At 41.0% G+C, this 60948-nt stretch overlaps 3 protein-coding genes across 3 annotated transcripts; 2 read left to right on the forward strand and 1 right to left on the reverse strand.

The window, feature by feature from the left end:
* Positions 1–6882: 6882 nt before the first annotated feature.
* Positions 6883–13805, forward strand: LOC118357609 (homeobox protein Dlx4b-like). The gene is made up of 3 exons (XM_035734897.2): positions 6883–7483; positions 8347–8540; positions 10831–13805. Exons 1-3 carry the CDS (start codon positions 7180–7182, stop codon positions 11077–11079), a joined length of 747 nt encoding a protein of 248 aa, XP_035590790.1. The 5' UTR covers positions 6883–7179; the 3' UTR covers positions 11080–13805.
* A 20929-nt stretch (positions 13806–34734) lies between these two features.
* On the forward strand, positions 34735–58711 carry LOC118357769 (integrin alpha-3-like). Its single transcript, XM_052478389.1, has 8 exons — positions 34735–34933; positions 50676–50732; positions 51269–51445; positions 55689–55805; positions 55966–56079; positions 56189–56278; positions 56434–56559; positions 58010–58711. The coding sequence occupies exons 2-8, from the start codon at positions 50691–50693 to the stop codon at positions 58175–58177; spliced, it is 834 nt and encodes a 277-aa protein (XP_052334349.1). The 5' UTR covers positions 34735–34933; positions 50676–50690; the 3' UTR covers positions 58178–58711.
* On the reverse strand, positions 37946–40797 carry LOC118357610 (homeobox protein Dlx3b-like). Its single transcript, XM_035734898.2, has 3 exons — positions 40286–40797; positions 39320–39504; positions 37946–38901 (listed from the first exon to the last, which is right to left on the reverse strand). The coding sequence occupies exons 1-3, from the start codon at positions 40626–40628 to the stop codon at positions 38587–38589; spliced, it is 843 nt and encodes a 280-aa protein (XP_035590791.1). The 5' UTR covers positions 40629–40797; the 3' UTR covers positions 37946–38586.
* Positions 58712–60948: the final 2237 nt, after the last annotated feature.

Below are 60948 nucleotides of genomic sequence, written 5' to 3' on the forward strand. Positions count from 1 at the left end.
GTACCGACATCCATGTTTTACAGCTAATTTCCTGCATTTCCACACATTTTGCCATAGAGTGGAGAGATGTTTGCAGTTTTAAATACGGTATCTGAATGAGACTGACTAACCAAATGAAATGGGGATCCCCCCGGCTGGTAATTCGACCATGATAACACGTTTTAGACAGCTGGCCAGTAAACACATTTTGCAATCAGAAAATTGGGTGCTTACATGGGCTAAGTGACTGACAAAACAAGAGAAATGCATGAGAAATGCTGATGCACAACCGCATTTTGAAATTGCACCTTATGGGGGCTAAAAAGAACTATCTGAAGAAAAAAAAATATATGTAACATTAGGTAAAACATGACCAAATGAGTGGGTTGTATACCAGCTTGATGCTACATTTTACATACAACATCAGTTTACATTTTTCAGTTCAGGTACAAGACGAATGTGCAGTTTTGGTTTTGCTATAAACTTAAATAGATTACAGTTCTCATCAGCACAGGTTTTTCTGGAATATTTCTGAAACACGTTGAAATTTGACAAAATAGGCAGGTTAAACTGTTTCCAAAAGCATCCTTATATTTGCTTTTACAGAACCTTCAGAAAGTATTCACACCCCTTGACTTTTTCCACATTTTGTTGTATTACAGCCTGAATTTAAAGTGGATGAATTTAGATTTACATATTTAAAATGAAAAACTGAAATGTCTTGAGTCAATAAGTATTCGACCCCTTAGTCATGGCAAACCTAAATATATTCAAGAGTAAACGTGCTTAACAAGTCACACTAAGTTGCATGGATTCACTCTGTGTGCAATAATAGTGTTTAACATGATTTTTGAATGACTACATCATCTCTGTATCCCACACATACAATTATTTGTAAGGTCCATCAGTCGAGCAGTGCATTTCAAACAGATTCAACTACAAAGACCAGGGAAGTTTTACAATACCTCACAAAGAAAGGCACCTACTGGTAGACGGGTTTGAGCATGGTGAAGTTATTAATTACACTTTGGACGCTGTATCAATACACCCAGTCACTACAACGATACAGGCGTCCTTCCTAACTCAGTTGCCGGAGAGGAAGGAAACCACTTAGGGATTTTACCAATGGCGACAGAGTTTAATGGCTGTGATAGGAGAAAACTGAGGATGGATCAACAACATTGTAGTTACTCCACAATACTAACCTAATTAACAGAGTGAAAAGAAGGAAGCCTGTACAGAATAAAACATGTTCCAAACAATGCGCCCCGTTTGCAACAAGCCACTAAAGTAATACTGCAAAAAAACGTGCGGCAAAGCAATTAACTTTTAGTCATGAATACAAAACTGTTAGGTTTGGGGCAAAACCAATACAACACATTACTGAGTAACATTCTCCATATTTTCAAGGATAATGCTGGTGTCATCATGTTATGGGTATGCTTGTAATCGTTAAGGACTGGGGGATTTTTTCAGGATAATAAGAAATGGAATAGAGATAAGCACAGGCAAAATCTTAGATAAAAACCTGGCTCAGTCTGCTTTCCAACAGACACTGGGAGATCAATTCACTTTTTTTTTTTACCAACTGTTCGTGAGTGGCCGAGTTACAGTTTTGACTTAAATCTACTTGAAAATCTATGGCAAGACCTGAAAATGGTTGTCTAGCAATGATCAGCAACCAATTTGACAGAGCTTGAAGGTATTTGAATATAATACTGGGCAAATGTTGAACCATCCAGGTGTGCAAAACTCTTAGATACTTACCCAGAAAGACTCACAGCTGGAATTATTGCCAAAGGTGCTTCTACAAAGTTTTGACTCAGGCGTGTAAATTAGATATGTATATGCATTTAATTTTCAATTAATTAGCAAAAATGTTCAATTTCTGTTCACTTTTTCATTATGGCAGATTGTTTGTTGATGGGTCCATTTTATATTCAGGCTGTAACACAACAAAATAAGTCAAGGCGGTATGAATACTTTCTGAAATTACTGTACATACACTAAACTGCCAAAAGTATGTGGAAACCTGCTCGTCAAAAATCTAATTCAAAGATCATGGGCATTAATATGGAGGTGGTCCCCCATATGCTACTTTAACAGTCTCCACTCTCCTGGCAAGGCTTTCCACTAGATGTCGGAACATTACTGAACATTAGTGAGGTCGAGGACTGATGATGGGCGATTAGGCCTTGCTCGCAGTCGCCGTTCCAATTCATCCCAAAAGTGTTCGATGGAGTTGAGGTCAGGGCTATGTGCAGGCCAGTCAAGGTCTTCCACATCGATCTCAACAAACCGTTTCTGTATGGACTTCGCTTTGTGCACGGGGGCATTATCATACTGAAACAGGAAAGGGCCTTCCCCAAACTGTTGCCACAAAGCTGGAAGCAGAGTATCATCTAGAATGTATTTACACAACCAGTTGATAGTTTGGACACACCTACTCATTCCAGGGTTTTCGTTTTGCACACTCTTGGCATTCTCTCAATGCAATGCTGCTGGAGGAATGCTTTTCCAACAGTCTTGAAGGAGTTACCACATGCTGAGCACTTGTTGGCTGCTTTTCCTTCACTCTGTGGTCCAACTCATCCCAAACAATCTCAATTGGTTTGAGGTTGGGTGATTGTGGCGGCTGTCATCTGATGCAGCACCATCACTCTCCTTCTTGGTCAAATAGCCCTGGAGGTGTGTTTTGGGTCATTGTCTTGTTGCAAAACAAATAATTGTCTCACTAAGCGTAAACCAGATGGGATTACATATCGCTGCAGAATGCTGTAGTAGCCATGTTGGTTAAGTGTGCCTTGAATTCTAAATAAATCACTGACATTGTCAACAGCAAAGCACCTTCACACCTCCTCCTCCATGCTTCACGGTGGGAACCACACATGCTGAGATCATCCGTTCACCAACTCTGCGTCTCAAAGACCGAAAATCTCAAATTTGGACTCATCAGACCAAAGGACAGATTTCCACTGGTCTAATGTCCATTGCTCATTTTTCTTGGCCTAAGCAAGTCTCTTCTTCTTATTGGTGTCCTTTTGTAGTGGTATCTTTGCAGCAATTCGACCATGAAGGCCTAATTCACGCAGTCTCCTCTGAACAGTTGATTTTGAGATGTGTCTGTCACTACTCTGGACAGTTCTGACCTAGAACATGTGGATAACTACAAATACCTAGGTGTCTGGTTAGACTGTAAACTCTCCTTCCAGACTCACATTAAGCACCTCCAATCCAACATTAAATCTAGAATCTGCTTCCTATTTCGCAACAAAGCCTCCTTCACTCATGCTGCCAAAAATACCCTCGTAAAACTGACTATCCTACCGATCCTTGACTTCGGCAATGTCATTTACAAAATAGCCCCCAAAACTCTACTTAGCAAAATGTATGTAGTCTATCACAATGCCATCCGTTTTGTCACCAAAGCCCCATATACTACCCAGCACTGCAACCTGTATGCTCTCGTTGGCTGGTCCTCACTACATATCCGTCGCCAAACCCACTGGCTCCAGGTCATCTAAAAGTCTATGCTAGGTAAAGCCCCGCCTTATCTCAGCTCACTAGTCACAATAGCAACGCCCACCTGTAGCACGCGCTCCAGCAGGTATATTGCATTGGTCATCCCCAAAGCCAACTCCTCCTTTGGCTGCCTTTCCTTCCAGTTCTCTGCTGCCAATGACTGGAACGAATTGCAAAAAACTCTGAAGCTGGAGTCTAAAATCTCCCTCTCTAACATTAAGCATCAGCTGTCAAAGCAGCTTACTGATCACTGTACCTGTGCACAATCTGTAAATATGACACACCCGACTACCTCATCCTCATATTACTACTTACCCTCTTGCTCTTTTGCACCCCAGTATCTCTACTTGCACATCATCATCTGCACATCTATCTCTCCAGTATTAAGGCTAAATTGTAACTATTTCGCCTCTATGGCCTATTTATTGCCTTCCTCCCTACTCTTCTACATTTGCACACACTGTACATAGATTTTTCTATTTTTCTTTTCTATTGTGTTATTGACTATACATTTGATTATGTGTAACTCTGTGTTGTTGTTTTTGTCACACTGATTTGCTTTATCTTGGCCAGGTCGCAGTTGTAAATGAGAACTTGTTCTCAACTGGCCTACCTGTTTTTTTTTTACCCCTTTTTCTTCCCTTGTCTCATCGCTGCAAATCCCACACAGACTAAGGTCGAGAGCCATGCATCCAAAACACAACCCAACCAAGCCACACTGCTTCTTGACACAATGCACATCCAACCCAGGAGCTAGCCACACCAATGTGTTGGGGGAAACACCGTACACCAAGCGACCTGGCCAGCATGCACTGCACCCAGCCTACCACAGGAGTTGCTAGTGCGCAATGAGACAAGGATATCCCTGCTGGCCTAACCCTCCCTTACCCAGAAGATGCTGGGCCAATTGTGCATCGCCCCATGAGCCTCCCGGTCGCAGCCGGCAGCGGCAGAGCCTGGGCTCGTACCCAGAATCTCTGGTGGCACAGCTAGCACTGCAATACAGTGCCTTAGACCACTGCACCACCCGGGAGGGCTATTTGTGCTGTTTTTGCCATAATATGGACTTGGTGTTTTACCAAATAGAGCTATCTTCTGTATATGACCCCTCCCTTGTCACAACACAACTGTTTTGCTCATTAAGAAGGAAGGAAATTCCACAAATTAACTTTAACAAGGCATACCTGTTAATTGAATTTCCTTCCAGGTTGAGAGAATGCCAAGAGTATGCAAAGCTGTCAAGGCAAAGGGTGACTACTTTGAAGAATCTCAAATATATATATATTTTTTTAAATTGTTACTACATGATTCTATATGTGTTATTTCGTAGTTTTGATGGCTTCACTATTATTATACAATGTAGTAAATAGTTTAAATGAGTAGGTGTGTCCAAACTTTGGACTGGTACTGTATAGTGTATGTGAATTTGCTCAGTGTTTGAGTTCAGAGTGTCAGAGGCTGAGATGTTGAGACAAGTTTGCTCTGAGCCTGTGGTCAGGAATTGTATACTTTCTTGAACATGTCCCATCAAATGTGTTTTGCTGACTGTCCACTGATTAGGTCTATGCAACAAGCCATTTGTCCCTGTCATGTTTTAGATAATATGAGTGGGTTTGAATGTTTCTGTTTTTGTTATAGTTTAATTAACGATCTAAGAATAAAAAATATATATTCAGACATACTCATTTTTATTCCCTATCTTATGAAAATGATCCCATTGCATTTTTTTACATTGTGAAAATAACCAAAAAGCACATCTCCAACAATGGGTTGAAGTTTAGGCTCAATAAAGGTTGGGTGAATCTTGGAACTTTATAAAAGGCCACAACTTATCCTTGAGACGTAGCCCCTTGTTAAAGCAGGCTCTGCAGCAGTTACCGGTTAGCAACGAGTGAACCTTTACCTTTGCCCGAACCTTTACCGCTACCTTGTAGTCTGCATAGCTCTACTGACTCAAACTGTTATGTGTAGGTCAATATCTAATGATAGAATTAGTACACGCATGTAAACATCATTGTCACGTTCTGCTCCTTTAGTTCCTTTTTTTTCTTCACACTTGCTGCGAGAGATGACAGAGGGATGTTCTGGGCTATTTTATTGTTCGTGATACCATCACGTGGACCCCATAATTAATAGAATGACAAAAATATAAGTACATCTATAGAAAACCGTAAGTGGTTGTGCGCCATTCAAAAACTAGGCCTTACATATGCGATTAAGTGTCACCTTGATGTGAAAGAAAGGCTTTGCTGGTACTTAAATTGCTTTCACTTTAACTGGCGCCACGATGAGAATTACAGACACTGACATTAAAACAGCTGTCAAACTGCTGAGATTAAGAAACGATTTTGCCTAGGGGGGGGGCAATTAAATCACCAGGATCAGATATTTATATCGTTCATTCGATTGAGTTAGAATTGGCCGTTCTGATGGGAATTTGATCCTTCCTAATAAACCAAGTAGGCCCATAGGGTAGACCTATTTGGATAAGATTTCCGTTAGTGAATATTAGTTAGAACGTTTATTATTGAGGGTTAATTATGACCTAGTATTGAGTTATAATAGTGTAAAATACTGGATGGTTGAAAACGCATGTGCCTATCTAGATTATTGTGTTAGTTAAACTAAGATCAATAATGCACCTGCCATGTTTTCCATGTCTATATGTTTTTTAAATAGACCATGGCTGAGGTTTATCATTTGACTGTCAAAGTGTTTCATTCAATGAAGTCTATACAATGAATATGCCAATATTTGGTCAATTTCCATTGTAGGCATGTGTTGTCAACATAAACAAATAGCTTATCTATCTGCATCTACTCAAATGAGAGTGAAATGGAAATAGCCTTAGGCCTAATACTACACGTGTTTGGTATCTGATCCTTAGCGGGGCTAGAAGTCTATTGGCACCAAGTGACCGCTCAAACCCCAAATCACTGCTTGTCTATTATGAATGTTTCTAAAAAATGTTGTGCTGTTTTGGTAACACAATCTAAATCAATCTTACAAAGGATGGCAAATTTCGCAAACTTTTAGACCACCTAATTGATTTGCTTACATTTTTATTTTAAACAACGTTTTAATAAAAATATGCGATTAATCTATGTTATTTGCACTTCGAGTTAATGGAAGGAAACTTTTACTGCAAAAAATAGTTATAAATAACATTAGGCTATATTTAAATTACTGGACTTTCTGTTTCAAAATAAGTGATTTATTATGTTACGTAAATCGAGCAGCGCACTGTGCGCAAATGATTGTTTATCAAATCGTTTGAGTAACATTACATTAGTGGCTGAAGGAGTGCATTCACGAAACATATGTTAATGAACTTAATGAGTCTTTCCTGCAGGCTCGAGTGACATCGTAGGTATTCGAGACCAATCAGAGCGCACGCTGATGGAAGGCAGTGGGGTTTGAGGCACACCGGGTCTACATGAGTGTCTGGAGGATATTGTGAGGTTTACGAATGATGTAAAGAAGGGTTGACTTTTATGTGGTTCTTTTTTTTCGTTTCACAGATCCCTGGATGTACATTTTCTTCGTTTGGAATACATTTTTTATACAGGCAATGTTATTGACTTGATGGTGGATCCAGTTCAACTTTTCCTCGTTCTCCGACATTTCTCAATGCATCACCTTTTAGACCGACGGTTTTATGGACTTCTGTATTAGCTAATGATGTCTATAGGTTTCATGCCTGATAGTTTGAATTCTTCAGATCCCTCCAAATCGACCTTTTTCGAGTTTGGGCACGGGCACCCTGCGCACCAGCAGCATTCCCAAGGACACTCTCACATCTACCCCGTTAGTGGTTTACAATCTGCCGGACACTCTCAACACGGTAGTCCCTTCTCCCACGGCGCGTCCTCCTATGGCCGCTACGCCTACCCCAGAGCGGTGAACACTCATCACCCGAGTGCCTACATGCCCTACCAGCACAACAATCACAGTTTGGCGCACTCCAGATTAGATGAGACAGGTACGTGTAATATCAATATCTGTTAGTTCCTCACAGCTCTTGGCCTATCATACCACCATATCATTTTTTAAATAAATAAAACGCGTCGTCTACAATGAAAGTGTGCAATGTGCAAATTTAGCGGTAAAAGGAGTGTGGATTGTATGGAACTGTGCTTTAAAATGTAGACCTATTGCAATTGAAGGCTACATATTATCAGATGAAGGCTAAATTATCAGACGGTTCTTTGTAGGCTATGGTAGGCCTATACCTCAGAAGTACATGCATTATAGCTGTCAGTGTGTACATATTTGTTGTTTACAAAAATGACAAAAATTGTCCTCATCAAATGTGGGTTTAAAGGCAATACAATCAAACGCAATTTACAGTCAGTGCTACGGTAATCAAAATGTTTTCCTACTTTAAATGCATGTCAGGCATTTTGGGGTTATCTTTACTACTCATGTTCCGTAATGAACACAGATGGTGTCATTCATTTTATTAACCATACTTTTCTGTGGGTTAGCCCGATTATGCATGAGTACTTCAAACAGTCGTTTACTCCCATTATTAGTCAAGATAACAAAGCAATTCCAGGAAATAAGAACCATTTCATCCATATAGTGGTGTCTATTTATTGTTAAACTGTGGCATTTTCATAGGAGACACAGCCTGACATTTGGGCATGCAGCCTGAATTCCAGGCCGTGAATTTCAAGTAGCCTAGGCATAGACCCATGTTGATACAAACTCTTACATAGATACTAGGCCTTATCTTCTGCCCTGACGTAAAGTGGAAAGTTGTAAATCAAAGTGAATGTAGGCTACACCCGATTGGGCTACTGTTCAGCGTAGTTTAACTGAAATTCTCTCTTCTATCCACAGACCATGAGAAGTCTACAGTGATTGAGAACGGGGAAATTCGTTTGAATGGTAAAGGAAAGAAAATACGCAAACCACGGACCATCTACTCCAGTCTTCAGCTACAGGCACTCCAACATAGGTTTCAGCAGACCCAGTACCTGGCTTTACCCGAGCGCGCAGATTTGGCGGCTAAATTAGGGCTGACCCAAACACAGGTGGGCTAAATTAAACTTGACATAATAGCCGTCAACAGTAGGAAATGTGTTTTTAAAACTATCTTAGTAGACCAATTACCAAATTATAATACATTATTTGTTAAGTATTTCTAGGTCATCCTTATGTTCAGGCCTAAGAAACCAAATAGTTTATAACAATTAAAGTGAAGTGCAGACGGGTTAGATAGGTACAAAACACCTCATTAATCGTTTTAAATACACGTTGTATTTATTTAACTTTTTCCCTATTAATTTCAATAAATTCCCAATCTGGCCCTCAAACCATCACGGTCTCCTAATAATCCCCAGTTTGCAATTGGCTCATTCATCCCCGTTCTCTCCCTTGTAACTATTCCCCAGGTTGTTGCTGCAAATGAGAACGTGTTCTCAGTCAATTTACCTGATAAAATAACGGATAAATACAAATAAAAAATAATCTCAAATTAGGTCAAATTTGCTTCAAATAAAATTAAAGATCCAAAGGCCTCACATAACTTAATGCTACTGCACGACTGGACTATTTGAATTTGTGCACAGATCCACTTACTAGCCTTCTTGATAGACGTGACAGATAATTAAATATTATGCAATGCTGTCTACTAGCATTTTGACAATTTTTTCCAGAAATGTTGACATGAAACCCTTGAATCTGTCTCACACAGGTTAACATTTGAAAATGTAACACCAATACTGCCACAAGTTCATGTTTATGTTTGATTGAAGAAAAACACAAAACAACCTTCCCCTTTAGTTGTATGGAGAGGGTTTACATAGATCACAGATCTGTGGGTATTATTGTGGCTTTCTGTACTGCTCAAGACCAACTGAAAAGGCTAATTGAGAGCTTTGTTAAGTCAATTTCTTAATGCAGCTTTATTCTTAGTCTTAAATTACCATTGCGGCTAAAACCTTCTCACAGAGAGCTCTCTGTGACTTAAAGCAAACATAGCTCAATTGCAATATTGCAAGTCCAAATAGGCTTAACAGAGTAACAGAAAGACAGAAATGCATGCTGCCACTCTAAACTATAGGCCGATGTATTGTCTTTATAAACATCCGTGTCTAATTACCAACAATCATTTGGTCAAAGTCATGTTAAAGCACACTTATACTTTACCGCAGAAATGGGCATAGAGCAGTGCAATGAAGGCTGTGGGAACACACACACACAGTTTACAGATTGTAACTGAAGAAAATAGGACAAGTAGGCTGTCATGCAGATGATCTATTTTCAAAGTCATTGTTGGCATTATTCATTTATGTCAGGTAAAATTCTGAAATCTAAGGTTGAAATCAAGATTATGGCAACCATTTCCTTTGGACCTATAAACATAATGAAAGGCAAATAAACAGGTGGTGAGCATAATGTTTGGGTCTAACATCTCACCATGCACATCTGTCTTTTATGGGAAACATTTTCAAGCCTTTAAACATTGTTTTGCTCAATATATTTTAGCTATACTGTATAGGCAACACTTCTATTCAATTTCTAAAATCAATAACATTAATATGTTTTTAAATGATAGGCAATCCTAGGTTGATTGAATTAAATTGTCATTCAAAACACTCCCTGGCAAAATCTCTGAACTACACCATCCTGTCTGGGTCTGATTTGGCTTTGTTTCTTGTTGCTATATATGAGAATGGTTTGACTTTGTCCACCTCGGGCTCTGTGGCTTTTATTGAATATTTTATACTGCCGTAAAATCGATCAGAATAGCATCTTGTTCTGACTAAGTAGAATACATCATACATAGAAATGCATCTGACCTCCCTACTTGTTGACAGTGTTATATTCAAGCTCGCTGGGGCTATTTTAATTGAATATATTTTTAGCATGGGATTGTTGTCAGACTCATGCATCATTGGACTCATAAAATGTTGAACAATAGGGGAGCTAGCATTTAATGAACTAGTGAAGTGTCACTCATCCATTTTGCTGAATTGCAATAGGTCTAATGGTTCTGGATCCATGCACTGACTGGCAAAGTTGAAGAAATGTGTTAAAATTATAAGAAGTTTAAGAACGAATGCCACTTTCTGGGCTATTTTCCCTTTAAACGTATGAAATTGTTCCAATTTTCAATGCAATTTCGAAATGATAAAATGTGAATATGACAAGCCATTACGAGTTTGCAAGCCATGACGCATGTAAATCATTTCTATTGTGTGGAAGATAATTGTTTAATGATTGTTGTGGTGGTGGAGAGAGGGATGTCATAGCATACGCTGTAATGTGCTGCTTTCCCATCATATTTTCACATTCTAAACATCTATTTGATCTTTTTAGATTAAAATATGGTTTCAAAACAAGCGCTCGAAATATAAGAAGATACTGAAGCATGGCAGCGGGCCAGAGGGGGAACATCTCCACAGTACGTCATCTATTTCTCCTTGTTCACCCGGGATGCCTCAACTTTGGGAGGTGTCAATGGCGAACAAAGGGACCCCTACGCACCCCAACAATTACATGAACAATTTTGGTCACTGGTACCCAAACCATCTCCAGGATCCTGTGTCCAGACCTCAAATGATGTAAGCAGACCATCTCAACACACTGCACGGTGCTGTAAAACTCACCCGGCCATTTCTAACTTTTCAAGGGCCTCAAGGCTATATCTGCCTACCCCACACCCGAACACGTCTCATCTAGCCTATCAAGTTTGATTTACGTGTTTAATTCATGTCAATTGTCTTTTTTTCTTTCATTGCAATGTAGCCTATGTTTTTGGATGACGATTTGTATTTCCTGTGTCCACTTTACACACTGCTCTTAATTTTTGGAATGGCTTTGGTGAGAAATGTGCTGTCAGGTGGCAACATGCTTATGGTTTGATTCCAGCAAGGGACATGCACCTGAATATGTGTGTCAATTGGTTATGACCGTATTATTAATGTGACTAACAGTAGTGTTCCCAGGCAGTCCACGTTTGGATAGCTTCGTCACAGCAAATATGAATTTATTGTGCATATACATTTCAGAATGGTTTGATATGCACTGATGGATCTCAGCGTCTATTATTGTGAAGGTGTCAATAGTTATTGATCGTTTTTAAAGTGCTTTGTTTGATATACAGTGCCTTCAGAAAGTATTCACACCCCTTTACCTTTTTCCACGTGTTGTTGTGTTACAGCCTGAATTTACAATGGATCTCAATTGGGATTGTGTGTCCCTGGCCTTACACGCAATATCTCATAGTGTCAAAGTGGAATTTTGTTTGTAGAAAAATGTTGAAGGTGTATTAAACATTTAAAGCTGAAAAGTCTTGAGTCAATAAGTATTCAACTCATTTGTTATGGCAAGCCTAAATAAGCACAGGAGTAAAATGTGGTTAACAAATTGTATCGTAAGTTGCAGGGACTCATTCCTTGTTCAATAATAGTGGTTAACATGAGTTTTGAATAACTACCCCATCTCTGTACCTTTAATCGAGTAGTGAATTTCAAGCACAGATTCAACAACAAAGGCCAGGGAGGTTATTCAATGCCTGGCAAAGATTGAATAACTTTGCCTATTGGTAGATGGGTAAAAAAAAGAAAAAATCAGACACTAAATATCCCATTGAGTATGTTGACGTTATTAATTAGACTTTGGATGGTGTATCAATACACCTAGTCACTACAAAGATACAGGCGTCCTTCCTAACTCAGTTGCCGGAGAGGAAGGAAAACGCTCAGGGATTTCACCATGAGGCCAATGGTGACTTTACAACCTCTTAAGGATCCAACCCTTTTTTCAATTTTCACCTAAAATGACATCCAAATCTAACTGCCTGTAGCTCAGGACCTGAAGCAAGAATTTGCATATTTGAAGTTTGTGGAAATGTGAAATTAATGTAGTAGAATACAACACATTAGATCTGGTAAAAGATAATACAAAGAAAAAAACATGCATTTTCTTGTGCCATAATATATTATTCCAGCCCAGGTGCAATTTAGACTTTGGCCACTAGAGAGCAGAAGTGTATGTTCAAAGTTGTATACTGATCCAATGAACCATGCACATCTATTCAAAATGTCGTATCAAGACTGCCCAAATGTGCCTAATTGGTTTATTCATACATTTTCCAGTTCATAGTCGTTCACTCTCCTCAAGCATTAGCATGGTATTATTTCACTGTAAGAGCTACTGTAAATTGGACAGTGCAGTTAGCTTAAATTCTTATTAATCTTTCTGCCCATATCAGATATGTCTATGTACTGGGATTTTTTTGTTTCTTACAACCTCATGCTAATCACATAGCCTACATTAGCTCAACTGCCCCGCGGGGGGGCACTGATCCTGTAAAGGTTTAAATCAGTTACAATGTTTAATGGCTGTGATAGGAGAAAACTTAAGATGGATCAATAACATTGTAGTTACTCCACAATACTAATCGAAATGACTCGGTGAAAAGAAGGACGCATGTACAGAATAAAAATCTTCCAAATCACACATTCTGTTTGCAATGAGGCACTAAAATAAAACTGCAACAAAGAAATGTGGCAAAGAAATTAACTTTATGTCCTGAGTACCTCTCTTCATATTTTCAAGCGTGATGGTGGTTGCATCATGTTATGGGTATGCTTGTCATCAGCAAGAACTTGGATGTTGTTTTTTTAAATAAAATGAAATGGAATAGAGCTAAGCACATGCACACTGGGAGACAAATGGACCTTTCAGAGGGTCAATAAACTAAAACACAAGGCCAAATATACACTGGAGTTGCTTATCAAAACAACATTGAATGTTCCTGAGTGGCTTAGTTACGGTTTTGACTTAAATGATCTTGAAAATCTATGGAAAGACTTGAAAATGGCTGTCTAGCAATGATCAACAACCAACTTGATAGCGCTTGAAGAATTTGAAAAAGAATAATGTGCAAATATTGTGCAGGTGTGCAAAGCTTCTAGAGACTTACCCAGAAAGACTCAGCTTTCATTGCTTCCAAAAGTGATTCTAACTTGTATTGACTCAGGGGTGTGAATACTTAGGGCTATGTGAATTAGATATTTCTGTGTTTCATTTTCAATACACATTTCTAAAAACCTGTTTTCACTTTGTCATTAGGGGATATTGTGTGTAGATGGGTGGGAATGATTAGTTTGATCCATTTTGAAATCTGTCTGTAACACAGCAACATGTGGAATAAATTAAGGGGAATGAATCATTTCTGCATGGTGAAAATATGAAAATGTAATTTAATCAAATGCATGAGTAGACCTATAATCACTTATTGCAATTAAAATAAATCACCCGCAAGCCAATGTGGGGTGATACTATTATTGTCTATAAAATTATAATCCTATTATTTTCAAAAGATCCCTTTTGCCGTGACATTGTATTCGCAATGCCGTGACCGGGATTCGAACCGGGGTTGCTGCGGCCACAACGCAGAGTACTAACCACTATACGATCACGGCGAGCTACCAGGGCTGCGGGGATCTTGTGGGGGATACTACGCAATTAACTGGAGCCTGCAGTGACGTTTATAGACCTGCAAATATCTGCAGCTGTTCGAGTCCAATTTTGAAATGATTGTCTTGATATTCTATTGTCTTCATAGTAGCATATCTATCTTAACACTATAGTAGGCCTATATGCTATACAGTCTACCATCCTATATATAGGCCTACCATTGAAGCGTTCTCCTCGAGCGATTTAAATGTATTTTAAAGACCTTTGACAGTGAGTGATAGTTAGATTTCCAAACAATTCATATTCAGGTGAGGTCTATGATTATGCGCGTGGGTAGACCTATGATAGGTCTGAGCTTCTTCCAGTATAGTTCAGCCTACAATATTGGAACCCATCCTTGTTCAGAATATTGCATTTTGTTAGATATTTATTTGATTGACATTATGAATATGACAAGTGCTTTTTGGTATTAAATCTGACTTGCAAAAAAACTTCTATCAACAGTTCCAATCTACACTCTTTGAAAAAGAGAATCAAAAAAGGGCTCTATTGCGTGCTTCGTATATTATGGCACCCCTAAAGGTTCTATATAGAACCCGTTGAAGGGTTATTTTATCAGAACCCCCAGGGGTTCTTCTTCACTGAACCAAAATTGGTTCTATATAGAACCCTTGAGATCCATATAGGGTTCTATATGGAACCAATTTAGGTAATGTATAGAACCTTAAGTGATGCCATAAATGAAGCAAGCATTTAACCTTTTTTTTCTAAGGGTGTATAAGAAAAAAAAATCTAATAATGTCATACTCGAGTAAAAGTAAAGATACCATGACATAAAATGACTAAAGTAAAAGTGAAAGTTCCCCAGTAAAATACTACTTGAGTAAAAGTAAACAAGTATTTGGTTTTAAATATACTTAAGTATCAACATTAAATGGAATTGCTAAAATGTACTTAAGTATCAAGTAAAAGTATAAATAATTTAATGTTCCTTAATTAAGCAGACCGGACGGCACAATTTTGTTATTTTTCTATTTATTGACGGATAGCCAGGGGCACACTCCAACACTCCAACACAGACATAATTTACAAACGAAGCATTTGTGTTTAGTGAGTCCGCCAGATCAGAGGCAGTAGAGATGACCAGGGATCTTCTCTTGATAAGAGGGTGAATTGGACCATTTTCCTGTCAAAATGTAACGAGTATACTTTTGGGTGTCAGGGAAAATGTATGGCGTAAAAAGTACATAATTTTCTTTAGGAATGTAGTGAAGTAAAAGTAAAAGTTGTCAAAAATATAAATTGAAACTACAGATACCCTAAAAAACTACGTAAATTGTACTTTAAAGTATTTTTACTTAAGTACATCACACCACTGTCAAATATTCGTTTTGAAACATCATACATTCGTATTTGTGTTGCTTATTGGTGTACACAGTATGCTTGTTTAGCTTGCACGGAATTTCAAATGCGAGCTATCCCCTCTCGATTGGCCTACAACTAAGGAGGTCAAAGCCTTAGCTAGACCTACTCTCAGAACATCTGGAGGAGCGAGAAATCGTCGGTGCTTCGTTGAATGGGCCCACCTATTAAGGTCATTTCGACAGTGTTTGTTGAATAAAGCTTCTATTCGTGAGGGATAAACCAAGTCAAAGTCTACAAAATATCCCTCCTCATTAAGTGGTAGAAAGAACGAATGTCCATGAGAAGATAACTAGTTATACTGGGGGGGACATTGAACATTTGCCACCATTTGCACGAGACAGGTGTTCGATTATACCAGCAGGGCAGTGCTAACATGTCACATTATATGCTTTTTTTAATCGATCATGAATAGCCATTACATAGTTACCGATAAATAAAGCTTTTCCGGTAAGGAGTGGACATTTTCGTGTAGCAGCCTCTGAGAAAACAGACAATTAAAGCATGCTCATTCAATTGCAGTGGACGAGGAATCTTTTACTGCATATTTTCGTTTTCAACGTGGAATTCTGCTTTGTATGTCGCAAGGGACGCATAAAGAAGTAGGTTTTCCTTCATCTTTCCCACACATCTCCCCCCACTCCCGGAATAAAACTGCCCGTTGTCATAATACAATGATACATGGGTGCATTATTCGATCACGAAGCAGTTTCTGATTGATAGTACTTCCAACTGATTTGCACATCCTTGCGTTTAAACTGTTTAAACATCCTGAAAAAGCTATTTGTATTACTTTAGACAGTATCCATTGGAGCGAGCTGATGTTAATTCAGTACGGTGCAAGTTGCGTTGTAGTGAGCTTGCTTAATGACATCGAATGCATGCGTCTTAGAAGAAGAAAAAAAAGACAATTTTTTATTTTTCACACAGCCTCTTGCTTTCAGTGTCATGGCAAAAAAGTATCAGTTATGTAAAATCCATTATAAACATATGCATTTTCGCCATAAGGAATTCGTTTTGGACTTTACCCGTATCCTAAAATATCATATAAATATAATTTTACTTGAATTAACAATTACATTCAGAGTTGTTTTTGTCATAAATCATTTTAAGAATATCATATACTGGTTGTATTTGAGCGTTTCTGTTTTCTCTGCACAACATTTAGAAGTTGTTCCTTTTCAGGTTTAAAAGTGAGTGCTAAATGCTAACTCCCGTTCGTATAAGCTAGTAGCATAGCTAGCATACAGAAATCGGTGGTGGTAGTCAAAGTTGTTTTTAACTGCAATATAGTTGATTAATGGCGATAACATAAACGTGTAGGCTTTTGGGTTTGACATCCACACATATATTAGGCTAATTTTGCCAGGCGAAAATGAGGAGATTTGGGATCATTCCCGGATGGCATTTTACCCCCACGCGTTTCCATGGCATTTCCATCGTTTGGGTCGAGTTCCATTGACCTCTTTACCACATCTATGGTAACATATAAATATATTAAAACATTACACGAATATGCCTTGCTGTTGATCCCTAATAAACCCATACCACCACTGCCTCAGCGATTGTCATAGACATACTGTACAGACTTAACTTTAACAGGGGTCTCCCGAGGCCATAAACTAGAAAGAGTGGAAAAACCAAAGAGCCTTATATTCCCCCACCTGCAGCAAGATAAATATTGTTTTTAATATTTACATGTCCTCACCCCTGCTTTATTTCTTTATACGATGAACAAACATATAAACTGTAAAGTGTTGGTCCCATGTTTCATGAACTGAAATATAAAATCCCATACATTTTCCATGCACGCTTAGAGATTATTTATCTCAGACTTTGTGCACAAATGTGTTTACATCCCTGTTAGTGAGCATTTCTCCTTTGCCAAGAAAATTAATCCACCTGACAGGTGTGACATATCAAGAAAACGATTAAACAGCATGATCATTACACCACCTTGTGCTGGGACAATAAAAGGCCACTTTAAAATGAGCAGTTTTGTCACACAACACAATGCCACAGATGTCTCAAGTTTTGAGGGTGTGTGCAATTGGCATGCTGACTGCAGGAATGTCCACCAGAGCTGTTGCCAGAGAATTTAATGCTAATTTGTCTACCATGAGCTGCCTCAAATGTCATTTTAGAGAATTTGGCAGTACGTCCAACCGGCCTCGCAATCGCAGACCACACGTAACCACGCCAACCCAGGTCCTCCACACCACCTGTGTGATCGTCTGATGGGGGGGTGATGCTGAATAGCATTTCTGTCTGTAATAAAGCCCTTTTGTGTGGAAAAACTTATTCTGATTGGCTGGGATTCGCTACCCAGTTGGTGGGCCTGGCTGCCAAGTGGGTGGGCATATGCCCTCCAAGGCCCACCCATGGCTGCACTGCTGCCCAGTCATGTGAAATCCATAGATTAGGATCTAATGAATTTATTTAAAATTGACTGATTTCCTTATATGAACTGTAACTCAGTAAAATCTTTGAAATTGTTGCATGTTGAGTTTGTATTTTATTCAGTGTACGGTACATTCGGAAAGTATTCAGACCCCTTGACTTTTTCCATATTTTGTTACCTTACAGCCTTATTCTAAAATGTATTTTTTAAAATCCCCCTAATCAATTGATTGGACATGATTTGGAAAGGCACACATCTGTCTATATAAGGTCCCACGGTTGACAGTGCATGTCACAGCAAAAACCAAGCTATGAGGTTGAAGGAATTGTCCATAGAGCTCCGAGATAGGATTGTGTCGAGGCACAGATCTGGGGAAGTAACCAAAGCATTTCTGCAGCATTGAAGGTCCCCAAGAACACTAGAGCTGGTCGCCCGGCCAAACTGAGCAATCGGAGGAGAAGGGCCTTGGTCAGGGAGGTTACCAAGAACCCGATGGTCACTCTGACAGAGCTCCAGAGTTCCTCTGTGGAGATAGGAGAAACATCCAGAATGACAACCATCTCTGCAGCACTCCACCAATCGGGCTTTTATGGTAGAGTGGTCAGACGGAAGCCACTCCTCAGTAGAAGGCACATGACAGCCTGCTTGGAGTTAGCCAAAAGACACCTAAATGACTCTCAGACTATGAGAAACAAGATTCTCTGGTCTGATGAAACTAAGACTAACTCTTTTGCCTGAATGCCAAGCATCACGTCTGGAGGAAACATGGCACCATCCCTACGGTGAAGCATAGTGGTGGCAGCATCATGCTGTGGTGATGTTATTAAGCGGCAGGGACTGAGAGACTCGTCAGGATCGGGGGAAAGATGAACGGAGCAAAGTACAGAGATCCTTGATGAAAACCTGCTCCAGAGAGCTCAAGACCTCAGACTGGGGTGAAGGTTCACCTTTCAACATGACAACGACCCTAAGCACATAGCCAAGACAATGCAGGCGTAGGTTCGGGACAAGTCTCTGAATGTCCTTGAGTGGCCTAGCCAGAGCCCGGACTTGAACCTGATCGAACATCTCTGGAGAGACCTGAAAATAGCTGTTAGCAACGCTCCCCATCCAACCTGACAGAGCTTGAGAGGATCTGCAGAGAAGAATGGGAGAAACTCCCCAAATACAGGTGTGCCAAGCTTGTAGCATCATACCCAAGAAGACTTGAGGCTGTAATCACTGCCAAAGGTGATTCAACAAAGTACTGAGAAAAGGGTCCGAATAGTTATGTAAATCTGATATTTCTGGCTTTAAAAAAAAATGATTTTGCAAAATTGTCAAAAAACTGTTTTTGATTTGTCATTATGGGGTATTGTGTGTAGATTGATGAGGTGGGGGGGAACAATTTCATCCATTTTAGAATAAGGTTGTAAAGTAACAAAATGTGGAAAAAGTCAAGAGTTTTGAATACTTTCCGAATGCACTGTAGTTGCTGAATGAAGTGACAAGGCATCTTATATGCAATTTCACATCTCAAGATTAGAATAATGGGTAATCAAGTTAGACAGAGAGAGTATGGCCTTTTAAACAGGGCAATCAGGAAGATTCAAGGGAAACTCAAAAGACTGTTCCTGTGAGAGACAGAGTAGGCTGCAGAAGGGGAAGGGAGAGTGCAAGATGGGTTATGATATGGATACAATAAGTTCTAATGGATCAATGCTATGGAGGCTTGCTTGGTTTATGAGCATCAGAGGTGTCTGATGGATTTGAATCGCAGGATAGCAATGAGAGGGAAAATGGGGATGTTATTGCAGTAAATCCCAGTTCCTTCAGTGGTTGGGCGAATAGCAAAGCTGCTCTATGGTGATTATTGTTATTAACTTGAGTGATCTGACATCTAGTGTAAATGTGTGCAACTTCCCGTTTGGATAGAATGCCTGTGTTTCATTTGAGGGAATGATTGACTCCTAGGCACAATGCTAGGGATTAGAACTACACTGCTAAAAAAAAATAAAGGGAACACTAAAATAACACATCCTAGATCTGAATGAATGAAATATTCTTATTAAATACTTTTTTCTTTACATAGTTGAATGAGCTGACAACAAAATCACACAAAACTTATCAATGGAAAACAAATGTATCAACCCATGGAGGTCACACTCAAAATCAAAGTGGAAAACCACCCTATAGGCTGATCCAACTTTGATGTAATGTCCTTAAAACAAGTTAAAATTAGGCTCAGTAGTGTGTGTGGCCTCCACGTGCCTGTATGACCTCCCTACAACACCTTGGCATGCTCCTGATGAGGTAGCGGATGGTCTCCTGAGGGATCTCCTCCCAGACCTGGACTAAAGCATCTGCCAACTCCTGGACAGTCTGTGGTGCAACGTGGCGTTGGTGGATGGAGCGAGACATGATGTTCCAGATGTGCTCAATTGGATTCAGGTCTGGGGAACGGGCGGGCCAGTCCACAGCATCAATGTCTTCCTCTTGCAGGAACTGCTGACACACTCCAGCCACATGAGGTCTAGCATTGTCTTGCATTAGGAGGAACCCAGGGCCAACCGCACCAGCATATGGTCTCACAAGGGGTCTGAGGATCTCATCTCGGTACCTAATGGCAGTCAGGCTACCGCTGGCGAGCACATGGAGGGCTGTGCGGCCCCCCAAAGAAATGCCACCCCACACCATGACTGACCCACCGCCAAACCGGTCATGCTGGAGGATGTTGCAGGCAGCAGAACGTTCTCCATGCCGTCTCCAGACTCTGTCACATCTGTCACATGTGCTCAGTGTGAACCTGCTTTCATCTGTGAAGAGCACAGGGCGCCAGTGGCGAATTTGCCAATCTTGGTGTTCTCTGGCAAATGCCAAACGTCCTGCACGGTGTTGGGCTGTAAGCACAACCCCCACCTGTGGATGTCGGGCCCTCATACCACCCTCATGGAGTCTGTTTCTGACCATTTGAGCAGACACATGCACATTTGTGGCCTGATGGAGGTCATTTTGCAGGGCTCTGGCAGTGCTCCTCCTGCTCCTCCTTGCACAAAGGCGGAGGTAGCGGTCCTGCTGCTGGGTTTTTTTAAATTATTTTTTTATTTCACCTTTATTTAACCAGGTAGGCTAGTTGAGAACAAGTTCTCATGTGCAACTGCGACCTGGCCAAGATAAAGCATAGCAGTGTGAACAGACATCACAGAGTTACACATGGAGTAAACAATTAAAGTCAATAACACAGTAGAAAAAAAGAGAGTCTATATACATTGTGTGCAAAAGGCATGAGGAGGTAGGCGAATAATTACAATTTTGCAGATTTAACACTGGAGTGATAAATGATCAGATGGTCATGTACAGGTAGAGATATTGGTGTGCAGAAAAGTAAATAAATATAAACAGTATGGGGATGAGGTAGGTAAAAATGGGTGGGCTATTTACCGATAGACTATGTACAGCTGCAGCAATCGGTTAGCTGCTCAGATAGCAGATGTTTGAAGTTGGTGAGGGAGATAAAAGTCTCCAACTTCAGCGATTTTTGCAATTCGTTCCAGTCACAGGCAGCAGAGAACTGGAATGAAAGGCGGCCAAATGAGGTGTTGGCTTTAGGGATGATCAGTGAGATACACCTGCTGGAGCGCGTGCTACGAGTGGGTGTTGCCATCGTGACCAGTGAACTGAGATAAGGCGAGCTTTACCTAGCATGGACTTGTAGATGACCTGGAGCCAGTGGGTCTGGCGACGAATATGTAGCGAGGGCCAGCCGACTAGAGCATACAGGTCGCAGTGGTGGGTGGTATAAGGTGCTTTAGTGACAAAACGGATGGCACTGTGATAAACTGCATCCAGTTTGCTGAGTAGAGTGTTGGAAGCTATTTTGTAGATGACATCGCCGAAGTCGAGGATCGGTAGGATAGTCAGTTTTACTAGGGTAAGTTTGGCAGCGTGAGTGAGGAGGCTTTGTTGCGGAATAGAAAGCCGACTCTAGATTTGATTTTCGATTGGAGATGTTTGATATGAGTCTGGAAGGAGAGTTTACAGTCTAGCCAGACACCTAGGTACTTATAGATGTCCACATATTCTAGGTCGGAACCATCCAGGGTGGTGATGCTAGTCAGGCGTGCGGGTGCAGGCAGGGAGCGGTTGAAAAGCATGCATTTGGTTTTACTAGCGTTTAAGAGCAGTTGGAGGCCACGGAAGGAGTGTTGTATGGCATTGAAGCTCGTTTGGAGGTTAGATAGCACAGTGTCCAAGGACGGGCCGGAGGTATATAGAATGGTGTCGTCTGCGTAGAGGTGGATCAGGGAATCGCCCGCAGCAAGAGCAACATCATTGATATATACAGAGAAAAGAGTCGGCCCGAGAATTGAACCCTGTGGCACCCCCATAGAGACCGCCAGAGGACCGGACAGCATGCCCTCCGATTTGACACACTGAACTCTGTCTGCAAAGTTGTTGGTGAACCAGGCACGGCAGTCATCAGAAAAACCGAGGCTACTGAGTCTGCCGATAAGAATATGGTGATTGACAGAGTCGAAAGCCTTGGCAAGGTCGATGAAGACGGCTGCACAGTACTGTCTTTTATCGATGGCGGTTATGATATCGTTTAGTACCTTGAGCGTGGCTGAGGTGCACCCGTGACCGGCTCGGAAACCAGATTGCACAGCGGAGAAGGTACGGTGGGATTTGAGATGGTCAGTGACCTGTTTGTTGACTTGACTTTCGAAGACCTTAGATAGACAGGGCAGGATGGATATAGGTCTGTAACAGTTTGGGTCCAGGGTGTCTCCCCCTTTGAAGAGACTGCGGCAGCTTTCCAATCCTTGGGGATCTCAGACGATATGAAAGAGAGGTTGAACAGGCTGGTAATAGGGGTTGCGACAATGGCGGCGGATAGTTTCAGAAATAGAGGGTCCAGATTGTCAAGCCCAGCTGATTTGTACGGTTGTTGCCCTCCTACGGCCTCCTCCACGTCTCCTGATGTACTGACCTGTCTCCTGGTAGCGCCTCCAACAGCTCTGGACACTACGCTGACAGACACAGCAAACCTTCTTGCCACAGCTCGCATTGATGTGTCATTCTGGCTGAGCTACACTACCTGAGCCACTTGTGTGGGTTGGAGACTACGTCTCATGCTACCACTAGAGTGAAAGCACCGCCAGCATTCAAATGTGACCAAAACATCAGCCAGGAAGCATAGGAACTGAGAAGTGGTCTGTAGTCCCCACCTGCAGAACCACTCCTTTATTGGGGGTGTCTTGCTAATTGCCTATAATTTCCACCTGTTGTCTATTCCATTTGCACAACAGCATGTGAAATGTATTGTCAATCAGTGTTGCTTCCTAAGTGGACAGTTTGATTTCACAGAAGTGTGATTGACTTGGAGTTACATTGTGTTGTTTAAGTGTTCCCTTTATTTTTTTGAGCAGTGTATAACACACACACCGAGATAGAGAGAGAAACAAAGAGAGAGAAACAAACAGAGGCAGACTTCAACCGGCTTTGACCACAGCAAAAGTAAACAATATGATGACACTCCCATCAATGTGTATGCTGGCAGCCTACCAAGTAAATTCCATGATCACGCGTTATTAAATCCACCAGCAGTCAGGATCCGACTGGCTTGGGTACCACCAACCTCCATAGCCCTGAGGTCAACTGGGGTTCACGAGTCCACAGCTGTCAAGAATGCCTTTCTCATTTAATTTAATTGACATTTGTAGCAAAATGGCTCTGGTGAGTGATTCCAATGCAAGGGGGAGGCATGAGGCTTTGAATACGTGTGGGACAGCTGCAAACAGTCTTTCCATGGCTTCATTTGCCATCCTGATTACATGTCAACCCCCAGTTCAACCCATACCCCAGAACCCCAGAGACCTCTGTGACACTATGCTGTTGACTGTTAGTTACTGTGCTAGAGAAGAAGAGTGCAGGATCCTTGGCACAATCTCTATTTAGGGCTGTTCTGAAGTGTTGCCATGGCGTATCACATTCAAGTTCAACAGTTCACGACCAGCCAGGGCACTTACACTTGCTAAAGTTTGGAGATTATGAGGAGACCTTTGTAACCTCTATACAGCCCACACACACCAGTCTAGAGCCCTATAGCCACCAGGTGCATTTGTCTTCAGCAGAAATAGATCCCCTGGTGACATATAAGCAGCTAGTCATGACCATGGGCCACACACGGTGAGGGAGGCACAGAGGGAAGGTCATATGTGTATTTGTGAGCTGTCAAAGACAGCAGATATATGTATAGGTTGTGTCATGTCATTTTGGATAATGAGACATACAGTAAAAACCCAAAGTAAAGTCATGTTACTGTAATTACAAGCAAATATAGACAGTGATGCTATAGGCCTTTAATGGATGGTAGCCTATATAGCAATATGACTGAAGTGCTGTATGTGGCATAACTGGTTTTTGACAGTGAACAGTCTTAAGTGTATGTTGCATGGTGAACACAGTTGACTTTCTTTGAATAGTAATCTGTTGTGGGGGTTTAATTCCAAAATGCAATAGTTAAATACATTTATTTTATTTATACTAAGCTTACAGAATTATCACATCTTTCCCAAATAAATGTACTTTGTCTGAGAATGTAACATCACATACAAATTCAGTATGTTAATATTCAATGAACATAAAAATGTCCCTATCATTCAAGACGTCTTAGGTTACATAAAATACATCGGAATAGTCAATATTATATTATGCCCTTCGGATTCCAAAGGGTGTTTGATCTATGCGTATATTACATCTGTGTTCAATGGGGCCCATGCATTGCAATAGCGGATCATTGGTGGTCCATGGTTACATGAACCTCAGCATTAGGGGTTCGTATATCGTATGATTTTACCAAGATACTTCATGATCTTGGGTTTATGTGGCCAGTGTTAAGGGTATGCAGGTTGTGTCCGAATTCAAATTAAGAGAGAAACAGAGACACGAAAAAGTAAAAACACAAAACAATTGCTTAGAGAAGGAGAAAGGTAGGCCTAAATCGGCTGGGAGTAACATAAATGCACCAATGATTGTTGTTTATGATATGAAGTCAAATCCTTATTATGGAAAATACTTACTCTTTTCAGCTCACCCAATACATAAAAGTTGTTAGGAAATGTCTCTGGCATCTCATCAACATATTAAATCGGTGAAAGTTTAAAAATGTGGTGATTGATGTTGAATTTTGCTTTTATATTATCATCACTGTAAACTATTTAAACTACTCTTAACTTTTTTAATCAAATTAAAATTGTACAATTCAAGATGCAATTGGTTGATTAGCCTATAGGTCTGTGTTGATGCACTGATTCAATGGAAATACACACGTATTTTCATGTTATCCAGAGCATTGATGACTGTAACTGTGCTGCTGGCAAATATTTAGTCACGCATTTTTATTTAATCACGCCACATTCAACGGGTGTTGAGCACTTGTAAATTCATTATTCTGCTCTCTGGTCAGACGAGAGTGCTCTGAAATCGGAGTAGAGAGCCAGAGCGAATTCACAAAGCACCCGGATGTCCATTGAGAACACACAACGACTATATAATTTAGCTAAGCTAAGAATGACGGGAATAATCAAGTCAATAAGCGTTGGGTAGTTAGATAGTCAATAGTTAATACACTGGCAAGTTTGATATAATAAGTAGCCAACTAACTTTAGGTAGCTAGCTAACATACCGGTACATACTGCTGTAATGATATGCTATGTGGTTCGTTAGCATAGCTAACGTGGGTAGCCTAGTGGTTAGAGTGTTGGGCCTGTTACCGGAAGGTTGCTGGATCAAATCCCTGAGCTGACAAGGTAAAAATATGTTGTTCCACCCCTGAGCAAGGCAGTTAACCCACTGAGATGTGGCTGTTGATTATGGCAGCTCCCTGCACCTCTCAGAGGGGTTTGATTAAATGTGGAAGATACATTTCAGTTGAATACCTTCAGTTGGACAACTGACTAGGTAGCCACCTTTCTGAGAAAGAAATTCAGTCAACATAATGTGTGAGGTAACTTATTTGAAAAGTCATGACTTTAGTACATTGCTCAACATTTTCATAAAATTTGTCATAATTAGGTAATGAATTTGTATCTGCTCTGGTTGTACTTCGGCTACATATTTTCCGCCATTTTCTTCAAATCTGAAAATGATGTGACGCCAAGCCCATTTCCTGAAGAATTGCATTATATGCCCAAAAATATGGACATAGTGTCCTCTGTATGTATACTTCGTATATTGACGAATTTAGTACAACATCCGGGAACTTTTGGCATACTAACTATATCTATACTATGACCAATAAGCATACCATATACTCAATTCACGTAACAAACAGTATGGTTAGTGTGGTTAGTATGAGTATTCGAACACAGCTTATGTCTAATAAATCACTGTGTGTGTTTATTTAATTCCCTGAGGCAAAGTCTTACTTCCGTACTACTCCCCTGTGGCGTGGTCTCTAGCCAAATGACTTGGACTTGAGTCTGACTTAAGTCACAAATTTGATGACTTGAGACTTGAATTGATAGAAAATAATATATCTTGAGACTTGTCTTGGACTTGGAGCCTCAAGACTCGGGGCTTGACTTTGACTTGAGGCTAATGCCTTGAAATGATCTGGACAGGTTTTTGTAACCTTTTGTCACTCATTTTGTGGCACAGTCTCACAGCCAGAGACTGCGTTTCAAACTCATAAAAGACACATCCTCGTCCACTCACCCTCACCTTATGCCCATGGGGGATTCCCCGCGGCCATATTTTTCAGCGGTCCAAATGATTAGCCAAGCAAGTGAAGTTTGCAATGTAAGCCCCTCAGCCCTCGTTTTTAATGGAGCTTGCGAGCGTACACTTTGGGGGCCTGAAACACCCTATAATTATACTTGTGAGGATTGCACATCCGGTTCAGAAAAGTCCACCAAAACTTAAAACCTCGTCAATATGGAGGAGTCAACATACAAGCGTAAGTATAAAAACATGTAAATAAGTTAGAAATTGTGCTACTAATGCACAAACACGTCTCGATAAAGTAACAATGTTTTTATTTGGTTAGCTTTTGAAAATTGCATAAATAAAACAGAAGTTCCAGCTAGGCAGGCTAATGTTAGTTAGTTAATTTGCTAGCTATCATACAGTAGGAATATATTAATAATTATATAGTTAATATAAGAAGAAATGCAATCACAATTGACTGTAGAGCATATAAAGCACCCACAAGTTACCATTGGCTGAAAACACAATCATCGCTGGATGAACAAGTGACGAATTTCCGGGCAAGGGCAGTCCATCCTTCCTCCCTTGTCAGATGTCATGAAACGTCATCAAATGTGTCCACTTAATTTGAGGGCTGAGGGGAAAGGGTGTGTCTGTTAAGTGTTTGGAATGCAGCCAGTATCGCATTTGTAAAAAAAAACTGATTGGCTAGTGAAACGCAAGCTCGGCCCTCTGATTGGACCAGTAAACTGTCAATTAAGTTGGATGAGCTAGAGCAGCTATTCCCAAACTGTGTTACACGCCCAATGCCATCAGGGGTATGCCAAATAAAAATGTGATTCACATTTAAAAAATATATACAGTGGGGCAAAAAAGTATTGTATTGAAAATACTTATTTTCCACCATAATTAGCATATAAATTCATAAAAAATCCTACAATGTGATTTTCTGGATTTTTTCCCCTCATTTTGTCTGTCATAGTTGAAGTGTACCTATGATGAAAATTACAGGCCTCTCTCATATTTTTAAGTGGGAGAACTTGCACAATTGGTGGCTGACTAAATACTTTTTGCCCCACTGTATATGTTATTTAATTTTTTAAAATAATAATCACATTTTCAAACAGTCCATTTATATTTTCCAACGGGGCTATACATTTGGGTGAGGGTTTTTTCTCCTTCCTGAGTAGCCTCGTTTCACTCACAAAAATAAAATTAAACCATCTAGTGTTTCAGCGAAATAACAACAAAATGTAAAATACAGGTAGCCTAGTCAAACAATTAACAACCAATTACATTAACCGTTACTCCTTGCGGGAATTCCACTAACGGTCCGTATGTAGCCAAACGTAGCTGCTGCTCATTCCGTTTGCTCGAAAATTGTTAAATGGTTAAATAAAGTAAGGCCCACTTTCATAGAGACACATACCAGCTCTACTGGTAGTACTGCTACTACCAGCAGTACTACACCTGCACCTGTCGACAACACAAGTTGTTCTGCTTCCACGAATACATCCAATGTTAGCATCAGTAATTCTACATTTGCTGTTAGCCCAGCTAGCGTGGACACTGACAGTTGTGAATCTGATGCAGCCGAAGAGCTACTGTCCCCTTACCCGGGAAAGCACCGAACAACATACATGGACGTTGGAACATCGAAGAGGCGCCAATATGATGAGAACTACATTGATTTGTGGTTCACTTATATTGGGAGTAGTGCCTTTCCTCAGCCATAGTGTGTTGTGTGTGCAAAAGTACTATCTCACAACTCAATGAAACCTTTAGGAACAAAACACACCAATTTGGAAAATAAGCCACATTCGTTTTTTTTGCGAGAATTAAGACGACTTTTGAGTAGTAAGACCTGTATGAAAGCAACAGATACCATAAATAGGAAGGGGCTAGAAGCGTCTAGAGCTACTGAATGGCTAGGACAGGCAAGCCCCATAATTGTGGAGGACTTAATTCTGAACAATTAAGATCTGCGGCCGCAGATATGGCTGGGGCTATGCTGGGGGAAAGGCCAAAAAAACTATACAGACAATGACTTCATCAAACAACATTGTTTCACGACGCATCAGTGACATGGCAGGAGTTGTTTTGAAACAATTACTGCTTCGCATGCAGGCCAGTGAATTCTATGCGTTAGAGCTGGATGAGTCAACAGACGTGGCGGGCCTGGCACAGCTCCTGGTATATATATCCGTTATGTTTATCACGGTTAATTAAGGAAGACATCCTCTTCTGCAAACCACTGGAAACCAGGACAACAGGAGAGGACATTTTTAAAGTACTGGACAGATTTGTGACATCAAATGGACTTTGGTGGTCAAGATGTGTTGGTATCTGTACTGATGGCGCAAAAGCCATGACAGGGAGACATAGTGGAGTGGTAACGCATGCAATCAGTTGCTCCCGACGCCACTTGGGTACACTGCAGCATCCACCGAGAGGCTCTTGCTGCCAAGGGAATGCCTGACAGCTTGAAAGACGTTTCGGACACTACAGTGAAAATGGTTACCTTTATTAAAGCAAGGCCCCTGAACTCTCGTCTATTTTCTGGACTATGCAATGATATGGGCAGCGACCATGTACCGCTTTTACAACATACAGAAGTGCGCTGGTTATCAAGGGGCAAAGTATTGACATGTTTTTTTTTAAATTGAGAGACCAGCTTCAAGTTTTCTTTACTGACCATCATTGTCACTTGTCTGACAGCTTGCATAATGATGAGTTTTTCAAATCAAATCAAACCAAATTTATTTATATAGCCCTTCTTACATCAACTGATATCTCAAAGTGCTGTACAGAAACCCAGCCTAAAACCCCAAACAGCAAGCAATGCAGGTGTAGAAGCACGTGGCTAGGAAAAACTCCCTATAAAGGCCAAAACCTAGGAAGAAACCAAGAGAGGAACCAGGCTATGAGGGGTGGCCAGTCCTCTTCTGGCTGTGAAAGGGTGGAGATTTTAACAGAACATGGCCGAGATGTTCAAATGTTCATAAATGACCAGCATGGTCAAATAGTAATCACAGTGGTTGTCGAGGGTGCAACAAGTCAGCACCTCAGGAATAAATGTCAGTTGGCTTTTCATAGCCGATCATTACGCGTATCTCTACCGCTCCTGCTGTCTCTAGAGAGTTGAAAACAGCAGGTCTGGGACAGGTAGCACGTCTGGTGAACAGGTCAAGGTTCCATAGCCGCAGGCAGAACAGTTGAAACTGGAGCAGCAGCACGGCCAAGTGGACTGGGGACAGCAAGGAGTCATCATGCCAGGTAGTCCTGAGGCATGGTCCTAGGGCTCAGGTCCTCCGAGAGAGAGAAAGAAAGAGAGAATTAGAGAGAGCATACTTAAATTCACATAGGACACCGGATAAGACAGGAGAAGTACTCCAGATACCCTAGCCCCCCGACACATAAACTACTGCAGCATAAATACTGGAGGCTGAGACAGGAGGGGCAGGAGACACTGTGGCCCCATCCAATGATATCCCCAGACAGGGCCAAACAGGCAGGATATAACCCCACTCACTTTGCCAAAGCACAGACCCCACACCACTAGAGGGATATCTTCAACCACTAACTTACCATCCTGAAACAAGGCCGAGTATAGCCCACAAAGATCTCCGCCACGGCACAACCCAAGAGGGGGCGCCAACCCAGACAACTCCCACGACTGGCCTATCTGGGTGATGCTTTTTCTCACCTGAATTATCTGAATCTCGGATCACAGGGACTCTCCACAATTACATTCAATGTGCGGTACAACATTTAAGCTTTTCTCGGTTTGCATTAACAAGGACAACACAGAGGTCTTTCCATAATTTTATGATGTTTTTGTGTGCAAATGAACTCAAGCTTACGGACAATGTCAAATGTTATATAGCTAGCGAATCACCTCAGTGTTTTGGGTGCGCAATTACGCAGGTACTTTCCAGAAATGCATGACACAAACAGCTGGATTCGTTATCCCTTTCATGCCCTGCCTGCAGTCCACTTACCGATATCTGAACAAGAGAGCCTCATTGGAATTGCAACAAGCGGTTCTGTGAATATTGAATTTAATAAATCTTCTTCGGGATAGGGTTATTTTTTCTCAATTTCCACCTGACTGACGTGTCCAAAGTAAACTGCCTTTTGCTCAGGCCTTGAAGCCAGGATATGCATATAATGGTACCATTGGAAAGAAAACACTTTGTAGTTTGTAGAAATGTTCAAATAATGTAGGAGACTAACACAATAGATATGGTAGGAGAAAATTCAAAGAAAAACCAACCAGATTTTTGGGGTTTTGGAGAGCCCATGCTGTTACAATAGAAAGTATAGGGACATTCTGAAATCTAGCCCTCGGGGTGCAGTCCTATGGCTTCCACTGGGTGTTAGCACTCTATGTTCAAGGTTTCAGGCTTGTTTTTTCCAAAACAAATAAAAATCATGTGTTTTAGTACTGGGGCACACTCTTGGAAATTTGTGTATGCGCGCGCAATGAAGACAAGACGCACCTGCAAATATCTGTTTCCTATTGAACATACTTCTTTCCGAATTAAATATTATAAATTGATTACATTTTAGAGTATCTGAAGATTCAATAGAAACACATTTTGACTTGTTTTAACAAAGTTTAGCCGTAGGACGCCTTTCTCTGCATGTTGAACGAGTGGATTACTCAAATCGATGGCAACAACTAAACTGACTTTTTGTGATATAAAGAAGGATTTTATCTAACAAAACGACACTACATGTTATAGCTGGGACCCTTTAGATGACAAATCAAAGGAAGATTTTCAAAAAATAAGTGAATATTCAATTGTTATTTATGAATTTATGAAACCTGTGAGGTGGAAAAATATTTTGATGTGGGGCGCTGTCCTCAAACAATCGCATTGTATACTTTCGCTGTAATGGCTACTGTAAATCAGACAGTGCAGTTAGATTAACAATAATTTAAGCTTTCAACTGATATAAGACACTTGTATGTACCTAAATGTTTAATATCTATAATTTGTATGATTATTTATTTGAATTGCGAGCCTCCAGTTTCACCAGAATGGGAAAAAAATTTCAGACTCTCGATGTGCAAAACTGATAGAGACATACCCCAAGCGACTTACAGCTGTAATCGCAGCAAAAGGTGGCGCTACAAAGTATTAACTTAAGGGGGCTGAATAATTTTGCACGCCCAATTTTTCAGTTTTTGATTTGTTAAAAAAGTTTGAAATATCCAATAAATGTCGTTCCACTTCATGATTGTGTCCCACTTGTTGATTCTTCACAAAAAAATACAGTTTTATATCTTTATGTTTGAAGCCTGAAATGTGGCAAAAGGTCGCAAAGTTCAAGGGGGCCGAATACTTTCGCAAGGCACTGTACCTATGTGAAAGTGGATTCTCGGCCCTCACTAGCATGAAAACTAAATACAGGCACAGACTATATGTGGGAAAGGATTTAAGACTGAGATTCTCTCCAATACAACCCAACATTGCAGAGTTATGTGCATCCTTTCAAGCACACCATTAGCATTAACCTGTGGTGAGTTATTCACAATTTTCGATGAACAAATAAGGTTTTATACGTAAGATGGTTAAATAAATAACAAAATTATTGATTATTATTATTTGTACCCTGGTCCTATAAGAGCTCGTTGTCACTTCCCAAGAGCCGGATTGTGACAAAAACTCACACTAGTTCTTATTTTTAATACATTCACAATGCGTGTGTGGCAGGCTTACAATAATGGCAAAAAAACAACATTTGAGAGTGTGCTGACCCTGGTGCTAGAGGGGGTACACAACTGGAGGTTGAATGTTTGAAGGGTTACAGGACTATAACAAGTTTGGGAACCACTGAGCTAGAGCATTGAGAAGGTTGGGGGTCTGGTCAATAACATAAATTTACTGCATTGGACCAAATTCTAGCAATCTGCTTCAGATGCATCTTTGCCACAGCAATACCTGGGGCCTAATTTATATCCGCGGCATAAATGTAACACTAAATATCTGGGTGCACAGAGATTTCTCTATTTGGCGCAAGACGTACAACCGCATGTTTCCCGTTATAAATCAGACCTGTCCTCTTAACTGTGCACGTGTGAACGAGCATCATAACTCCTCCCGAAAACCCCCCATACTTGTACCCTTTATGGTGACAATAACGCCCTTATTTGCTGATGTATAGTTTGGAAGTATTGGAATTAGGCCAAGACAGTAGGCTATCTAAAGCAAATAGCAATGTCGAATTTGATGAAATGTCTTTGGAGGTGTTGGCAGAATGTTCTCTTTCACAGTGTCATTTGCGGTATCTGACCGTTTCTGAAAGACTAAAACAATTGCAAATTGTTGTGGACCTGTAAACAGATCGTTTGAATGGAAAAATGTGTTGCATTCACTTTTGCCCGAATTTAAATATGCTGCACTGCCCGCTAATTCTGAAAAAATGTAATCTACAGTGGGAGCCTACACACTTCAACGCAAAATATGTTTTAAAAAAACGCGCACGCTCTCGGATGCATAGAGCAAAAACCTACATTTATAATAGCCTAACTAATAGTCCCAGTTAATTGAGAGAAGCGCATGGTAATTTGGTGTGTGGCTACTATGCGAATATCAACTCATGGCCAGAAAAAGAGAGGAATTTATTCCGCAATGGTTATCATGCAATACCGTTCAAAAGTTTGGGGTCACTTATAAATGGCCTTTTTTTGCGGGAAAACATGCATGAAATTAGTTGAAAAATGATTAGGAAATATAGTCAAGACGTTGACAAGGTTATAAATAGTATTTGTGTCCTTCAAACTTTGATTTCGTCAAAGAATCCTCCATTTGCAGCATTCACCCCATGTTTCCTGAAGCTGGATTGTTGGATTGACTTGATGGGCACTTCTTACGTACCATATGGTCAAGCTGCTCCCACAACAGCTCAATAGGGTTGAGATCTGGTGACTGTGCTGGCCACTCCATTATAGACAGAATATCAGCTGACTGCTTTTTTCCTAAATAGTTCTTGCATAGTTTGGAGCTATGCTTTGGGTCATTGTCCTGTTGTAGGAGGAAATTGGCTCCATTTAAGCGCTGTCCACGGGATATGGCATGGCATTGCAAAATGATGGAGTGATAGCCTTCCTTCTTCAAGATCCCACTTTACCCTGTACAAATCTCCCACTTTACTACCACCAAAGCACCACCAAACCATCACATTGCCTCCGTCATGCTTGACAGATGGCATCAAGCACTCCTCGAGCATCTTTTCATTTTTTCTGCGTCTCATGAATGTTCTTCGTTGTGATCCAAACACCTGAAACTTAGATTCGCCTGTCCATAATACTTTTTTCCAATCTTCCTCTCTCCAGTGTCTGTGTTCTTTTGCCCATCTTAAATATTTTATTTTTATTGGCCAGTCTGAGATATGGCGTTTTCTTTGCAACTCTGCCTAGAAGGCCAGCATCCTGGAGTAGCCTCTTCACTGTTGACGTTGAGACGGGTGTTTTGCGGGTATTATTTAATGAAGCTGCCAGTTGAGGACTTGTGAGGTGCCTGTTTCTCAAACTAGACACTAATTTACTTGTCCTCTTGTTCAGTTGTGCACCAGGGCCTCCCACTCTTTGTATTCTTGTTAGAACCAGTTTGCGCTGTTCTGTGAAGGAAGTAGTTTGAGATCTTCAGTTTCTTGGCAATTTCTCGCATGGAATAGCCTTCATTTCTCAGAACAATAATAGACTGACTAGTTTCAGAAGAAAGTTATTTGTTTCTGGCCATTTTGCGCCTGTAATCGAACCCACAAATGCTGATGCTCCAGATACTCAACTAGTCTAAAGGCCAGTTTTATTGCTTCTTTAATCAGGACAAAAGTTTTTCAGCTATGCTAACATAATTGCAAAAGAGTTTTCTAATGATCACTTAGCATTTTAAAATTATAAACTTGGATTAGCTAACACAATTTGCCATTGGAACACAGGAGTGTGTAAGGATCAACGCTGTGGATGAGAAACAGGTACGCGGAGTCAACATTTATTTAGGAACAGACATGAAACCAGACATGAAACCAGACATGAAACAAGACAGGCACAGCGACAGCACATGGGCAAAACAACGATATACGACAATCAATGCAGCATCGGGGAACAGAGATGGGGAACTGAACAATATAGGGGAGGTAATAAACAGGGGATTGAGACCAGGTGAGTCCAATAATACGCTGATGCACGTGATGGGGAAAGGCAGGTGTGCCTAATGCTGGGGAGCCGGGCGGGCGCCAGGGAGTGGGAGCGGGAGCAGGCGTGACAGAGTGATGGTTGCTGATAATGGGCCGCTGTACGCCTATGTAGATATTCCATAAAATATCATCCGTTTCCAATAGTCATTTACAATATTAACGATGTCTACACGGTATTTCTAATCGATTTGATGTTATTTTAATGGACAACAAAATGTGTTTTTCTTTCAAAAACAAGAACATTTCTAAGTGACCCCAAACTTTTTGAACGGTAGCGTAAGTATTTGTTCATAAATTAAATATTGCCTACGCAAGAAATCACATGACAGTACTCAGACGTAGCCTACAAACGTCAATGGAAAAGGTGAACCGTCTGTTCCACCGTAGGATCGGATCGCATAGAGCAAAATAGACTACTTGAAAGACCTTATCTGTTTACTACTGTGTAGTGGGTCCTATTAAATCAGAGATGGGACGAGTGGTCGTCTATCCAAATCTGTTGTTGGCCTATAGGCTATTTTGTGAGTAGCCTATGAAACCATCACAGTCAGAAATGGTGAGGACTGTAATTCTGCAATGATCATGGACATGAAATAAATAATAGCAAATATATTTCTATTTCAAATTGTTTTAGAATTCAAAGAATGTACTAATGGCAAATGATTGCACCTTGTTATTACATTTAGCTAGACCTACCTGTTTTTTGTTAGTAGCAAAAGGCTACTAGGCTACTTTTTTTGCCTTGCAATGCAAGACTTCAACCACTAGAAACTGTGAGTATGCATGGTCTAGAAACTGTGAGTAGGCATGGTCTAGAAACTGTGAGTACGCATGGTCTAGAAACTGTTAGTATGCATGGTCTAGAAACTGTGAGTAGGCATGGTCTAGAAACTGTGAGTACACATGGTCTAGAAACTGTGAGTAGGCATGGTCTAGAAACTGTGAGTACGCATGGTCTAGAAACTGTGAGTACGCATGGTCTAGAAACTGTGAGTACGCATGGTCTAGAAACTGTGAGTATGCATGGTCTAGAAACTGTGAGTACGCATGGTCTAGAAACTGTGAGTACGCATGGTCTAGAAACTGTGAGTACGCATGGTCTAGAAACTGTGAGTACGCATGGTCTAGAAACTGTGAGTCCGCATGGTCTAGAAACTGTGAGTCCGCATGGTCTAGAAACTGTGAGTACGCATGGTCTAGAAACTGTGAGTACGCATGGTCTAGAAACTGTGAGTCCGCATGGTCTAGAAACTGTGAGTCCGCATGGTCTAGAAACTGTGAGTCCGCATGGTCTAGAAACTGTGAGTACGCATGGTCTAGAAACTGTGAGTACGCATGGTCTAGAAACTGTGAGTACACATGGTCTAAGCAGTATAAGCACATCCCCACTTCAAGTTCAGTTTTCATAAATGCCAACTTTTGCGTGAAAGTTGGTTCACGCATGTTTTGCGGCATATTTTGTTAATTTGCAAAGTTTATAAATGATGGCTGTAACATTCAACCTTCAATACTTATGGGATGAAGATGTAACATACTCTGGCGAATTAATTACGATATTTGTGAGGAAGACTAAGGCAACAGAGAGCATGCTTTCCATCCGATCCTGCAACCTCCGCTGCATAGGCACACAGGTAGGCCATATGATCCTGCAACCTCCGCTGCATCGGCCCACAGGTAGGCCATATGATCCTGCTTGCTCTGCTGCATCGGCCCACAGGTAGGCCATATGATCCTACAACCTTCACTGCATCGGCCCACAGGTAGGCCATATGATCCTACAACCTCCGCTGCATCGGCCCACAGGTAGGCCATATGATCCTACAACCTTCGCTGCATCGGCCCACAGGTAGGCCATATGATCCTACAACCTTCGCTGCATCGGCCCACAGGTAGGCCATATGATCCTGCTTGCTCTGCTGCATCGGCCCACAGGTAGGCCATATGATCCTGCAACCTCCGCTGCATCGGCCCACAGGTAGGCCATATGATCCTGCAACCTCCGCTGCATCGGCCCACAGGTAGGCCATATGATCCTGCAACCTCCGCTGCATCGGCCCACAGGTAGGCCATATGATCCTGCTCGCTCTGAACTCCAAAGTGACAATGTGACATAATATCCCTTGTTGATATTGACTGCTAAAATGAATGACTTTCAGCTCAAAATCTAGGTGTAAAACGTTGTTTATTTATTATTTTTCTGTATCTTGCGTTTTGTAAATGCTTGATCGTTTATGGCTGTCAGTATATGCTGCATTTGCGCAGCGGTGTTCGCCCTGTGCGCGCGTGTATGTGCGTGCAATGGGGCCGCTTTGAACCACTCCTTTTTGGGGGTTGTGGATCAAAAAGTGTGAAAACCACTGAGCTAGTGAACAATTGCTGATTTGATGTACAGTTATAGGAACCGGTACAGCGCAAACGTCAAATTGTAGGGAGAGGGAATTACCATAATAATAAATATGCAGCTTCAAAAATTGTTTGGTGATCAAGAATATGAACCGTTTACTTTGCAAGCTCACCAGCAATGGTGCAAAACCCTAACCCTAACACAGGACTAACGGTATTTTGGTATGTTCAAATTGCTTGAAATTAATAATTTAGTTATGGAGCTTGAATTTTGAATTTGTTGTTCAAATGAATTGCATAATCAAAATGTGTTGTAGACAAAATAATGAAAAGGGCTGTCTGGTAGCCTCTATAAATAGACAAATATTTGTATTTGAAGAAGTTATTGCCTGAAGCCTATATATTTCTTTGACTTGACTTGAAAAAACGTGTGACTCGACTCGACTAGCTCTTAGAATGCACGACTTGGACTTGACTCAAGATTCGACCGGTTGTAATTGGACTTGGACCTTGTGACTTGAGACTTGCTCTATTCTTTCTTGTAATCTGACAACAGAATCCTAATAAAATCAAGAGACTCAAGCATGTCTGTTTGCCTTTCTCCTCCAATGGCTTCTTTGCACGCAGCCCTAAAAACCAAACCTGAAGCGATTATGACTGTATCAACCTTCAGGGAGGCAGGCAAGCTGTCCCACAGACCGATTTAACCCTTTCCTGGCGTTGGCCATTTGGGTGCAACCCTCAGCATTGAGGAAAACAGTTATTTAACTGAAACATGTACGAGATAGTATCAGCAATCTAAAATACACGTAGAATTTAGCTGCCACGTTTGTTCAATTATTTCCTGTCGACTGGACAAGCCAAATACAGAGGAAACCATTCATATATGTGATTAATTAAAAGCGAGGAAAAACGTTGAAGAAAATGGACAAGTGAAAAGCAATATTCAATTGATATCTTTATTTGTTTTGACAGAAAGACAATAAAAACATACTAATTGCAACAATAATATAAAAAGGTTTGCAGCACCACAGTGCAGTAATTCCATTCCAAACAAATACGATCTTAGTGGTTCTGCTTTCTATTAACACCTATATACAGCCTTCGACATTTTGTCGGCTACAAATCGATATAAATTATGACCTGAGTTTCTGACGTGCGCTCTGCAAACCCATAACCATGATATGGATCAACTGCACAGTTTTTTTCATGATTAAGTTTTAGATCTTGTTAAAATATGATTTTGCATAGTCATTTACAAAAATAAAAAAAGAAATACAATGGAAGTGATAAATAATTTAAAACCACGCCAGGCTTCCTTTAAATAGGCTACAGGTGATTCGACATCTCTTATGTGCTTGTGAATTTGAGACTGAGTTTTGAAATATTCCCATGGTAGGTAGCCTGCAGGAGAAATGGTTTACCCAACGTTTCAGGGAAATGCCTACTGCGCTCAACATTATCCAAAATAACCAATGTTTCACCTTTGTCAGGTCTACGTCCAAAACCGGCCTGTTTATACTTTTAGAGCTCTATAAAGTTCCGTTGATTTGGAAGGGACTCGTATTAAAACTCTAGAGTCTTTGTTAATAAGCAGCCCCAACGCTTTGCTGTGGTACTACTGGGTGGTGCACTGCGCCCGGGTGCTGTAGATGCGATCCCTGTTGGTACCAGTGGTTGTTATAATCCTCCAGGTAGGGGGGCGACGAGCTGAGGGGTGGCTGCGGGATTTGGGGCCTGCTGGGCGGGGTAGTGAGAGAGTTATTTTCCCAGACCGTCGGGGATGGCGGGGAGTTGCACGCCATGGAGTCGCTGGCGTTTGGGCTGTGGTCAAGGGGAACCTCTCCGTTCTTGTAGAGCTTCTTGAATTTGGACCTCCGGTTTTGGAACCAAATCTTGACCTGTTAGGGGAAATATTAACGTTAAGTCTAAATGTCATGTCAAAAGAGGAAAATATCATTTTCAACAAAACATTTGAATTTTAAATAGTCAAATAATCATAGTGGCCTCGGTCTAAATATAAAAGCTAGGCCTATAGGCCTACATTAATTATAAGGACATCTGGCCAAGAACACACCAAAAATAATTGCGTGAAAAAATGTGGCCAATATTCAAATGCAATGTAATAACCAATGCTTTTTTGACAATACAAACATTTGTCAATGAAAAATAGCCTATAGGCTTCCGATGTTTAATTTGGCCAGGTATGCTAGATATGAGACATTTCACTATTTGAGGACAACCTACAGAAGTCAAAGCAAGTTGTTATGAGTTAAGGGTGACTGCACTTATAATGTGTGTAATCGTCATGATATTTACCTGTGTCTGCGTCAGTCCCATTTGAGCAGCAAGTTCGGCTCTCTCGGGGAGGGCGAGGTACTGCGCTTTCTGAAAACGTCTCTGCAACGCTGCTAGTTGGTAGCTGGAGTAAATTGTTCTCGGCTTGCGGATTTTCTTTGGTTTTCCATTCACCATACGAACTTCAGGCTCGGGTTCTTCTTTCACTATAAAGAAAGAAGCAACAATTGTTTCATTAGTTCTTAGTATTAGTTATGGAAAACATTTAAACAATGTATTAATAATAATGACAATAAGTCATCATCATGATAAACTTCATGTTATTATTTTGTTAATTAATATATTATTACTATAATCTTTATTACATTGTTATAGGCTAGTTGAAGTTGCAATGGCAATGTTTTCATGAGTGGTGCAACGCTCAAATAAACGGAACAAGTCTTGATCATGCTCAACCTGCAATTAATAGCCTCAATAATCGGTCAGTGATTTGTATAATAACCCTAAATATCTGCCCAGTGATTCGCAGACAGTTGCTAGCAGTGCAATTACTAACCATAATTGTTTTACGACTACCTGTTAATAGCTGTCTATTCTTTATCAAAAGCCATCAATTAGCAGCATGGTTCCAACTTCAGTATTGTAGTTTTACTAGTAACTTGTAATAAATCCCACATTTACAAAATATAAAATGTAACAATTTAAATGAATGTCTGAAACCCAAATATGACTTTTCAACCTTACAATGTTTTCGCTATCTCTGCTATCTCATTCTATTTCTTTCAGCTGTAACAGTCTACCAGTATAGATTACACCAATGCAAATGTTTCTCGATTGAGCGGGCCTATATAATATAAAACTTCCCAAGACACTACCCTAATGTTTTTCCAGAGTATGCATGCATTCGTCTCTCTCTCTCTCTTTACACATACAACGAAACAGGAACAATATAACACAGAAATCATTCAAATATGTTTAAGTATTTACCTGAGCTTTGAGGCGAAGCCTGCAGATGATCTCTGTTGTAATGTCCATATTGTCTGTAGGAATTTGTGTAAGGATATTCAGACTTGGTGGGATAAACTCCTGCACCACCCATTCCATTCAGGTTAAATTGGTGATGGTAGGCATTCATTTGTTGCCCGTAGGTTTGACTCTGGTAATATTCGTGATGGCTGTGAGCCGTCTGTCCGCTGTAGTAGCCCATGTCCGTGACTGAGGACTCGGGGAGAGTCGGAGAGTCCTTGGAGCTCGGATGGCAACTCATAGATCCGGGGAGATCGGTCAAAATGCTCGCTACCTTCTTCTCATAAGTCTGTCCGCTCATCATGGGTCGCAGCCCTCCAAAGAAAATAAAGTCCACGATAATTCGTAAACACAGGACGTTTGTGTAGTAGTGTTCAAAGAAATCGCAGTGAATAGATGTAGTCAGTCGTGCCCTGAACGCAAGTCCTTGGAGAGCAAGTCCTTCTCAAACTCTCCTAGCTGTAGTAACTCGATTGTGGCAGCACTCTACACCAGTGAAACTGAATTATAGAGTGCTGGGATGGATGCTGCGTTCTCATTGGCTCCAGTCAATCCTTTTTTTAAACATTTTTTTTTTATCTCTCCCTCTTGCCCTCAAGGCGAAATGGTGGCGCTCAATAAATCCTACCCTTGGACTAAAGTGCCAAAACACACATGTCTTCTGGCGCTCCAGGTTTGTCTTTTCAACCTGGACCCAGGGGTAGATGTAACATAGCAAATGTAAATCCACAACACTCCAATTAGTATGATTTGTTACCTTTCATATGGTATGTATTAATTTGTGGATGTCCCCATCATCCATTTCGTATGATATAATACGAATGACAATTTGCATGATATGTTACCAATTGCAAGTATTACAATATGTTATGAATTGCAATTTGTACAATATGTTAAGAATTTGCCAAATGTATAATATGTTACAAATTCCAATTTTTTGTGGCTAAAGTTAGCTAACATTAGTGTTATCCACCTGGCTATGTGGCTAATGTTAGCTAGGCTAGGGGTTGGGGTTAGGACTTAGGTGAAGGATATGCTAACATGCTAAATAGTTGAAAAGTAGCAAAAAATTAGTAAGTAGTTGCATACTAAGATACTAATTAGCTAAAATTCAAAAGTTGTCTGTGATGAGATTTGAACATGCAACCTTTATCTTTGAGTAACATGTCCACCCATACTTTTGTTTTTGCCTTAAGTAACCCATTGTCATATGTAACCTTACCAAACATAACATATCATACTCATTTGAATGTCCTGGATTTACGTTTACTATTTTATATCTAGTCTATGAGACCAGGCGTGTCTTTTAAAGACAATTTAGAGTTATTTAGCTGTTAACAGCATCACTCAAAAGCATATAACTACAAACAAACTTTGCACGGATTCTCCAGTGATCCTGTGCTTTGTTTGAAATGGAGCTCACTAGTACTGACACTCTTATGGCCTACTACTTATCCCACTGTAGCCAGAACGTCTGTCTCATTCCTTGTCCTTATTCTTGAGAAGAGCTAAGATACAGAGTTAAAGCTACTTATTCAAAGCCGCCAAACTGTGCCCTTAGCCTATTCATTCTAATTCAACATTCAGAAGTGTCCTAGGACAGTGAGCTTGGGGTGAAAGAGATCGAAATGATAAGAAAACCATTCCACTGAATGGCTTTGGGGTGAATTCTTTTCTTTTGTTGTGTGTGTGTTTTCCAAAATCTATTGAAAACAAACCAACAAAACTGTAAGGCCTACTGTAATTGTCATGCTTAATGAAAGGAGTGCTCATCGATTCGGTCTCAAAAATGATGTGAAGTAGGTGTATGAAGTAACACTACATCCAGATTCTGTAGAGTTTATTTTCATCATCCATGGTCATTATGTGAAGGCCATAGGCTACCCCAAGGTGTTAGTAAGTTTGAAAACCAATTATATTCTTTGCCATTTTTTTTATATAACAAAAAAACACATATAGTGCATGTTCACTTCTGCTCTTGCAAGTCATATAAGAGTGAAAGGTATAGAAAATGTCTTATTTAAAAAAAAAAAAAGTTTTATGTTTTATTATATTTTTTAATTTTTATTTTTTACATACAGTTTACACTGCTCCGTAGTGTTTGGTTTTATGATTGTGATAAAAGTTGAGGTGCTAACATAAAAACACTTACTTTTTACCAGACTATAGTGACACCATTCATCTCTATGCATTCATACTCCTGTCGGTGTTACTCACATAAGATATGCATATATATATTTTTTTACATATGTTACTCAGGCAGTCCAGTCCAAGCCTAACATTTTCCTCAAATGAATTCCTCCAAGTACAGTATTACATTGCATTTTCAGTACAACACATTGAACCACACTAGTTAAAGAACGAGGTTATACTACCCCCTTGTGGTGTATTCATGGAAGGTGCAGCAGTAGATGCAAACTGTCGTAACTGGGGGGAGGGGGGAAGTAATTCATTCGTTTATAAAGCTGCTTCTGGGAAACTCGTCACAAGAGAAGATTACATTGTGTAACTTGACTTTGTTAATTCTTTGCTCACCATTTACAGAAAAATGTATATAATAAAAAAAAATGCATAGAAAATAGCATAAAAAACACTATAAAAAAAAAACAATACATGGCATGTATAGAATACAGGACACTTAGACACATATATCAGGACATTCTTTTCATGATGGAAAACTGAACAAATTAAAAATGTATTGTTAAAAGAGATCACATTATAAACTATTAGCAGTAGAGTGGAATTCTCAGGCGCTTCGTACGGTCAGGATGACACAACAGTTTGTGGCTGTTTCTCAGGAGCCTAGTGGTGTAATCACCTTTTTTTGTAGGGAGCAGGTTGTGCTCCCTGTTTAAGAGTGTGTCTGTCCTTCACCAGATGCATTGCAGCCTGCTCTCACCTTGACTTTCGCATGTGTGACTGCAATTTTGCAATAGAATGACACCACATGCTTTATTGGGGTGAAATAAATGAATATATTTGGCCATTTTGAGAAGTAGGCCTAAAGATAATTACTTCTTAAGGCCTCTTCGTCCCACAGCTTGTGCCCCATGAGAAACCCATCTCTTCCAGCTCAGCCACCTGTCTGTCGCCATGTTGCTTTTGGCCTGCCTTGCTTGTGCTTTCCAATTGGTGTCAATCTGGGCCGTTTCTGCATTCATGGTAATTGCTGCACATGTCGGCTCAATCGTAAATGACCTTTACATTCAAATCAAGCAATAAATGTGGATCTTCCGCGATTCGGATTGAATCTAGACCTAAATGTTACAATTGGGTATTTAAAAACTGAAATGTTTGATTCTGATCCTCTGGATAGGGATCAGATTTGGTCATTCAATCTGTCCTGTACAATTTTTTTAAAATCGCGTTGGTACTGTTTTCACAAGTATAGTGCTGAATTTTCGAAACTCTTAGCACGAAACTCAAAACTGGTAACACTTGCAACACAGATCGTCTTACATTCAATACCTTTCATTGTGCATTCATTTAGTTTGCAAACATCTTTCACCACACAACACTGATCACACAACCACACAACACTGATCCAAAATCTAAGTTTACTGTGAAATATAATAAGTACAGTGGTTTAATTGCCAAACACAACAAAATTATATCTTCTCAATTGAGTCATTTTAATTAAAAGTTAATCCAATAGCAACACATAAATTTCCCCTTGACTGTAGTATGTTACAGTATTGTAAATTACACTGTTTTCACATTAGGCAATACATGTGCAGAACCCATTAAATGGCTAAAGAGTAGAGCATTGTAGTAGTCCAATCTTGAAGTGACAAAAGCATGGATTCGGTTTTTAGCATCATTTTTGGACAAAAAGTTAGATTTTTACAATGTTACGAAGACGGAAAGAAGCTGCTCTTGAAATATTTTTGATATGTTAGTCAAAAAAGAGATCAGGGTCCAGAGGAACGCAGAGGTCCTTCAGTTTTAATTGAGACGACTGTACAACCGTCAAGATTATTTGTCAGCTCAAATAGCAGATATCTTTGTTTTTTGAGACCTAGAACTAGCCTCTCTGTTTTGTCCGAATTTAAAAGTAAACAATTTGCCGACATCCACCTCCTTATGTCTAAAACTCAGACTTCCAGTGTAAGTGATTTTGAGGCTTCATCATGTTTCATTGAAGTTGCAAGATCGAAAGGTTGCAAGATCGAAAGGTTGCAAGATCGAATCCCCGAGCTGAAAAGGTAAAAATCTGTCGTTCTGCCCCCGAACAAGGCAGTTAACCCACTGTTCCTAGGCCGTTATTGAAAATAAGAATTTGTTCTTAACTGACTTGCCTAGTTAGATAAAGGTAAAACATTTTTTTTAAATGCACAGCTGTGAAAATTTGACAATGTGTTTCCAAATGACATCCCCAAGAGGAATAATATATAGTGAAAACAATAGTGGTTCTAAATCGGAACCTTGAGGAACACCGAAATGTACCATTTATTTTTCAGAGGACAAACCATCCAGGGTCCAGTAGGCAGCTGGAAGGTTTAGATGCCATTCTTTTTTTAGTGAATGTGTCGAGCGATACAGGATTAAATAACTAGAATGTCTCCATTTATCCGAGGTCCTGGCTGTTCTGTGCAGACTCAGGACAACTGAGTTTTGGAGAAATACGCATATTCAAAAGAGGAGTCCATAATTTGCTTTCTAATGATCATGATCTTTTTGTCGAAGAAGTTCATGAATTCATCACTGCTGAAGTGAATTCCATCCTCACTTGGGGAATGCTGCCCTTTTTGTGCATTCATTTTGTTAGAATTCTTTCACCACACGACCACACTGTTTTCACATTAGGCAGTACACTTGCACTACCCATTAAAATTGACTGAACAAATTTCCATCCCATGTGTGATCAAATGTGAGATCATTGAATTTAAAAAACAACATTTATTTAATCTATATTTAACTAGGCAAGTCAATTAAGAACAGGTTCTTATTTACAATGACGGCCTACACACAAAATGTGCTTAGAGACATAGTTCACAATGTAATCAAATGAAAGAAATGAAAGAAACATGTTTAGCAGGAACTAGTTTGCATCAAGCCTGTCTTGAGCATTTGGCCATAGGTTCTCATCAAAATCGCAGCAAACATCCTCATTGTTCATACACCTGGGGAAAAACCTTTTGGCATGGCAAATTCAACCTGACATAGTTCTGAATTGAAATCATTGCATGCCTCGTCCTTGGCCTGAAGGAGGGTGGTACGCTCATGGGGATGGCAATGATACATATTTCATCTGTATTGTATTTTACAGTATTGCATTGTACTTATGTATTGTAGAGTTAATCTACCTGGCTCAGTTAATAAGAGCACTAGCAACACCAGAGTTCTGGGTTCAATTCCCACTGGGGTCACACACTAAAATGTGTGGACTGTTGTGTCACTTTGGATAAAAGTATCTGCTACATAAATGGCATATATTACAGTATTGTAGTACTGTATTGGCTTATGCAATTTTAGTATAAGCAAAAAGACCCCATAAACTTCATTTTGTATACATGTTTATTAATGTATAGGGGATGCATTTCTTTCTTAATGGACTTTCTGGATTATTTGCATATTGGTATTGATATTATATTTGTGCACTGTAGTAGAAGTAGAACAATACATTTCACTGCACCTGCTGCAACATCTGCTAGAGTTGTGAAAATGTACCACATGCTTGTGAAAATGTACCACATGCTTGTGAAAATGTACCACATGCTTGTGAAAATGTACCAAAGTGATTACAAAAACTGCAATCAGGATTAAATGTTGTTTTTCAATATTTCAGAACTCAAAGGAACTGATTACGATAGTTTTGATGCCGCAAATCAGGATTATGTTGATCCCACTGGAAGGTTGGATTCAGGGGGTTTTACTGTATCACAAACCCGAGAAATGTCAATGTAACTAAGATGGGGAGGTTTTAAAAAACATTGTGTTATATTGACTGCAGTATAGGTATGGGGTCAGTTATTATATTGAGAAGTGTCAAGTAAAAGCATGTAATAACTTATAAGTGATATTCCGCCTCTATTATTTTTTATCTTAGTTTTAAATAATGTAGTTTACTCATCTTTGTTTACCTGACAATGTAGAAGTAGTAACATAACCTGTCCAGTAGATGGCAAGGTGTAGGCCTATTCAAAGCTCTGATCTTGATATTGTAATATCTGGATCAGAATGATCATATCTGATCCTTAATTGAAAACCTCTCTCACAATAATCAGAATCTACAGCACACCCAATCCTAGTCAGAATCTACAGCACACCCAATCCTAGTCAGAATCTACAGCACACCCCAATCCTAGTCAGAATCTACAGCACACCCCAATCCTAGTCAGAATCTACAGCACACCCAATACTAGTCAGCATCTACAGCACACCCAATACTAGTCAGAATCTACAGCACACCCAATCCTAGTCAGAATCTACAGCACACCCCAATCCTAGTCAGAATCTACAGCACACCCAATCCTATATCAGAATCTACAACACACCCAATCCTAGTCAGAATCTACAGCACACCCAATCCTAGTCAGAATCTACAGCACACCCAATCCTAGTCAGAATCTACAGCACACCCAATCCTAGTCAGAATCTACAGCACACCCAATACTAGTCAGAATCTAGAGCACACCCAATCCTAGTCAGAATCTACAGCACACCCAATCCTAGTCAGAATCTACAGCACACCCAATACTAGTCAGAATCTACAGCACACCCAATCCTAGTCAGAATCTACAGCACACCCAATCCTATGTCAGAATCTACAGCACACCCAATCCTATGTCAGAATCTACAGCACACCCAATCCTATGTCAGAATCTACAGCACACCCAATCCTATGTCAGAATCTACAGCACACCCAATCCTAGTCAGAATCTACAGCACACCCAATAAAGTGAAGGTACTGGAGGCAAAATGCAAAACTGGAGAAACAGGAAAAAGTCTCTGCACACTTCCAGTCACATGCAATGAGATTACAGAACAACACTGTAGTGATATAGACCATCCAACAGGTGGTATAGACGTCACATTATTTTGCTTTACATACCCCTGTCTCGCACGCACATGCACACAAACACACAATGACGTCAAGGACCTCAGCCACCCGAGATATGGCCTGTTCACCTGCTATCATCTTGAAGGCGGAGAGTGTACAGGTGCATCAAATATGGGACAGAGAGACTGAAAAACAGCTTCTATTTCCAGGCCATCCGACTGTTAAATAGTCACCACGAGCTGGCCTCGCCGAGTACTCTACCCTACACCTTAGAGACTGTTACTAACCGGCTACCACCAGGTACTCCACCCTGCACCTTAGAGACTGTTACTAACCGGCTACCACCAGGTACTCTACCCTACACCGTAGAGACTGTTACTAACCGGCTACCACCAGGTACTCTACCCTGGACCTTAGAGACTGTTACTAACCGGTTACCACCAGGTACTCTACCCTGCTACTAAGAGACTGTTATTAACCCGCTACCACCAGGTACTCTACCATGCACCGTAGAGACTGTTACCAACCGGCTACCACCAGGTACTCTACCCTGCACCGTAGAGATTGTTACTAACCGGCTACCACCAGGTACTCTACCCTTCACCTTCACCTCTACCCTGCACCTTTTTATTTTATTTTTTCAATTTCACCTTTATTTAGCCAGGTAAGCTAGTTCAGAACAAGTTCTCATTTACATCTGCGACATGTCCAAGATAAAGTAAAGCAGTGCGACACAAAAAACAACACAGAGTTACATGGAATAAACAAGCGTACAGTCAATAACACAATAGGAAAAAATAAGAAAGTCTATAAACAGTGTGTGCAAATGGCGTGAGGAGGTAAGGCAATTAATATGCCATAGTAGCGAAGTAATTACAATTTAGCAAATTAACACTGGAGTGATAGATGAGCAGATTATGATGTGCAAGTAGAAATACTAGTGTGCAAAAGAGCAGAAAAGTAAATAAAATCAATATGGGGATGAGGTAGGTAGATTGGGTGGGCTATTTACAGATGGGCTATGTACAGCTTTTTGCCATTCTCAGTGCAGGAGGTACATAATACTGTCACGTTCTGACCTTTATTTCCTTTGTTTTGTCGTTATTTAGTATGGTCAGGGCGTGAGTTGGGGTGGGCAGTCTATGTTTGTTTATTTCTATGATTTTGGGATATCTATGTTTCGGCCTAGTATGGTTCTCAGAGGCAGGTGTCGTTAGTTGTATTCATAGTGTTCAGTTTATGTTTTTAATTAAACAACCATGGACACTTACCATCTGCGCATTGGTCCTCCGATCCTTCTCGCTTCTCCTCCTCGGACGAAGAGGAGGAGGAAAACCCTTACAAATAAAGCCCTGAAATGCTTATATCAGAGAAAGCCTGCAGGTCCTGATCATCTTGATCCCTACTTTTTAAAACTGGGAGCTGATTTCATAGCTGAACTACGTACATATCTGTTCAATCGAACCCTGGAATGTAATGAAATCCCAAGGACCTGGAAATCAGCATTTGTCCTACCACTTTTAAAAGGGGGAGATCCAACTCTTTTAAACAATTATAGGCCAATCTCAAAGCTGTCACCCCTGGCAGAAAATACTTGAAACCCTTGTTAGAGAACAGCTAAAATCATTTTTTATATACTAACTCTATTTTATCAATGTACCAATCGTGTTTCAGGAAGAAGCATAGCACAATTACAGCAGCCATGAAGGTTTTAAAGGATATCACTGAAGCCCTTGATAAAAAAAAAACAGCACTGTGTCTCACTTTTGATTGACCTCTCTATTGTTTTTGATACAGTTGATCATGCTATACTGAGGTAAAGATTGTCGAGTGTAGGTATTTCGGCTCAGGCAGTTGCATGGTTTGCTAATTATCTGTCTGATAGAACTCAGTGCACTTAATTTGATGGGCTTATGTCTGTTAAATTGTCTGTCTGTAATGGTGTGCCCCAGGGCTCTGTACTTGGTCTCGTCTCATTCAGTATTTATATAAATCATTTAGACAAAAATATGCAAAATGCGCAACTTCACTTTTATGCTGATGATATTGTTATTTATTGTTGTGCCTCATCTCTCACAAAAGCTTTCCAGATTTGCAAACGGCCTTTTATACTGTTCAACATACCTTGTGTCAATTAAAGCTTATCCTCAATGCTGACAAAACTAATGGTGTTTTCTAAAGCAAGAAATAGACCTCTTAACCTTTCACCCATTACTACCTGTCAGGGCAAGGAGATTGAGGCTGTAACCTCATATAAATATCTTGGAATTTCAAATGATGACGGCCTCTCTTTTCAATTTCATATTCAACAACTTACAAAAAAGTTTAAGCTGAAGTTGGGATTTTATTTTATGAATAAGGCCTGTTTTTCATTTGAAGCCAGATGGAGGCTTGTAATATCAGCTACATTTATGCCTTTACTAGACTATGGAGATATTTTATATTTGAATGCTTCCACTAAGTGTTTGAGATCAATTTACCCCCTTTACCATGGAGCATTGAGATGTACTTTTGTACTGCAAAACCCTTACGCACCACTGCACTTTATATACCAGGGTTGGCTGGCCTTCTTTAGTCACTCGTAGGCTCAGTCACTGGTATACTTGTATTTACAAAGCCATTTTGGGTTTACTACCTTTTTTATTTGTGCATTTTTATTGTTCAGAAATGTGGTGGGTACTCTCTTCGTTCGCAGAACTTTATCCTGCTAACTTGCTAACTGTTCCAAATGTCCGAACTGAATTTGGTAAAAGGGCTTTCATGTACTCTGCACCATCGGCTTGGAGGGCCTTACAAAATACTTTTAAACTCGAAGAAGTTCATCATTGATGAATGATGTTGAGGCTGATTTCTTGACCCGTTAATGTTTTTAATGAGCTGTTTAATGACTTCGTTATACTCCTGTGATTTCTATGGTTTTTACTAGATTACTTGTAGTTTTTCATGTTGTCTGTCTTTAATTGTGTAAATGACTTCCATGAATTTGAAACAAAAGCTTGAGGAGCCTGGGGATCAGACTCCAGAGCCCTTTATTTGTGTTGTGTGAATGAGGTGGTTGGCTTTCAACACTTATCAATTGGTTTGTGCAGGCTGAAGTATGGTGCATTCGGATGCTATCAGACACTTGAACATTTGTAACAAGCATGGCAACATGCATTTGTTGCTACGCCTCTGTAATTACAGACTGCAATTACCACCAGCTACATGTTGTTAGTACAGTGTAACTATGAATTATTACAATTGAATTACGATACTTATCACAGTGTACTTACATACTGTATGTAATTACGTTGTAATATGGACCCCTTAAAATGAAGCATTGGCATCTCTTCTCTATGTCTTCTACAGTTTGACCACCAAGCCATGCTCAACATCACTCTCAGATACTCTGGCGTGCGCTCCCAGGTACATCCACCAGAGGGTGACAAAGGGTTGGGTGAAGTCTGACAATTGACAGGTCCATTGACTTTAATTGCTCTATCAACTATGTTCTGTACATACAGGTAATAGTGTCATAATGCCAACTGATATTTACTCCTGAGGTGTTGAACTGTGGCACCCTCTATAACCACTGTGGTTATTACTAGACCCTGCTGGTCATCTAAGAAAGTTTGAACGTCTTGAAGAACGATCTGGCATAAATGGCCATGTCCTCTTTTCATCTCCAGAAGAGGACTGGCCACCCCTCGGAGCCTGGTTCCTCTCTAGGTTTCTTCCGAGCTACACTGCTTTTTCTCGTGATGTTGTGGGGGAAGAGACCCAAATAAACTGGATCACATTACAGAACATTTAGATATCAATTATTTATGTAGAATAGACATGCTTTGTAGTCACACAGAATGAGGAAACCCGTAAGCTCTGTATACATTGTCATATCTATATCTGTTCTGTTGCCATGTGTTTTTCCTGTGGTGGCTGTGATACCACCGTTCTACCACCAGGTGCCAGTGGAGGGAGAGCCTCTGGGTGCGCTGGGGACCCTGGCCATGGAGTTTGAGTGGCCCCACGAGGTGACCAATGGGAAGTGGCTTCTCTACCTGACTGAGATCATCACCAAAGGAACAACTGAGACACACTGTGTCCCTCCAGGGGACATTGTCAATCTGCTCAACCTCACGGTGAGTTATGAGTCTATAAGAGGCCACAGAAACAGGTGCTAATTTCTAGTGACTTTTGAGAAAAGGACACAGACAAATCTTAACATACAAATGGGACAATTTACAAGGCTAAGGGGGCCTTGCAGAGGGGCACTTACTCTGGTACAGTCTAATCAGTCTTTGGGCCATGGCCATTCATACTGTACTGAATACCAGTCTGACTGTTAATGTGGATATATTCAATTAAACAACCATTTTGTACTCTTTCTCTGCCCCTGCCAGGTTGTTACTAATGCTGCTCTGCATAATATATGGTTTTAAACATAATGTCATATTTTCAACTTATAATACAGTTATTATACTGTAATAATAACCATCAACACGCACAGTTCAAAACTGTTTTAATTATAAAAAGGTCAAACTGAAATGAATCAATCTCCACTCCACAATTATCAAAAATAAAATATCATCGTGGCCGACTCTCTCCTGCATTAAGTTCACACATGCAATACACCCTCGAGACCATTCATGATCATTCAGTCTATGAACTAGGAGCTTGGAGAGGCACTTCTCACTCACTGTCTTACCTGTTGGTTTGTAGCCTCTCTCTCTCAAACTGTCTGTCCATGGGTATCATCAAGTCTGCCTCTCCTCCAGAGAAGCCCCTCGCGCGACACACGGAACCGGTCGGCTGTGGGCGGGATCGCGAGGCTTTCCAAACAGACAAGCGATGGGCAGAGCGGGGATTATATAGCTCAGTGGGTTTGTGTTGGGCTTGTTGTTGATAGAAATGCCATGAATTGAACTGACATGATTCTTTAGAATCAGAGAGGCATGTTTGTTATAGATAATGCATTTCTATCTGAATGTTGCCCAATGTTATGTCCGTCCTCCAGCTGAACAGGGAACTAGAACCAACAATTATGGATAAACTGACAAGATAGCTAGCATTTTTGTTTTGCCATATTAGCATTGACATGAAATCAGTCAAAACGCCTCAAAACAAGACATGGTATCAATAACAAGATGAAATGAGCTGAAACGAGACACTTACGATTCCCCAAATGGCAATTTCTCGTCATTTTTGCAAGCAATTTGGCCATCTAGAATCACAACAACATTACATTTACATTTACATTTAAGTCATTTAGCAGACGCTCTTATCCAGAGCGACTTACAAATTGGTGCATACACCTTATGACAACCAGTGGAACAGCCACTTGCATCTAAATCTTGTTGGGGGGGGGGAGAAGGGGGTGAGAAGGATTACTTACCCTTACTTACCCTATCCTAGGTATTCCTTGAAGAGGTGGGGTTTCAGGTGTCTCCGGAAGGTGGTGATTGACTCCGCTGTCCTGGCGTCGTGAGGGAGTTTGTTCCACCATTGGGGGCCAGAGCAGCGAACAGTTTTGACTGGGCTGAGCGGGAACTGTACTTCCTCAGTGGTAGGGAGGCGAGCAGGCCAGAGGTGGATGAACGCAGTGCCCTTGTTTGGGTGTAGGGCCTGATCAGAGCCTGGAGGTACTGAGGTGCCGTTCCCCTCACAGCTCCGTAGGCGAGCACCATGGTCTTGTAGCGGATGCGAGCTTCAACTGGAAGCCAGTGGAGAGAGCGGAGGAGCGGGGTGACGTGAGAGAACTTGGGAAGGTTGAACACCAGACGGGCTGCGGCGTTCTGGATGAGTTGTAGGGGTTTAATGGCACAGGCAGGGAGCCCAGCCAACAGCGAGTTGCAGTAATCAAGACGGGAGATGACAAGTGCCTGGATTAGGACCTGCGCCGCTTCCTGTGTGAGGCAGGGTCGTACTCTGCGGATGTTGTAGAGCATGAACCTACAGGAACGGGACACCGCCTTGATGTTAGTTGAGAACGTCAGGGTGTTGTCCAGGATCACGCCAAGGTTCTTAGCGCTCTGGGAGGAGGACACAATGGAGTTGTCAACAGTGATGGCGAGATCATGGAACGGGCAGTCCTTCCCGGGAGGAAGAGGAGCTCCGTCTTGCTGAGGTTCAGCTTGAGGTGGTGATCCGTCATCCACACTGATATGTCTGCCAGACATGCAGAGATGCGATTCGCCACCTGGTCATCAGAAGGGGAAAGGAGAAGATTAATTGTGTGTCGTCTGCATAGCAATGATAGGAGAGACCATGTGAGGTTATGACAGAGCCAAGTGACTTGGTGTATAGCGAGAATAAGAGAGGGCCTAGAACAGAGCCCTGGGGGACACCAGTGGTGAGAGCGCGTGGTGAGGAGACAGATTCTCGCCACGCCACCTGGTAGGAGCGACCTGTCAGGTAGGACGCAATCCAAGCGTGGGCCGCGCCGGAGATGCCCAACTCGGAGAGGGTGGAGAGGAGGATCTGATGGTTCACAGTATCGAAGGCAGCCGATAGGTCTAGAAGGATGAGAGCAGAGGAGAGAGAGTTAGCTTTAGCAGTGCGGAGCGCCTCCGTGATACAGAGAAGAGCAGTCTCAGTTGAATGACTAGTCTTGAAACCTGACTGATTTGGATCAAGAAGGTCATTCTGAGAGAGATAGCGGTAGAGCTGGCCAAGGACGGCACGCTCAAGAGTTTTGGAGAGAAAAGAGAGAAGGGATACTGGTCTGTAGTTGTTGACATCGGAGGGATCGAGTGTAGGTTTTTTCAGAAGGGGTGCAACTCTCGCTCTCTTGAAGACGGGAGGGACGTAGCCAGCGGTCAGGGATGAGTTGATGAGCGAGGTGAGGTAAGGGAGAAGGTCTCCGGAAATGGTCTGGAGAAGAGAGGAGGGGATAGGGTCAAGCGGGCAGGTTGTTGGGCGGCCGGCCGTCACAAGACGCGAGATTTCATCTGGAGAGAGAGGGGAGAAAGAGGTCAGAGCATAGGGTAGGGCAGTGTGAGCAGAACCAGCGGTGTCGTTTGACTTAGCAAACGAGGATCGGATGTCATCGACCTTCTTTTCAAAATGGTTGACGAAGTCATCTGCAGAGAGGGAGGAGGGGGGGGGGGAGGATTCAGGAGGGAGGAGAAGGTGGCAAAGAGCTTCCTAGGGTTAGAGGCAGATGCTTGGAATTTAGAATGGTAGAAAGTGGCTTTAGCAGCAGAGACAGAGGAGGAAAATGTAGAGAGGAGGGAGTGAAAGGATGCCAGGTCCGCAGGGAGGCGAGTTTTCCTCCATTTCCGCTCGGCTGCCCGGAGCCCTGCTGGCTTCTGCCCCAAGGAAACGCACACGTCGGTTTCATGAGATGCCAGCTAACCCATATATAGAAATGCATCGATTGACTACAGTCATTTTTTGCCAAATTTATTTTATAACAGACGCCTTAATGCACACTTTTACATTACATTATGTGAGCTAAACATAACAATAACAAGGCTTCAAAGCCTCTCAATGGCCAATACATAGCATCAGCAATCCAGGGTTTCTACACATCATTGTTATAGAACAGCGGGCTGACTTTTTGATGACACTTTCCAAATTGTACAAACATACAGGGCATTCGGGAAGTATTCAGACCCCTTGACTTTTTCCACATTTTGCTACGTTGCAGCCTTATTCTAAAAGGGATCAAAATATTTCCCCTCATCAATCTGCACACAATACCCCATAATGACAAAGGCGAAAACAGGTTTTTAAGACATTTTTGTGTGCTTAGGGTCGCTGTCCTGTTGGAAGGTGAACCTTCACCTCAGTCTGAGGTCCTGAGCGCTCTGGAGCAGGTTTTCATCAAGGATCTCTCTGTACTTTGCTCCATACATCTTTCCCTCGATCCTGACTAGTCTCCCAGTCCCGTCTCCCAGTCTAGCATAAAGGCCTGATTGGTGGTACTGCAGAGATGGCTGTCCTTCTGGAAGGACACGTGTTCCAGCAGCGGAGGCCTCTTCAAAATAAAGGTCCCTCAACTAAATCTGGTGACTTCTCTTGCAATGGTTTTATTTGATTTATCTAACATCATCTATGTTTACACCCACAGATAATCACCAATATTTGGAATAAGGAATACTATTTGGAACAAAACACCCAATGAAACCAGACTTGGACCTGACTCACAAGTCTAAAATAGGCTAAATATGAATTATGTCTGGTCTGCACAAAGATAGACTGAAAAGGTCAATGATATTTTAGGAAGTTATGCAGGGGTTGTCTTTATTTCCATACCACTAATTATGTGATGCGATGTTGTTCTCCCCCCACCTCCTCTCCTTTTTGTCTCTTCCTCTCATCACTTTTTCTCTCTTATTCCCCCTCTCTTCCTCTCCCATCTGTCCCTCTCTCTCTCCCCAGTTGTCCGAGAACAGGAGCAAGCGTCCCAAACGAGGGGTGGAGGATGATCAACCTCATATCATCGAGCCGCAGGCAGCCATTACTGTGCTGACACGTCGCAAAGAAACCTATCTACTGGTGAGGACAGGAGATTAGAATAATTAACCATTAGTCCATGATCTATTCATTCTGATACTGAATATAACATAATATCTAGACAGATGTATGGTCAATTAGAGGCTATAGACACAACGTTGGTGAGCTTTCACTTAATTCTGAGCTTGTCTGTGTTGTGAAGGAATGTTCAAGGTGGACGGCCCACTGTGTGACGTTCACCTGTCCCTTGATCAACATGTCTACCTCTGCCAATATCATTGTGGGGTCAAGGGTGTGGAACAGCACTATGCTAGAGGTGAGAGGTCAGAGGTTAAAGCAATACTCTTGGACCAAAAGAGTCAAATTGCTAAGTTGTATTGCATCCAGAAGTGTCATGAACATAACTTGTTGTGTGTGTTTGGCAGGACTACAACAATGCTTTGAGGATCAAGGTTAGAGGTCAGGTCACACTGAAACTGGTGACAGACATCAAGATGGAAAGTGAGACCAGAGAGGTTAGTGCCTTGATGATAATGGTAGCTGATGATGATGATGATGATATGTAGACAAATGGTATGGATTATATGGATATTGATCATGCTATTCTTCTCCTCGCCTCTCTCTCTCTTTCACTCTCTCCATCCTCTTCCCTTTAATTTCCATCCTTCAGTTCATAGTGGACATTGACCCAGTCCTTGAAGAGGAGACACCTTACGAGGTTCCCTTGTGGATCATCATTATTGCCGCGGTAGCAGGGATCATACTGTTAGGAGTCATCAGTATCATACTATGGAAAGTGAGAACCCTAAGGACTACTTTTTGATCAATACCTACTGTATAGACTGGTTGGTTGTTTAGCAACAAAACCGACGGGTGGCAACTGTGGGGCAAAACAGACAGGGTTGGCTTAGAATGTTGACAACATGGAAAAATGAATTTTGTCTCCAATGTTTTTTGAAAACATGAACACATTTGCATAATGAGCACTTGTTGCCTCTCAAATATATCGTTACAGTTGATAGTTACACAGCTAGCACATTTTTTCCATATTAGCATTGACATGAAAAAGACAAGATGAAACTAGCCGAAACTAGCCATTTACGATTCCCAACATGGCAGTTTCTTGTCACTGTTGCTAGCCATCTGGCCATCCAGAATCACAACAACTCGTGGACTTCTGCCCCATAAAGGCGTGCACATTGTTTTGGTGATGTTGTCAGCTAACCCATCTCATCCTGTATTTGTATTCTTATTCTATATCATGTTTGAATGTATAACGGTTATGATATTGTATCTTGCATATTGCTTGCAATGCAACAGTATCCTGTCTCCCCCAATGTACCAAGGGAAAAAACATTTCTATGTAGCCTACTGTACATGTGTGAGTGCCTTTTCATATTGACTGTTTTTTTAATCAAATATGTTGTTGCACTGTACAGTGATACTCCATTACACTCAATTGTGCTAGCAGGCTAGTTTTAGCATGATACCACTATCAAATAACCTACAGTATGTATAAGTGCTGCCTCTTTAAAGACAGTGGCACTAGCTCGCTACCGCTAGCTAGCCATTAGCTTCTCCATTTAGCTCCAGTAAACTGTATCGCATGGTCCCCCAGTGTGGTTCCTTCAGGAGGGCCAGCAGGCCAAGGCCCAGAAGGCTGAGAATAAGATCCTGCCCTCAGAGGCTGACTGAGGACTACTGAGACAGGAGAGGCCCCCACTGAGGGACCATGCAATACTTCTCTAGGGCTCCTGGGTAATGCAGTCCTTTGGCCTCTGCCACTGGCAGCTTCGGGCACACTAGACGTAATGGCGTGTAGATTGTGGGATGTAGTTGGTTATAGGCAATTCATGTGTTGAACAGGAATTTGGACTTCTCCTATACTATTTTTTTCTTCACTGTCAATTCTAATGAGCTTTTATGTCACCCTTATTTTTTTAGTCTGATAGATTTTACTTTGCCTAAATTTCTCCTTGTCTTTTCAACCTCATTTACTAAGTATCTATTCTACTGCATCTCTCACTCTCTGGATGAATGTCTTTACTCTCTCTCCTCTTCAATCTGTTTTTTACTCTATGGGAAAATGTATTTCTTCTGCTGACCTACATGGTCTAATTTGGTCTAATTCCTTAGTTTAGCCTCCAGATTTTGTAATTGTTACATTTTTTTTTTAAATCAACAATTCTAAAATCAACTATATTTGAATATGGCTTTCCCTAATGTGTTGTCTGTCTTCCCAACAGCTTGGCTTCTTCAAGTGGGCCATCTACTACCAGATTATGCCAAAGTACTATGGAGTGAAAAACCGTAACGCAGAGCGCTACAAGTTCAACATTGGCTTCCAGACGGAGGATGCAGGCAAAAAGCCCTGGATCACCAACTGGACAGAGATGCAACGTTACTACTACTGAAACCCTGACCTTTGACCCTGAACTCTCGACTAGTCTCAGGAGTGAGGTGATGGAAGAACAAAAGGGTTTTTGTGATGTCACACAACTTTGACTCACTGATTCTGGAACCTTTCTCCATTGTGTGCAAGTCTCCGTAGATTTAATCAAAATATGTTGGTTATTTTTTGTGCAATGTGCCAAATATGAGTCAGAAATCACAATGTTTAAATTATTTTTGATGAAAGGAGTGTTGTACATTGTGGGTAGGGTGTGTTCAAAAATCCCAGTTTGGTTGTAAACACACGCTAATTTGATCTAATGCATATTTGCAGGATTAAAAGTTGACATTTGAAGTTTAAAGACTCTAGAAATAAATGGTAGTGCATTGTTTAGGTGAAATTTGAAGTTTAAAGACCCTGTTATTTACAGTTGATCTTGGTTGGACAGAAAGCACATTGCAGGAGTAGAGAAAGAAATGGCAGTGCATTGTTTAGGTGGCCCTGCTTGCCCTATCTATCCTCTGTATATCTACTTCTCACTATGACCGCTAAGCACTCCAGAAGGAAGACATAGAATAGCCTAGTAGTTGCTTGTTTTTATGCTCCATCTTTTGAACTAGACCATATTTGGTGATGGGATGGTTGGAGAGCACTTGAACTCTGAATAGTTGACAGAAGATGAACGCGTCACTAAATGATCCTTTATTTCACTGGACTGTGTGGTTATGACAGTAGAGCTCCGTTGCTGTTGGTCTAGTTGTAATCGTATAGAGGGAGTCATGACACAAGTGTATACTGCAGGCCTGTAACCTGCATGAGATTACTGTACGTGACTGCAATATCGGCAGGCTAGAGACAACCTACAGAGCGTGATTGAAGGGGTTTTAGGTTTTCATTTTCTCTGAGTAATTAACAAACCCTTACGGCTCTCTCCAGTCTTTACCGCTGAAGCGTTACATTGCGAGATGGTAATGTTCGATTGAACATATGCAGCGTTTACCGGGAATGCCAACGTTTACCGGGAATGCGGTGTTGGCTAACGTGGGAACATTGCCTTGACATTTCCATCATGCAGGAGCGCTGAGCCTCCGCCATACGGACTGAATAGAGCCCCAGTGTGCGAATGACTGACTGACTGAATGACCGCATTTCTCCTGAGTCATTGACCTTGTCACATTTTACTCGTGTGTTTTCTTTCACCGTTCTTTACTGCGCTTCGTGTTTGGTGGGCAGCAGAGCAGATCTCATTGTGGTCAACCTGCAGAACTAATGCCCACAGAGCAGTTCTCAGTCAACAGAGAGTAGATATTGTCTGCGTCCAAAATGGCACCCTATTCCCTACACACAGTAGTGCACTACTTTTGACCAGGGCCTGGTTTCCCGATAGCGATGGACCTTGGGCCTACAAGTGCTTTAAAATGCATTGTTCCTCCAAACAGATGCAGCATGCGATTCCCAAAACACCACACAGAAAGAACGTTGGGTAAGTGCGTCGTTGGATCATGTGTCGATACTGACAGGATTGAAAGAAAGGCAGCACTGCTCTCATATCAGCTTTCGCCATTAAAATATTACTTTAAAACTTCTTATGGCTGCAGGGGCAGTATTGAGTAGCTTGGATGAAAGGTGCCCAGAGTAAACGGCCTGCTCCTTAGCCCCAGTTGCTAATATATGCATATTATTAGTAGTATTGGATAGAGAACACTTTGGAGTTTCCAAAACTGTTTGAATGATGTCTGTGAGTATAACAGAACTCATATGGCAGGCAAAAACCTGAGAATAAATCCAAAAAGGAAGTGGGAAATCTGAGGTTGGTCGATTTACAACCCAGCCCCTATTGAATACACAGTGGGATATTGGTTATGTTGCACTTCCTAAGGGTTCCACTAGATGTCAACCGTCTTTAGAAAACTTGAATGAGGCTTCTACTGTGATGTGGGACCGGATGAGAGCTCTTTGAGTCAGTGGTCTGGCAGAGAGCCAGGTCCTGGTCATGCGCATTTCATATGATTAGCGACCTGCGTTCCAGTGCTTTTCTACAGACAATGGAATTCTCCGGTTGGAACGTTATTGAAGATAAAAACATCCTAAAGATTGATTCTATACTTAGTTTGAAATGTTTCTACGACCTGTAATATAAATATTTTTGAAGTTTTCGTCTGACGTTGGCTGGACCTGCACGAGCTTTTGGATTTGTGTACTAAACGCCCTAACAAAATTAGCTACTTGGACATAAATAATGGACATTATCGAACTAAATCAAACATTTAATGTAGAACTGGGATTCCTGGGAGTGCATTCTGATGAAGATTATCAAAGGTAAGGGAATATTAATAATGATATTTCTGTTGACTCCAACATGGCGGATACATTTTTTTTCTCCCTCGCGTCGTTCTCAGGTTATTGCATGGTTTGCTTTTTCCGTAAAGTTTTTTTAAAAATCTGACACAGCGGTTGCATTAAGGAGAGTTATATCTATGTCTAACAATTGTATTTTCATCGCCATTTATAATGAGTATTTCTGTAAAATGATGTGGCTCTCTGCAATATCACCGGATGTTTTTGGAACTAGTGAACGTAACGCGCCAATGTATACTGAGATGTTTTAAATATGAACTTTATCAAACAAAGCATACATGTATTGTGTAACATGAAGTCCCATGAGTGTCATCTGATGAAGATCATCAAAGGTTAGTGATTAATTTTATATCTATTTGTGCTTTTTGTGACTCCTCTCTTTGGCTGGAAAAATGGCTGTGTTTTTCTGTGAGTTGGTGGTGACCTAACGTAATC

The sequence above is a fragment of the Oncorhynchus keta genome, chromosome 24 (genome assembly GCF_023373465.1).
Source record: "Oncorhynchus keta strain PuntledgeMale-10-30-2019 chromosome 24, Oket_V2, whole genome shotgun sequence".
Taxonomy (NCBI): domain Eukaryota; kingdom Metazoa; phylum Chordata; class Actinopteri; order Salmoniformes; family Salmonidae; genus Oncorhynchus; species Oncorhynchus keta.

Coding starts and splice junctions, on each gene's coding strand:
- LOC118357769 (XM_052478389.1), top strand. CDS start 50,691: ATGCTCAACATCACTCTCAGATACTCTGGCGTGCGCTCCCAG. Junction 51,446..55,688: donor TCAATCTGCTCAACCTCACG/GTGAGTTATGAG, acceptor CTCTCTCCCCAG/TTGTCCGAGAACAGGAGCAA. Junction 56,560..58,009: donor TCAGTATCATACTATGGAAA/GTGAGAACCCTA, acceptor TCTTCCCAACAG/CTTGGCTTCTTCAAGTGGGC.
- LOC118357609 (XM_035734897.2), top strand. CDS start 7,180: ATGATGTCTATAGGTTTCATGCCTGATAGTTTGAATTCTTCAGATCCC. Junction 7,484..8,346: donor CTCCAGATTAGATGAGACAG/GTACGTGTAATA, acceptor TTCTATCCACAG/ACCATGAGAAGTCTACAGTG. Junction 8,541..10,830: donor TAGGGCTGACCCAAACACAG/GTGGGCTAAATT, acceptor TGATCTTTTTAG/ATTAAAATATGGTTTCAAAA.
- LOC118357610 (XM_035734898.2), bottom strand. CDS start 40,628: ATGATGAGCGGACAGACTTATGAGAAGAAGGTAGCGAGCATTTTGACC. Junction 39,505..40,285: donor GGCTTCGCCTCAAAGCTCAG/GTAAATACTTAA, acceptor CTTTCTTTATAG/TGAAAGAAGAACCCGAGCCT. Junction 38,902..39,319: donor TGGGACTGACGCAGACACAG/GTAAATATCATG, acceptor TTCCCCTAACAG/GTCAAGATTTGGTTCCAAAA.